A 72,089-nucleotide genomic window follows, 5' to 3' on the forward strand; every position below is an offset into this window, starting at 1 on the left:
ATGCATTTAAATCCGAGGTTTGCACTATTTATACCATGGCCTTCGTCAATAAGCCACGTCACCTCGTCGATGAGGTCAATAAGGTTACTCATCGATGAGGTCAATAAGGTCAATAAGAGTTCGTTGACGAAGGCTACTGCCTCCTTCTGTTGTTGTTTCCATTTTTCTCTCTCTCTATTATTATTTAAATACCATTATTCCTTGGGTCATTACAAAATCGGTTTGGTGTAAGTCCAAATCGTCAACGTTTTTGGTGGAGCTCAGAAAACTATCGACGATTTTGAGTTACCGCAGCCAGGTAAAGGTAAAATGGTAGAAACTGGTTTGGTTAAGGACCAAATCACCAATGGTTTTTTCTAGGGACAACCATCTATAAATAGCCACAAGTTCATTTTATTTCGAAAATTAAAATCCTCTCCTCTCTCTCTCTCTCTCTCTCTAGGCTGCCGTCATCACTCTCTCTCTCCTTAATTTTTGGCATGATTTCAGCCCGAATTGAAGGATAAATTGTCACGCCCCGAACCCCAAAATGGGACCCAGGGGTTAAAATGTAACCTAACCTGTCCTTGTATCATATAAATCATCACAGATACAGTACAAAGGATGAGGGTCCGACCACGTGGGTTCCCAGGCACCCTAAACACATCCAAACACAATCATATACGCAGCGAAAAAAGGTCATTCTATAACATCATATACAGTACCATACCAGATTCTATACATGAGCCAAACACAGCTCTATCAAAACGTACAACCGGGTACCCAAATACAACTCAAAATGGCAACCCAACAAAAATACAGTCCTAGCACTTACCTAAGCGCTAAACGCAGCATACCGGCCACTAAGCTCCCTACACCAGGACGCTAGTTCCGGTTACTCGAAGGACCTATGAAAATGTACGTATAGCAAGGGTGAGACACCTCTCAATAAAGAAGAACACGGGTTATATCGGTATGTGGCATTTGAGTGTTATCATGACACAACATACACGCAGTTGAATGCAATCCAGTACTAGTTCACACAGTGCATACTCGCACACACACACATGATTAGCAACCCGGTGTCGTCACACCCTTCGGCACGAAGCTGGTCTGTGACATCCGGCGTTGGCCCGGCCAACCCGCGAAGCACAGCGCCACCGGTACATGGCTAGTCCCCGACTCCCATGGCATCGTACCGGCGCTAATCGGTGGATCCACACCCTTCGGCCTGATCTGCCGGTATAGGCTCACGCCCTCAAATATAGAGCCAGACACTTTTTCCTACATGGCAGGCTATAAACACACGCCCTTGGATATAGAGCCAGACACTCTCAGTACCTGGAACAATTTCGGAACCCAATTCCTACTAGCATTTCAACATATCACACACACATGCATGCTCATATAACCAAACAAACCACACTCATTTGGTAATCTAAATCATGGTTTTCCAAACAAATACAATTTAAACAAATTCAAGGCACGGCTATCCCAATATCACAGTATAAATCACACATATACTCGGTTTTCAACAAAACCCAGGATTCAGCCCGTCGCCCCTTTTTTCCCAAAACTACAATAATGAAAAACCCATAGTTTTCCCCATTAGATCCCCCAAAATGAGTATCCAAAACACACACAGGACCATGGACCACAGTTCCACCGAGTCCAATTTTGAAAAGAACCAATATAAACAAAGTTCCCCTTACCTTAACCCTGTATAACAAATCCTGAACTCCAAGGCTCCTAAACAGCGAACCGAGTTCCAAAACTTACAAATAACAGTACAGAATATACTTACAAGACCATCCTCTACAAAACTACCAGATCAGAAAAGAAAACCAAGGCTTACCTCAATTTTTCGCCAAAACCCAAAAACCTCCGAAACAAGATTCCGATCCGTAGAAGTTGTAGAGAATCCTTCCACGATCCTCGTGGTAACTTCAGTTTCCCGATTCTATCAACGATTGGCGAAAAAATCTAGAGAGAGAGAGAGTAGGGAGAGGTTTAAAAAGAGAGAGAAAGAGAGAGAGATTTGAGAAACTTAATGAAGAAGAAAAGAGAATTTCCTTTTATAGCCCCTTGACCCGGGGGAATTCGTCGACGAAATGCTGCCTTCGTCGAAGAATCTTTCACTAGCTTCGTCGACTAATCGGTGGCCTCGTCGACGAATCTGAGATCGCCGATTTTTCTGAGACCCCTCGGCTTCTCCTCGTTGACGAATCTCTGAATTTAGTTGACGAGAAAAACACAGGCTTCGTCGACGAAATCCGGCTTGGTCGACGAATCTGCTCTTTTACAAAAATGTCCCTCTCTTTTTATATATAAACCCATTATCATGGTTCGGGTTCTTACAATCTCCCCTCCTTGCAAAAATTTCGTCCTCGAAATTTGCCATCTCTCATTCACAGATTCATACATACAATCAAACACATAGACACAACTCAAGAACGAACTGGCAATCACCACAGTGCAGTCCCATTATACACATAAACATACATACCCTCACTTATGACGGAGGAATACCATGGTTACATATACAACGGTCTTAGGAGTTCACAATACACACACACTCCCGACGACTAACCACCTATCCCAACCCACAGTAGGATCATGTACAAGTGCTCAAAACAACTGTGGATACTTACGACATATTTCCGTTTCCAGTTCCCAAGAAGCTTCCTCGACCTCGTGGTTTCACCACAATACCTTCACTAACGATATCTCTTTGGTACGAAACTTCTGAACTTTACGGTCCAGAACCTGAACAGGTATCTCCTTATACGCTAAAGTATCCCCAATTTCCAACTCATCATAACTAATAACATGTGAAGGATCTAACACATACCTTCTTAACATGGAGACGTGAAACACATCATGGACCCTCGAAAGTGTCGGAGGTAATGCAACTCTATAGGCTACCGGACCCACTCGCTCAAGTACCTCGAATGGTCCAATATACCTCGGGCTCAGCTTGCCCTTTCTGCCGAATCTCATCACCCCTTTCATCGGAGCAATTTACAGAAATACCTTACCTCCCACTTCAAACTCTAACTCACGGCAACGAATATATGCGTAACTCTTCTACTGACTCTGAGCTGATCTAATCCTCTCCCGGATCAAACCCACCTTCTTAGACGCTTGCTGCACAAGTTCAGGTCCTAACACCTGACGTTCGCCAACCTCATCCCAACACAAAGGAGATCAACACCTCTAACCATACAAAGCCTCGAACGGTGCCATCTCGATACTAGACTGGAAGCTATTGTTTTAAGCAAACTCCACAAGTGGCATAAACTGTATCCAGCTACCACCGAAGTTTAACACACAAGCTCACAACATATCTTCCAATATTTGAATTGTCCTCTCCGACTGTCCATCAGTTTGGGGGTGGAACGCTGTACTGAAAGTAAGCTTCGTCCCCAATGCCTCCTGCATGCTCGTCCAAAATCGAGAAGTAAACCTCGAATCTCAATCAGATACAATGGACACCGGTACCCCGTGCATTCTCACAATCTCCTGCACGTACAACTCTGTTAGCCTACTCAAAGGATAGCTAACTCTCATCAGTATGAAATGAGCAGACTTCATCAATTTATCCACGATCACCCAGATAGCATTTTGCCCGTAAAGCGCTGGTGGCAAACCGGTCACAAAATCCATGAAAATATGCTCCCATTTCCACATCAAAATAAGCACAGGCTACAACGGCCTTGCCGGCCTCTAATGTTCAGCTTTCACCTGCTGACACGTCAGACACTGCTCCACGAACTGAGCAATTTGTCTTTTCATACTAGACCACCAAAAGGTCTCACGCAAGTCCCGATACATCTTTGTACTACCAAGATGTACCGTATACATAGAACGATGCGCCTCCTCTAAAATCGTCCTTCTGATCTCACCATCGTTCGGAACGCACAGTCTAGTCCCAAACCTCAACACACCTCCCTTAGAGATGTTAAACTCTGTAGCCAGTCCCTGCTGTACCTTTTCCCTAACCTCGACCAACTCTGCATCACTAGCCTGCGTGGCTTTTATACGCTCAAATAAGATCGGTTGGACCACCAAATTAGCAAGATACTCCTAATGATCACCAACCACCAACTCTATACCTGAGCTCTCCAAATCCCATCTAATGTGACACTGAGTTAACATTGCAGATACAGCCGTAGGCCCTGACTTCTGACTCAATGCATCAGCTACCGCATTAGCCTTCCCTGGGTGATAACCGATCATGCAATCATAGTCCTTAATTAATTCTAGCCACCGCCTCTACCTCATGTTCAACTCCTTCTATGTAAAGAAATACCTGAGGCTCTTATGGTCAGTGAAGATCTCACACTGCACCCCATACAGATAGTGTCACCAGATCTTCAGTGCATATACAACAGCAGCCAATTCCAGATCATGCGTAGGGTAATTCTTCTCATACTCTTTAAGTTGCCGAGAAGCATATGCCACTACCTTACCCTGCTACATAAGCACACATCCCAAACCCTTCAGAGACGCATCACTATAAATCACAAATCCACCATCCCCCGAAGGAATGGTCAACACTAGAGTAGTAACCAGTTGGTGCTTCAACTCCTAAAAGCACTGCTCGCAATCACTGTTCCACTCAAACTGGACTCCCTTCCTGGTCAATCGAGTCAGAGGTCCAGACAGTTTAGAGACACCCTCTACGAACCGAAAATAGTAACCCACCAGTCCTAGAAAACTCCAAACCTCCTACACATTCTTCGACCTTACCCAGTCGTCCACAGCTTCAATCTTGCTAGGATTCACTAATATACCATCCTCAGTAACCACATAGCCTAAGAACGCAATCTAACTCAACCAGAATTTACACTTCTTCAGCTTAGCATACAGTTTCTTCTCTCGCAGAATCTGTAACACTAACCTTAAATGTTCCACGTGCTCTTTCGTACTCCTCGAGTATACCAGAATGTCATCAATGAATACCACTACAAATCGATCTAGGTACTCATGGAAAACCCTGTTCATCATATCCATGAACACCGCCGATGCATTCGTCAACTCAAATGGCATGACTAAAAACTTGTAGCGGCCATATCTGGTCCGGAAAGTAGTCTTCGCTACATCCTCCGCTCTAACCCTCACCTGATGATATCCTGACCGCAAGTCAATCTTTGAAAAGACTCGCTTGCTCTGTAACTTATCGGAGAGATCATCTATAAGAGGTAAAGGATAGCGATTCTTTACAGTCACCTTATTAATCTCACGGTAATCAATGCACATCCGCATCGACCCATCCTTCTTCTTCACAAATAATACTGGAGCTCCCCAAGGCAAAACACTATGTCGAATGAATCCCCTTTCCAGTAATTCCTACAACTGCTCGTTCAACTCCCGAAGTTCTGCTGGAGCCATCCGGTACAGAGCTTTAGAGATCGGTGCCTTACTGGGCAGCAACTCTATCACAAACTCTACCTCACGATCTGGAGGTAAACCGGGTAAATCATTTGAAAACACATCCGAGAACTTGCTGACTACCCGAATGTCCTCGAGTCTCAACTCATCCCGTGGCGGTTCCTTCATACAAGCTAGGTACCCCTGACATCCGTCCAAGAGTAGCCTCCTCGCCTATAGTGTCGACAGAATCTATGGCGCTGGACACACACACAATCCCACGAATTTGTACTCCTACTCCGCAGGAGGTCTGAAAACTATTACCTTCCTACGACAGTCGATCACAACATAACTGGAGAATAACCAATCCATCCCCAGAATGACATCAAACCCCGACATGTCATATATCACAAGATTCACTGGTAGCAACTTTCCTTGAATTTCCATTGGGCAGTCTACCAACATCTTCCTATAGAAAGATACACTCCCATATGGCGTAATAACAGCTAACACCTTATTCATGTCTCAGGTCTCAATCCCACAAAATTCACAGATACAAAGGAATGGGTCGCACCCGAATCAAACAAAACAAAAGCTTTATTCAAAAGTAATAATAAGGTACATGTCACCACGTTACCTACATGCTCAGCGTCCGCACGAGTAAGAGAGTATACTTTGGCCGGAGCTGTATTCATCTGAGCAGTTTCCTGAGGTATCTGATTGCTCCCTCGGTTCCCACTGAATGTAGGCACATCTCGCCTCGGTGCTCGACAATCACGAGCCATGTGACCTGGCTGTCCAAAATTGTAACAGTTACCCTCAAATGACCAGCACTCACCCTCGTGTCGTCTATAGCACCTGGTACAACAACCACCAGTCTCGCTCATTTGAGAATCCTGGCGCTCGGTATTCTAATGATAACCCGAGCCCTTGCTCCTCTTCTTCCATGACCCTTGACAAGATCCTGTCTGAGAACCAGAAGGTACTGTCCTCTTCTTCGATTCATGATCTGCCTCATCCTCTCAGATACCAGTCTCAATCACCGTGGCTTTATCCACCAACACCGAGAACTCACGAATTTGAAGCATACCCACCAGTCTGGGGATATCCTTTCTCAAACCCTTCTCGAACCTCCGAGTCTTCTTATACTCGCTTGAGATCATACATGGTGCAAAGCGGGACAACTCTATGTATCAAGCCGCATACCCCTGCACCATCAAACTCCCCTGAGTCAACGCAAAAAACTCATCTGCCTTCACATCACGTACAAAAGCCGGGAAGTATCTATCAAAGAACACCTCCTTGAAACGGCTCCATGTCATTTCCTCTAGACCACCTCTCTGCTTCTCCAGCAGACTCACCATAGTCCACCATCGACCCGCCTCCCCAAATAACTGGAAGGTGGCATAAAGAACTCGTTGCCTATCCATGTAGTGCAGGACCTCCAAGATCCTCTCAATCATCTCCATCCGATCCTCTGCTGCCATTGGATCATGTCCTCCAAAGAACGTCAGAGGATGCATGCGTGTGAACCTCTCAATGGTGCACCCCGCAGCAGTAGGAGAGCGCTCACGTCTCCTCACACTCCTCCTGATCTCCCGTAACGCCTGCCTCGTCAAACCTCGAGGCACAGAAAGAGACTCATCACTCGCAGTCTCCTCGGAGCCACTTCCCAGGTTATTATCCTTGGGCTCCATTTTGCACACAATAGGAATCTATCAGTATCCCTACATTACATACAGTTAACACAATGATCTACACTAATCGTGTTAACTACTCCCTGCCAGGTCTAGGTCTGTCCTATCACGCCAACATGAAAGTTATCAATGATCTGCCCTGCTTTTACTAAAATTGTCATCCTAGGAAAAATACGAAATACCGTCGACAAATCCCGGTCTAGCAACCGAACAACCCTCAACCAACTCTACCCATATCCACATCCTATAGTCTGGTATGTACTCACAACTAAGCGTAACCAAGTCTACAAGATCTAATAACCTGGTTAGCTCTGATACCAAGTTGTCACGCCCCGAACCCCGAAATGGGACCCAGGGGTGAAAATGTAACCTAACCTGTCCCTGTATCATACAAATCATCACGGATACAGTATAAAGGATGAGGGTCCGACCCCGTGGGGTTCCTAGGCACCCTAAACACATCCAAACACAATCATATACGCAGCGGAAAAAGGTCATTCTATAACATCATATACAGTACCATACCAGAGTCTATACACAAGCCAAACACAACTCTATCAAAATGTACAACCAGGTGCCCAAATACAACTCAAAATGACAACCCAACAAAAATACAGTCCTAGCACTTACCTAAGCGCTAAACGCAGTACATCGGCCACTACGCTCAATACACCAGGATGCTAGTTCTGGTTACTCAAAGGACCTGTAAAAATGTACGTACAGCAAGGGTGAGACACCTCTCAGTAAGGAAGAACACAGGTTATATCGGTGTGTGGCATTTTAGTGTTATCATGACACAACATACACGCAGTTGAATGCAATCTAGTACTAGTTCACACAGTGCATACTCGCACACACACACATGATCAGCAACCCGGTGTTGTCACACCCTTCGGCCCGAAGCCGGTCCGCAACATCCAGTGTTGGCCCGGCCAACTCGCAAAGCATGGCGCCACCGGCACATGGCTAGTCCCTCACTCCCATGGCATCGTACCGGCACTAACTGGTGGATCCACACCCTTCGTCCTGATCTACCGGTATAGGCTCATGCCCTCGGATATAGAGTCGGACACTCTTGCCTACATGGCAGGTGATAAACACACGTCCTCGGATATAGAGCCAGACACTCTCAGTACTTGAAACAATTTCGGAACCCAATTCCTACTAGCATTTTAACATATCACACACACATGCATGCTCATATAACCAAACAAACCACACTCATTTGGTAATCTAAATCATGGTTTTCCAAACAAATACAATTTAAACAAAGTCAAGGCACGACTATCCCAATATCACTGTATAAATTACACATATACTCGGTTTTCAACAAAACCCAGGATTCAGCCCATCGCCCTTTTTTTCCCAAAACTGTAATAATGAAAAACCCATAGTTTTCCCCGTTAGATCCCCCAAAATGAGTAGCCAAAACACACACAGGACCATGGACCACAGTTCCACCGAGTCCGATTTTGAAAAGAACCAATATAAACAAAGTTCCCCTTACCTTAACCCCGTATAACAAATCCTGAACTCCAAGGCTCCTAAACAGCGAACCGAGTTCCAAAACCTACAAATCACAGTACAGAATATACTTACAAGACCATCCTCTACAAAACTACTAGATCAAGAATGAAAATCGAGGCTTACCTCAATTTTTCGCCAAAACCCAAAAACCTCCGAAACAAGATTCCGATCCGTAGAAGTTGTAGAGAATCCTTCCACGATCCTCGTGGTAACTTTCGTTTCTTGATTCTATCAACAATCGGCAAAAAAATATAGAGAGAGAGAGAGTAGGGAGAGGTTTAAAGAGAGAGAGAGAGAGAGAGAGAGAGAGAGAGAGAGAGAGAGAGAGAGAGAGAGAGATTTGAGAAACTTAATGAAGAAGAAAAGAGAATTTCCTTTTATAGCCCCTTGACCGGGGGGAATTTGTCGATGAAATGCTGCCTTCGTTGACGAATCTTTCACTAGCTTCGTCAATGAATTGGTGGCCTCGTCGACGAATCTAAGATCGCCAGTTTTTTCGAGACCCCTCGGCTTCTCCTCGTCAACGAATCTCTAAATTTCGTAGACGAGAAAAACACAGGCTTCGTCGACGAATATGCTCTTTTACCAAAATGTCCCTATCTTTTTATATATAAACCCATTATCATGGTTCGGGTTCTTACATAAATGGTATTTCGGGATCCCAACGTCGATTCTCCGCAATTTAATTAGAGCTGTTTTGTAATTTAGGCTTTCCAGATACCACTCCAAAACTAGGGTAAGGAAGATATTTTTAAAGTTTAATTAGTTATTGGGAATGTATGGGCCTAGGAAATGTTAAATGGTCTAGGGTTGAGCTGATTAAATTAGGGTATATGGATACAATGTTTTGTGTGAACGCTGCAGGCACTGTTTTAAGATCCCTATAGGCATATCTCTAGAAAACAGGTCAGGGGAATAGATTATGTCAAGCGTTTTCAGAAATTTAACTGATTAAATTATAATATGTGATTTTTGAGTAATATATGTATTCCCCTAAGTATACAAATTTATGAAAATGGGAACTTTGGAAATGATATATGTATGTTTTGAGAAAATTGGGTTACTGAGTTGAGTAAAACCTTGGAGATCGTTATACCTATATTTTCAGTAGAATATTATAGTATAAGTTATTACTCAATCTGTGTGGGATGAGTTTGAAAGTTATGTATAATTAAATTTATCAATTTCTATGGTAAAATATATATAGATAGAGGTGTGATTTTATATAGTATTACAACGTTCTATATAGAACTACAGTACAGATTTTATACAATATTACAACGTTCTATATAAAACTACAGTACAACATTTGATATAGAATTACAGAATGATAGCATTCTATATAGAACTACCATATGATGGTATTTTTATTTAGAATTACAATATTTCAAAGATTTTATATAGATTTATAGTATGACAATTTATACTGATTGTGAAATGAAATCATGTACTATATTGTTTTAGAAATCGCTTTATATGATTTAAGAACCCTAATGGACCATAGCTAAGCATAGTACCGTAGCTTCACAAATACTAGTGCAGTCACACTTCTCAAATAGAGTGTTGGTGGTATACATTCGATTGTGCCATTGAAGTGTAGAGTTACCCCTTGGAATCCGGACCAATTGGGTAGGCAAATCATACTTATAGCTACAGTTACAGTTGACTTAGTCTGGTTAGGCCAACCATAGCTAGGTCCCGCCTTCGGCCCGCACAACCCAGATCATGCGAGGTTAATTCATGACATTGTTTGTTTATCCATACAGGGTAGTTCTCCTATGCATATATGTGTATTTACTTATACAGAGATATTTTCTTGTACAAAATATGATGAGAAAGGAAAGTATGTATTTTGAAATAAATTTGTATATACATGTATGCAGTTTTACATGATTTCACAGTGAAAGGAAAGGCAAATAAGGGTTTTATATTTGGAACACTAAAATTCATATTGCCACACATTGATAATAATCTATTCTTTCTTACTGAGAGATGTCTCACCCAAAAATTTAAATATTTTAAGAAATACGAGGAATCAAGGTTAGAGTGCTATGGGGCAGGATTTAGATAATTTTGTTGGAAGTAAGTGCCTATGAGTTTTGATATTTATACAGTGATGTTTTGTACACTATAGGTTGTAAATATGTGTATGGGAAGATACTTATATGTTGATGGTTGGTATTAGAACTTTGGTATAGTAGTTGGATGTGTATATATATATATAGATGCTTCCACTGAGTAGTGTGATATGTTTGAGGACTATTGTACCTGGTGCCACTTTGGGCAGCACAGTGTACTATAGTGTATTTTACACAGAGATTATGTATGGTATATTAAATAGGGCGATACAAGTTGGTATCAAAGCAAATTTATGTTATATATATAAATAGCAGAATTTTCAAGGTCATTACAGTATGTATCTCAAATAAGCACACATCCCAAACAAGAACATGGCCCCAAACAGGCATGAACCAAAAACGGGCGCCTACCCCTTACACAACCACAAGCCCCAAGAAAGATCTTGAAATCCTACAAATACAGCCCAAATAATTAGCAAAGCTCACAGGGCCCAAAGACAGCCCAAATGATGAGCACGGCTCATTAGGCGAAAGAAAACTAGTCCAACTGATGATCAAAGCTCATGAGGCATAAAGACAACCCAAATGATGAGCACGGCTCATGAGGAGAAAGAAAATCGACCCAATTGATGAGCAAAGCTCATAAGGCCTAAAGACAACCCAATTGATGAGCACGACTCATTAGGTGAAATAAAAAATTGGCTCAACTGATGAGCAAAGCTCATGAGACCTGAAGACAACCCAATTGATGAGCATGGCTCATTAGGTGAAATGAAAATCGGCCCAACTGATGAGCAAAGCTCATGAGGCCTTAAGACAACCCAAATGATGAGTATAGCTCATGAGGCAAAGAAAAAATCAACATCAAGAGCTGCTCGGCACAAAATGCTTCTCAAAGAGTTGCTCAGCACAAAGTGCATCTCAAAAAGCTACTTGGCACAAAAAACATCTCAAAGAGCTACTCAACACAAAATGCATCTCAAAGAACTATTCAACACAAAAAGCATCTAAAAGAGTTGCTCATCATAAGATGCATCTAAAAGAGCTATTTGGCACAAAATGCATCTCAAAGAGCTGCTTGGCACAAAATGCATCTCAAAGAACTGCTCAGCACAAAGTGCATCTAAAATAGTTACTCAGCACAAAATGCATCTCAAAGAGCTGCTCGGCACAAAAATCATATAAAAGAGCTAGTCGGCACAAAAATTCATCTCAAAGAGCTGGTCGGAACACAGTTGTTCAGCACGAAAAATCACTCAAAGAGCTAGTCGAAACACAGCTAGTCGACACGAAAAGCCACTCAGAAAGCTACTCGAATCGAAGTTGGTCAGTACGAATGGCCACTCAAAAAAACTGCTCAAAACAGAGCTAGTTGGCACGAATGGCCACTCAAATAGTTGTTCAGACCATAACTGGTTTGCACAGATATTACCATAAAGAGCTGCTCGATTTTTAGCTAGTCAAATCGAGGGATGCTCGAAAACATTGACTCGACAAGATGAATGTGGAGTGACCTAGATGAGCCAACAACGCAACGACCTCGGCTTGGAAAGTCATATAAGCGGCTTGGGGTAGACATTGGCTTAGCAAGCCGCGCATGCAACAACATCGGCTTGGATGATCTAGCAAAGCAACGAATTCGGCTCGGCAAGTCACATAAGTAGCTCAGGGCAAACATCGGCTCAGATGAGCCGATAACGCAACGAATTCAACTCGGCAAGCCACGCATGCAATAATATCGACTCGGATGAACCGAAAACACAATGAGTTTGGCTTAGCAAGTCACATAAGCGGCTCGCGGTTGACATTGGCTTGACAAGCCGCGCATGCAGCAACGTCGACTCGAATGAGCCGATAACGCAATGACCTCAGTTCAACAAGCCATGTATAAGAGGACAGTTCCAATAGACCAAAAAGTTGCTCAACAACAACAACAACAACAAAAAAAGGACGATTTTCGAACTTTGGAAACAAGCTTCAAAAATTCGAAACTTGGGGGGCAATTGATATACCCCAAATATATCACCATTAAAAAAATTGGTTGTCAAATTAACACCTACCATAAATTAAGAGAGGACTAAAGCATTACATTGATGAGGGCAATTACGAAACCACCCAAGTCAATTGCTCAACTAGAGCAATTCACGCCAGCACTATAATGACTATATAGATTAGAGTGATTCATGTCAAGTGTCATAACACACTTATAAATGGCATATCACCTAGGGTCAAATCTCGCCAATATAAAAAGGGATACCATGAAGAGGTAAGGCATCTCATTCCAACCTATTCTACTGCTGCATAAAACCTCTTAAGCAAATCCCTTACTTAGGCATGGAACTGATCCTCTGGAGTACACCCCAGGTCCTCCAAGTTGTTCATACTTTCTTTCTTTTTAAGGTGATCGTGATCGGAAAGCATCTCAAACGTCATTCAACTTTTCATTCAGCAACAAAGGTTATCACAATTTAATTTGGGGTTTCATCATAAATTAAGGACCCGTTTGCTAACATTGTTGTTTTCTTTTTTTTTGTTTCTATTTCTACATAGTGAAGAAACAACTTATGAAAATGCATTTGTTATGTTGAAACTTTTTCATTTTTGTTGTTTGTTTCAATTGTCATGCATAATAAAATTTTTATTGTAAAGTAAAATATGAAAGCATAACAATTAATTCAAATAGTTATAATATTTTTATTTTTTTAGAGTATTTTTAAATGTGTATTATTTTGCAATTTTATTATTTTAATCATATTTATATATTATTATTTGATTTAAAAATGAAAATGAGTATTTTTTAAATAAGTTTTTTTATTTTTTTAGTTTTACAAATATTAACTAGATAGTTTGCTAGTTTATGATTTTTAGCTTATATTTTTGGTTTTTGGTTTTCATTTTTATAAGTTTCGACAATGATACCAAACAACCCTAAGGTTATGGTATTATATTCCAATTCTATAATTTCTTAATAGAAATTTCATGTCATTTCCATATTTCGATTTGATGTAACGGTAGCTAAAGCATCTTCTAGAGGAAAATTCAAAATTATCTGTTATCCAGTATGGAAAATTTTGTTATATTTCATTTTCAAAAATTTTGATTATCTCCTACTTTTTTCTTAACTTGAATAAAACCATTTAACCTTATGTATTACAATACCTTCCTTTCAAAGTTACTTCTATGTAGAACATTAGTTTAATAAAAAGGAATTACTTTCAAAATTTTAAATTTCAGGCTTCATTTTGTTGCTTATGTCATATAGATGATATATAATTATAAATGGGCATGTTGGTGCTCTTTGTTGCAAAAATTTAGGCTTGTAAAAGTCAACATTCAAAAAAAAATTACCCTGACAATAGTGTCCGTTTTTTTTTTTTTTTTTTTTTTTTGCATATTTGTCATTTATACCTATAAGGTATTTTTGTGGTTTATTTTATGTGTCCATGGAGAATCAAAGAGAATGTTATTTCAATGGACAAATCAATTATGGAACCTACAATCAAATTAATATAGAGCTCATCTTTTTGATGCATTTGGATAGAAAAGGTTATAATAATAAAACAAAAAAAAAAAAGTTTCATGTATATTAAAACTAAACAAGTTTTGTGCATACTAATCTTGAAAGTTATATTTATTAGAAGCTTGTAGATAACTCATCCTCCAAATGCAAATTAAAGTGCTAAAAAAACTTCATAAACAAAATGGGACAAGAACATATAAGGCAAGCTGTTGAGTGTCCCTCCTTGTGGGGCTCATGCCTTGGAAAGGTGTTCTTTTATTATTGAGTTTGCTTCTCTAGGAAGCATGGCAGTAGCAGCATGTCTTGTATTTTCAAAGCCATGCACATCACAGCAACCCGTCCATTTGGATTTGCAGCACACAACAACAAATCGGCTCCCCACAGTTTTCATCTCCATTTTGTTTTCCACACACAGCACCTCACTGTGCTCCTCACGCCTGCGCCGATCTTCTGTACTGCAGCAACCTGCTATTGCTCTTCTCTTCGTGTGACTTCAGCTGCATATGATTATCAGTATATTGGGATTTCTCTAGTTATGCTCCTTTGGTTGGTTGTTTGGAGTTTTATTCACAATATTTGGTGAGGTTTTTTCATCTTGCTGCATTTATTATACACTTTTGTGTATTTGTAAGGCTTGTGGTCTTTTGTGCCCACTTTGTACAATTTTGGTGATAGTGGATTTGGACTGCCGTACGTCGTGGACGTACCTCAACAATTGAGGGAACCACATTAAATTTCATGTATCTCATTTTTATTTATTATTTGCATTACTCCATTGATTTACTTGTGGGAATCGTTCATATATAATTTTCTTCCCCAACAAGTGGTATCAGAGCCGTGTTCTTTGGACTCATTAGGTTTGTGTAAATCATGGATGATAATGTTGGTCATATGATTAGCTTCAATGGAAGCAATTGGGTAACTTGGAAAACAAAAATATAAAACCTTTTATTTTGCAAAGATTTAGATGGACCTATTGAGGGAGATAGTCAAAAGCCTCAAAACATAAATAATCATAAGTGAAATAGGCTTAATAGAAAAACTGTTGGTTTCATCCGACAATGGATTGATGATAGTGTTTTTCATCATGTTTCTACTGAAACTTTGGCACATGAATTGTGGAAAAAATTGGAGCGTCATTATGATAGAAAGTCGACTACAAATAAAGTTTTTCTTTTTCGAAAATTGGTGAACTTGAAACATAAAGATAGATGGTGGTCTTATTACTAAGCATTTGAATGAGATGAAAAATATTATCAATCAACTTGCTACTATGAAAATAGTTTTTGATGATAAGTTGCAGGCCCCAATGCTTCTTAGCTCTTTGTCGGAAAGTTGGGAGACTTTGGTTGTGATAGTTAGTAATTTGGCTCCCGATGGAATTGTTAGTATGAACCAAGCAACTAACAACTTGTTGAATGAAGAAATTAGAAGAAAATTAGTTGGCTCTTCTCATTCAGAGGCACTTGTAACAGAAAATCGGGAGGGGGAGATTTGATGGGTGTCCCTCCTTGCGGGGCCCATGCCCTGGAAAGGTGTTCTTTTATTATTGAGTTGGCTTCTCTAGGAAGCATGGCAGCAACATGTCTTGTGTTTTCAAAGCCACGCGCATCACAACAGCCCCTCCATTCGGATTTGTGGCACACAGTAGCAAGCCGGCTCCCCATAGTTTTCTTTTCCATTCTGTTTTCCACACACAGCACCTCACCGTGCTCCTCGCGCCTACACCGGTCTTCTCTGTTACAGCAACTTGCTGCTGCTCTTTTCTTTGTGCAACTCCGGCTGCGTATTATTATCAGCATATTGGGATTTCTCTGGTTGTGCTCCTTTGGTTGGTTGTTTGGAGTTTTGTTCACAATATTTGGTGAGGTCTTTTCATCTTACTGCATTTGTTATACACTTTTGTGTATTTGTAAGGCTTATGTCTTTTGTGTCCACTTTGTACAATTTTGGTGATAGTGGATTTGGATCATCGTGCCTTGCGGACATACCTCAACATTTGAGGAACCACATTAAATTTCGTGTGTCTCATTTTTATTTATTATTTGTATTACTCCATTGATTTACTTGTGTGAATCGTTCATATATAATTTTTTTTCCCCAACACAAGCATCATTTTTTATCACTTATTTTATTTCACATCAACGTATACTAATTTTCTAAGAATTTTATTTTCTCTTCAGGTGTAAAGATATTTATAGCTACATTAGTAGATAAAAATTGTAGCCTAACAAAAGCATTTATAGTAAATAAATTGATGAGATTTAGGGATTAAATTCTTGAATTTGATCTAATTTATGACTACTATATCTTTTAATTTATAGCTATTATTTATGAATTCAACATAAAAATTTATTGGAATGGTATTTGATTTAGAAGAACATATTATTCCTTCACATAGGTTTGTAAAATAACATATATGGAATTTATGGACTTCCATATCTTATTAAAAATATAAAATAGTAAATTTTAAAGTAATAATATTCATTATATAATTATATGTTGGTAAATATGCTACATTTGATCACCCTATTGTGAAACTGCATAAATCTATTAAATAGTTATACAAAATGTTGAAATATGAACTAATTTTTATTAAGTTTATTTGGAAAAATTATATAATTTTTTTCATTTTTTTAAAATGTCATAAAATAAATAAATAAATAAAAAGTAACCACGTGCACGCATGTGCACCAAACTAGTTTTAATCAAAAAAACTCTTGTTTCAAATTTCATTCTGAATCAAATATTACTTTAATTTCAAATGTTTTAATTGGAGTTTAACTTGTCAACATACCTTTGAGTGAAAGGAATTAGTGTATGATCACGTGATCAAATGGTTTCACCTACTTTATTAATGTTGGATATGATGTATTTTCCTAGTGACTTAAGTTCTCCTTCTCTAACTTAGAGGCTTCGAGTTTGTTGTTTTTTTTTTTGTTTTTTTTCTTTCTTTCTTTTTCAATAGCTTTGTTTTGAAATTCTATAATACCGAAAAAAAAAAGTATTTTTCATGATATCTTTCTTCAAAATAAGATATCCCCCTTATAAAAATGACATTTTTTAAAAATAATTATGTTTAGTTGCATTATATTTTTTTTAAATATATATATATATATATATATAATGCTTATATCAATGTTTGGTTTAACATAACAATTATTACATGATTCAAAAATACTATCATTACATCCTTAAATATGAAATCAAATAAGAATAAATTCTATTTTTGCATTCCTTCCTACGCGATTTTATAAAGCCCATCTAGGTGATGGGTTCATGGTGCAAAACTCTTTTTTTTTATTTATTAAATATTAGAATAGAATTCTATTCTATAGAATTCTTATTCTATAGAAAAATAGGTTTGTTTATCCGAGATTGGAAAAATACCGATGAAGTATATAACATAAGATTCAAATGCAACTGTATTGATAGTTTCATCTATCAACACCATCATTAAAATTTATTCAAAAATTAAATTAAATTAACTTTGATGATTTGCACAAATATTTTAAACTTGTGAATTGTTCAAAAAAAGAGGACGGTTCTTAAAACCCCTAATGACTAATGAGACCCAAGCGGCAAGCACAAAATGGGATGTTCACACCCCCCCTCCTTCTGGTTAAAACAGGTTCGTCCTGTCAGCTTAAACCCTCGAAATACCCTTTCTGTACTGATCCGTTTTTTGGTCGAAGTTCGAAAATCTTGAGTCCCGGAGGCAGCCATGAATCGGGCCAAGGGTGTCTTAGCATCTCTCAGACTCGCCAACTCGCGCCGCGTTGCTCTGCTTTTGAGAACTCAACCACTTTCATCTCAGGTGATTCAGTTTTCCAATCTCTCTCCTTGTCCCTTTTCTCTCTTTAAACCGACTTGTATTTACGATTTTCTCAATACCCATCAAAAGAATTTCTTCTCCTCAAAGCCAAACTCGATTGCTGAGCTTATATTGTGCAACGATTGGTCCGAAGAGTTAGAACATGAGTTGAGAAATTCAATCCCAATATTGACCCATGAAACTGTTATCTACGTTTTGAGGAAGCTTGATAAAGACCCAGAGAAAGCTTCAGAATTTTTCAATTGGGTCTGTGAAAAAAGTAGGTTTAAGCCCAGTAGTGCAATATGTAGCTTAATGCTTCGAACATTCGTTAATGGTGGGTACATGAAGGAGTTCTGGGTCACCATGAGGAAAATGAAAGAACAGGGGTTTTATATTGATGAAGAAACTTACATAACAATTCTAGGAATTTTCAGGAAAGAGAAAATGGCTAGTGATGCTGCAGCATTAACCCATTTCTATAATAGGATGGTTCAAGATAATGCTATGGATGCTATTGCAAAGAAGGTAGTCAATATCGTTATAGGGTCCGAGTGGGACGATGTGGTTGGAAAAGAATTGGGGGAGCTTAAGATATCTCTCTCAGATAATTTTGTATTGCGTGTTCTGAAGGAGCTTCGAGGACACCCTCCAAAAATTCTGAGGTTTTTTCACTGGGCAGGTCAAGGGCCCAGCTATGAACACAGTAGTATTACTTATAATGCAACTGTGAGGGTACTTGCTCGAGGTGATTCAATTGCGGAGTTCTGGAACATGGTTGAGGAGATGAAGACTGCAGGTTATGAAATGGATATTGACACTTACATAAAGATTTCAAGGCAGTTCCAGAAGATCAGGATGATGGAGGATGCTGTGAAACTTTATGAGCTTATGATGGATGGTCCATATAAGCCCTCGATTCAGGATTGCATCCTACTTTTGCGGACCATCGCAGCAAGTAGCAAGCCAAACTTGGATTTGGTATTTAGAGTTGTGAGGAAATATGAGGCAACAGGTCATTCCCTCTCCAAAGCTGCTTATGATGGGATTCATAGGTCTCTAACGAGACTGGGAAGGTTCGATGAAGCAGAGAAGATTATGGAGGCCATGAGAAATGCAGGATATGAACCTGACAATATCACCTATAGTCAACTAGTCTTTGGACTTTGTAAAGTGATGAGACTAGGAGAAGCATGTAAGGTTCTCGATGAAATGGAAGAGCGTGGATGTCTTCCTGATCTGAAAACTTGGACCATTTTGATTCAAGGGTGTTGTTCTGCTAACGAACTAGATAAGGCATTGTTATGTTTTTCAAAGATGATGGAGAAAGAGTGTAATGCTGATGCTGATCTCTTGGATGTGTTAGTGAGTGCTTTTCTTAGCCAAAAGAGGATAAATGGTGCATACACTTTTCTTGTTGAGATGGTGAATAAGGCTCGATTAAGACCTTGGCAAGATACATATAAAAATCTAATCCAAAAGCTTTTGGGAGAGAGGAAACTTGAAGAAGCATTAGAGCTTCTTCGATTAATGAAGAAACACAACTACCCACCTTTCCCAGAACCTTTCGACGCATATATTTCAAGGTTTGGAACAGTGGAGGATGCCTGGGAATTTTTAAAGGTGTTAAGTTTTAAGGAATACCCTTCCCCTTCAGCTTACCTTCGTGTTTTTAAATCATTTTTTGAAGAAGGCAGGCATTCTGAGGCAAAAGATCTGCTTTATAAGTGCCCTCATCATATTCGTATGCATGTGGACATTTGTAAGCTCTTTGGTTCTGCAAGTAGCAACAAGGTTACTAGTTGACATTGTCCTAAAATAAGAGGAAATCATATTGAAGTTTTGTTGTACTAGCTAACTCTCTGGGCGCTTCCTAGGTTAGATTTTCCTCTTTCCTTTTTTTTTCCCCCATTTCACTTCAACCATATTGTTATTTTAATTCTTTCAAGTGTTTCAATCTTAATTTATGTTACCATAGGGTGATTCTTGTTGTCTATATAATAAAAACAACTTTTAAATTGTTTAATGAACCAGGTGCAATCTTATCAAGCACACTGATTTCTGATGTGATCAGCAAGTTATGAAAACACAGCTCACTGTTAAATATTGACATAAGGAATGCTTATGGTACTTGATAATCCAGTTGCAGGTCCTAGTCATTAGGGTCCATTTTGTGCCCTCTTGTAAGGATGGTGGGACTTTGATGCTCAATTAGCTCTGCTCTTTTCCGCTTTGCATAGAATCTTCTTGCAAGTACTTGATTAACCAGTTGCAGTCCAAGTCATTGTGGTTCATTGACTTCATTCAAGCCATGTGGTAGGATTTGTGGACTCTGATGCCTTGTTCTATTCTGTGTTGCACAGAATTTTCTTGTTTTATTATCCAGTTTTTATGATGGATATTTTATCAGCCCCAAGAGATTTCCTCATCTCAACCGGTAGCATGACAGCTTCCTTCTAACATCATTAGTTACAATGTCAACATGGTTATCTTTGCACAGAACCATTATTACGATGTAAACCTGACCTCAAAAGACTTCTTTCATTATAGCATGTGATCTTGTGTAGAGTTTTTTCCCAATTTATCTTTTTTTAAAATATATATATTAAATAATATCCTTTTTGAAAAATAATTCTTCAAATGACTCTGACGTAATCTCGTTACTTGGTGTAGCGAGATTTAAACAAATCTTGCTGGATCAAGTAGCTAGATTTAGTGAATCTTGCTACTCCATTTAGCTAGATTTGCATGGAGCATTTTCCTCCTCCTCCCAGCGTGTTTTTCTTCGTCTTCGTCCATCTTCCAGTAAATACCATAAAACCAGCAGCAGCTCACTCTCATCTCTCTCTTATAATAAAAAAATTGAAGGCAGCAACAGTGAGGGTCTAGAGCGATCAGAAGAGGGTTTAATGCTCTGCTTGTAGCCGCAGTTTTGGGGGAGCAGACGTGTTTGTGTTTATCTAACCTTAACAGAGCAAACTTCCCTAAGGGTTTTGTATTTGGACTGCTTCCTCTGCTTTCCATGTCCATCTCTCTTTTCTTTTGTTCTGTTCTGTAATACCATTAATCTCCTCGCTCTTTTATTATTAATTAAATTTAGTTTCAATTCTTGATTATCATTCTTCACAAACAGAAAACGACAACAACTGGTTCATCTATTTATTTATTTATTTATCTTTCTTTCCTTCGCATCCCGATCCAACCCACCAACAAATATCTCAAGCTCCTTTTTAATCTCTCTCCTTTGCATGAGCTGTTCATTCCATACATTGTTTTTGTTTTTGGGATCAAAGAGAATTTCTATGTTGATATTATTTGATGGAATAAATCTTTCTTTGCGTGTTGGGGTTCCATTTTCCCCATTTCCCAACCCAGTTCAGTCTTCTGTGTTGAATGTTTCTTTGGCTCTCTCTCTCTCTCTGATTACAACTACAGGATGATCATAGAGCACTTATTTTGGGTTTGGATGATGTTTAACACTTATTTGGGTCCTTGGACTCCTAAAAGTTTTGAAGTAATAGGCATTTTATATTGCAGAAGAAACTGATCAAAGAGACAAAGCAAGAAGCAACCCTTTTATGAACAAGTTAACTTGCTGTTACAATTTTAAATGCAGGCTGAGCATTACAACATATTACTGTATGGCTACTCTAAATTATAGAGGAATGGGAAGGGAATTAAAAAATGAAAAAAAAAAAATAATAATAATAATTGAGAAGAACAGAGACCATAGCTTTTCTTTTTTTTATTCTCTTCAGTAACAAAAAAAGAAGAAAAAGTAAAATCTTTTATAGCTGATGCAAAATCAAGGGAGATCAAAGTGACATCATTCTTGGTTGCAAGTTCCATTGATGCCGGGGCCGCCTCCGCACACCCAAGGGCGGTGATCTGCGTAATCAAAGAACATCAACGTCTTCACCAAACTCAAGAGAGACGAAAGAGGAACAGAGAGTGATGAGAGTGTGAGCATTTTTTTTTCGGCGTGATTACTGATTAGATTAGAGATTCGGTTCATCTTTCTTTTTATTAATTTTAGGTGCTGTTTAAAATCTGTTTGTCAGCTGCTGCATTGCTTTACGCAAAAGAGAAAAAATAAATCCTCAATCCTCAATCGTAATTCATTTCTTTCAAAAAGAAAAAAGAATGTCCCCAATTGATCCCATTCCCCTGTTTCAGTCATATATCGTCACCACTTTCCCTCCTTCGCTGATCATTAACAATTCACTTCTCTCTCTCTCTCTCTCTCTCTCTCTCTCTCTCTCTCTCTCTCTCTCTCTTTTTGTATTTTCTCATGTTAATCAGCATGGAAACAGCTGAAACTTCTGCAGTGAGACTGGCTGTAATTGCATATTTTTCTACGCTCAGGTTAGGCTGTAGCAGAGAGGCATCGTTGGCCATTCTTATCCTTTTTCTTTTCTTTTTTTTTTGAATCAAATGAAACCACACAATGATTAAAATCATGTAATAATTATGTTCCTTATGTTATAAGTAAATGAGAGTTTTTGAGCTTTCCATCCTCATCACCCTCAGCAGATTGATTAGGCCGTATTGAGATATTATTCTGCTAGGGCGCGCTTTGGTCATAAAGGCCTTATTTTCATTCCATTCCATTCCAGGATGCTTGAGAGAGCCTTCTAGGTGTGAAAGCAAGTGTGGGGCTTTAAACAAAATATAATGTTGAAATGTGCTGTGGGAACGCTTTATATTTTGGAGCGAAACAGTGTTGTTTTCTATGATTTCCGGGAAATTTTATTTTGGTACCTTTAAGCATTTAATATTCAGAATGTGGGTTTGCTAGAACTTCTGGAATACTAGTGGAACAATGGACACTACTCGTTTACTAAAATTATTGGACATTTAGCTGACTGGCTGGCTGCTATACCCTTAAATAAAATTGATGGGACAGTCATCTCAGATTGGCTGTTTGTTTCTTCTATAAGACATAGCATTTTTTTTTTTTACCCTTCAATTTTTCTGATAAATTACAAAATAGCTTTTGGAAAAATTACAATGCAACTAGGAATGCAGAGTTTTTCATCTCATCTGATAATGCAGAAAATCTTTTTGCTTCAGTGTTTGCCTGATTAAATAGAAATCTTGTTTAAAAAAGGATAAACCCAGCAGTCCGTTGTATTTTTGACTGATTAAGCATTCCCTAAGATGACCCAATTTAATTGAAACTGGATGAAGGAGGCCAAGAACTCAAGTTTCATGCAAATCATTTTGGCCACAGTAATGGCTTCTTGCACCTGTTCTTCATTATTCATATGGTTAATCTAATATTATTAGAATCAGAATAAAACATAAAAGAAAAATGCATTCAAGAAAAGGTGGAGATGCAGGGCATCAAAGGGGCAGTGCATTTTCACATTCCTCAGCATGTAATTTTACATTGGGAGATTGATCATGACTCTAGTAACTCAGAACACTCTCTCCTGGCAGTATCTATCATTGTACATAAGAACTTGCTAGGGTCACAGCTGTTCGGGTTGGAGAGGGCTGCGTGTGCCAAAAATGGAAGCTTTCTTAATGATCTTCCACTCAAACCCTGCAGAGGGACATGCAAAGAACCAAAAACTGCATATTAGGATTGATCAATTCATTTTTCTCTTTGGCCATAGGGGCAAAATAAAAAACTGCCCAATTTGCCAAGAACAGATGGATTTCAGTCCCTGACCTCGCATGCTTCAGCAACTTCAACCAACTGTTTACACAAATGTAATGGACTCTGCGGCTCTTGCATATTTAACTTCTCCTTTAGACTAGCATAATTTGGAAGCAAGATGTGATCACAATCCTAAAAATTTCAAGTTAAAGGGCATTAGTTCAGCAGATCATGCCCACTTAACAGTGGAATTGGTTGGGTAAAGGAAAGGGGAAGGGGGTCGAATTTGAATGATGTAAATGTTAGAAAGAGGTACTGCACCTGTGAATTTGATAGTATTCCTGTTCGTAGAAGTTCCTGCAAGCAGGATCTTAGTATCTCATAACGAGCTTGAAGAGTTGGAGGACCCACATATGCTTTTATATCAGCTCGATCAACAAAAGCAATATCTGCAGCTCAACAAATGATGGAATTATATGAAGAAAATGAACTAGGACAGGACTACAGAGATCTAAGGATGAGAATTCCGACAAAAGGAAAATACAGCTAATATAATCAGTAGACATTTTGGGGGGGAAAAAAGTCATCCTCCAAGTTGCCCACTCTATACTCCAAGAGAAGTGACAATTTAAAGGCTCTAGTATTAATTCCTTCCAAAACTGAAATTCTACAAGCCACTGAAAAATTAAGTTCATCTTTTTGAAGGGGGGGTGATAAGAAATGAATTGCATTAAAAGAAGAAAGAAGTACAATAAAGAAAGGGAAAAAAAAAACCCAGGGAGAACAACATATCCTCACATTAGAAAAGGAAAGGAACTAATGGAAAAATAAATAAATAAATACAGGAAAAATGTAATAGAGTAAAGCCAACCAATCCCATTGAATAGCTTGCAAAGAAATATGACAAAAGAATTATTTTGTCAAGCCTCAAACAGATGCAATGAAGATCACTCTTCTCCAAAGCATACTACTGAAGTGGAAACATACTAAAGATTCTAACATTACTTTCAAACCAAATGCACCAAATAATAGCCAGAACAGAACACCCCCACAAAACCTTCCTCTCTTTCCTCTTACTAAACCTCCAAATATAATTAATTATACAAAAACACTCAAAACAAGCCAGGCACATCCAATTTTCACCAAATGTTCCGCACAATTTATTCCAAAGACCCCAAGAAAAGAGGCAAAGGCAATGAAAAGACAAGCGAGAGAAGTTTTCCCCATTCTTAGAACAGAGACAAACATCAGGAGACAGGGCCTTGCTAGGTCTTGCTCAAGTAAATCATTAGCACTGATTTTCTCAAGGATAGCAGTCCAAGAAAAGGCCTTGATCATTGAAGGAACTTTAGCTTTCCAGATTAGAAAAAATGGCAAAGGGGGCTAATGTTAGGGTTATGGATCAAATGAGAAAAGAAATATTCCGAACACATTTATCACTACCGAACTGGACAGAGAAAGAATCAATCACAATAGTCAAAGAAACGAGCTCACTAATTTCTCCCTCATTGAGATTCCTCCCAAAAAAGAAAATCCCAAGATTGGCAATCCTCTTGCAAAATAAGGAAGGCATCAACATGAGATTCATGAAGATTATATACACGAAGAAGACGAGGACCCAATAGCCAAAGGCACAAACCCAATCCAATTATCCTCCCAAAAACAGATTCTCTCCTCATTACCCACTGTGTAATAGGCAATAGGAAAGAAAGATCGTCCGAGGACTAAAGTATTAATTCCTGCAATGGCATCCCACCCATTTTTCAGAAGTCCAGATTTACTATGAATAACCTTGTGCCAAAGAAAGATGTGTTGTAAAGAAAACACCATGACCACTTTCCCACCAAGTGAATGATTGACACCAAATTACCTAGACCCAGACCTCCCTCCCTGTTAGACCTATCCACATTGTTCCCCTACTGAATGATCTCTCTCCCACTCGCCATCACCCGAGCACAAAAAATCCCTCATCAACTTCTCTAGTCTCCAGGCAAATCTCACAAGAATTCTAAAAAGGGATAAATGATGCAAGGGGTTAGAAAAAGTGAAGAAAGCTCCTTTCCACCCATTTAACTCCCTAGAAATTCTTTGAAAGACCAAGTCCCAAAAAGAACCAGCGGTAGGATTGCCCCCTAAAGGAACTCCCAGTAGGTAATAGAACACCACAAAACACTGCAACCTGCTAACCTGGCAGTTGAACTCAGGTCAATAAATATTTTCGCTATAACACTCTTATGCTATGTTTGGTAGGGACTAGGAAGAATGGGATGGGAATGGACCAAAATGAAGAATGGAATAGTAATTCCATTCTACTGCTTTGTTGCAAACATGGAGTGACACTAGAAAGGAATGGACATTCTTATTGGAATGACAGGGATGGTCTAGGAAGGTTACACTGTGGAATAGCTAAATACTGTTATTTATAATTGATACTTATTTTTTGACACATTCAAGTAGTGTTTATTGATTTAAAGTTTAATTAGCTAAACATTTATCATCGATATTTGATTGAATTTAATATTTTTTAAAAATTAATCGTTATCGATATATAATTTCAAAAATTTTCCTTGTTCGTTATGTAAGTTACTTCAAACTATCCTAGGAATGGGGAGTCTCTATGATTCGTATTCAATTCTCACTTTGGGGATAGAATGAGCATTCCTTGATTTGTTGAATGGAATGTTCATTCCAACTTTACATGGGAATCAATGTGAAGCTGGAACGGGCATTCCCACCGAACAAGGCACACCCAAACATGAGAATGAAAACAAAAGGGCGGAATGAGAATTCCATTCCATTCCATTCTTGCCTACCAAACATAGCGCTGGAGAAATTAATTTCCAACCCCAATATCTTCTCAAAAACCTATAGAATGGTTAGCGCAATAAAGAAGCTGCTCATATTCTCTGAAAGAAAGAGAATAGTATCATCAGCAAACTAAAATGACAGCCCAGTGCATGAAGCTCCCATGCATGCAGGGTCCAGGGAAGGGGCAGATGCTGCGGACCACAATGGGTCTATAGTATCATCAGCAAATTGAAGATGAGAAATGGGCAGATCCTCATTACTCACCGTAATCCTTTCCATCAAGCCTCTTCTTCTTCTAACTGCATCCTCAACCACCTTATTTGCCACCAACGCAGCACCTAAGATATGTCTTTCACCAATAAAAGCACTTTGATTACAGGAGATTGTATCCACCAAGACTTGCTAATCTCTTAGATAGAAGCTTAGTTAAAACACTTGTAACCAAACTAATTGGTCTAAAATCTTTAATTCTAGTAGCAGTCTTTTTTCAGGACTAGAGTAATAAATGTGGAAATGAGATTGCTAGTTGATGACGTTCAGATCACCTCTACCCTTTGACATTTTCCAAACAAAAGAAAACATTCCTAATTTTTGCCATTCAAGTTTTTTCTTCTCCAAAACAATTAGTGGACGACTGGAAGTGTGACAAGTTCCTCACTGTCTCAGGATTACGCAAAAAAAAAAAAAAAAAACCAGAGCACCAATGCTCCATACACTAGAATTCCTAAAAGGCATCCATCAATGTTGAATTTTATGGAGCTAATGAGGTCAGAGCTGTATGGCATGCTGCCACCACTGGTCCACCACCATCTAACATAAAAGTGATCAGAGCAGTAATAGAAATTATAGTCATCAAATGACCCCCGACAAAGTCCAGCTGAAGAGTTCAATTCAATGAATTATACATTTCCTGAACATGCTCTCAAAGCTTCTTTTATTCTCTTCTTTCAAAATAAGACACATGAAAGTATTGTGGATATAAAACAAATACTAGAGTTGAGAAGAATTTTAGAAATGAGAAGTAAATAAATTCCTGCCAACTTGAGGAAGGGTTAATTGAGTCACCTAGCAATGAAAAACATATGATCAAAAGATTCAACAGTTGTGTTCGACATATGATGGTACCAACAATTACCAATATCTAGAAGCAATTATGTCCAGTCAAAGGTCTTTTATCATAAGATGCATTTAGAGGATAGTCCAAGCTAAGGAAGGAGATTTGGGTGGACGTGATATGCAAACTTGCAAAGAGGGTTTAGGAGAAAATTTACAAGACAATACATCATCAAATACTAAAATTGGACAATAATAAGGAAAGATACATCTTTGAGAAGCTATACAAAAGATTCTTGTTGCTCAAAATCACCCGGATTGCACAATAAAGATAAAAAATACAACAGAATATTCAATGAATAAGCAAAGGGATTAAACATACAAGAGAATATTCAACAAAGCAAAGAGATGAGCAAACAAAACTTGATATGAAGAGGCTGAATACACAGGGCAAAAAGGCTCTCAAAGGGCTGATGCCAACAAGAGATCATCCTAGTACTTCTTTTTCTAGAGCTTTATATAGGAAGACAAACCCTTTTCTAGTAAAACAATTTTGCATCATTGTAGAGCATTTTCTTCTTAACCAACATTTATTGATTAAGTAGGTTGGAATCAAATGGTATTTTTATTAGTAATCTAAAATTATAAACATGACACAGAAAAAAAAGAAAAGGAGAATTATCAGTACTAATGTTTATTTCACATTTTAAGTTTCCAAACTTGTTTCCTATTTGAAAAATGTACAGCTGGCATTCAAATTTGTCGGTATCCTATTAAAATTCATCCAGAAAATTACTAGTAGAGTTTTCAAGTTGGACTAAGAAACTCAATAGCAATACCTCCATCTTCCATGGCTGATGAAGATGGCATAGGTGAGCTGGATAAAAATATCATGGAGTGGACCAGAATCAATATGTTAAAATTAGTTTGTATCAGGTCCATTTTTCAGAGAGGCTTGCCAACAGGAAGCTTAATTGTGAGCATTAAAAAATGAGGCCATATCAGCATTCGGAGTTTAAGTATTGTGCTGAAAATATTAAATTTAAGAAAAAAAAAAGGAAAAAACAAAAACAGAAGTACAGGGAGTTTAACTCAAGTATTTATAGAACTATAAAACCTCAATTTATAAAATCTATATGTCGTTACAGACATACCAATAGCAGCAGTTATATTGGATGTTGTCAGAATTATCACATTTGGTGAGGATTTCAATTTATCCATCTGCGTCAGTAAAGCATTCACAACCTGGGAAGCCACATTCAAGTCACAAATGCATTAAAAAATAGGCCAGCTTACTACTTAGCCAAGTAATAAACTAATTATTACTCTTTCATCAGTTTATGTAACAGTAGACTGAAATTGAGATTTGATTTTGAGATGTGAGATTTGATTTTGAGATGCGGAGCCATGATACCCGAATAGAATCTGAAGGTTCAGAACCAGACAAAGCAGCCTTTCTAGCAGCTGCAAGGCTTTCAACTTCATCTGCAGCACTAAAATAGAATATTATAAACACGAAGATAAAAAAGTGAGCACTAAATGTACAATATTGTGTCATACTAAATCTCACCAATCAAAACAAATACCAGATTGTTTTCTTCTTCTACCATTTCTTGAATTTTTTGGAACAATTTTGCAACCTGAAATCAAGAATTAACATGGCCATCCCATCAAAAGAATATAGGTTAGTGAAAACCATGAGTATGCATGAAACTCCACAAACACCTATGAATAATTTTCCTTGGTTCTACCTTTTCTATCATCATGTAATACAATTAATTACACAAATAATGTGTTAAATGCATATGTTAAACAGAAGCAAGAAGCTATTCAAGAATAACCAGAATTACTGTTCAACAGATTCACGAAAAGTGCCACAAGCCACAACCACAAGTAAAACATGTATTTACCATAGCTAAAACAACATGCCAGCCCTATGACTAGATTGTCATCCCTAATCTTGCAAGATATGCCTCCAAGTAAAAAAAAAATTCAATCTAATATTTGATATCTTAATTAAGTCGAATATAATAAAAGCATTTTTCTAGGGAAAGAAATGCTTCTAATGGCAATTAGGTTCAACATACCACCCGCTAGGTGATCATAAAATCAATTTATGATATGCCGGACATAAAAGTGGAAGTGGTTCATTAAAAAAGGCAAATTTCTTTTAAAGGATGCAGAGCAACATTTCAATACAACAGGTACTATATATTTGCGCTTCACTATGTTCCTTAAAATATAGAATCAGTGAACTTCCTTTTGCATTTCTGTGACTTGCTGTCAGAACCACTTTAGCAATTGGTTACACAAGTGTTGTCCAACATAAGTTAATTGGAGAGAATATGCACTGTAAGTTATTTATGAAAATTCAAAAAGTTTGAAGGGTCTTTTTTAACTAGCAAATCCAACTTCAACATTAATGCAATATTTGGATGTGGTACATAGCTGCATTAATCACAGACCACCAAAACAATTGTGTTATCTATTATTCAAATATTTTTGTAGTTATGTTCGGGTCTAAATGTTTGGGATTGAAATTATTTCCTAGAGATTGTTCCTTATTAAAAGAAAGCCTATACAAAGGCTTGATGTATAATCATGAGAGGCACATATGAATATTGAGAATTAAGCTCTAAATTGAGTCTTCCTCTGATTTTTCCCTTTTCTTTTTATTTTTCCCCATTTATTTTCTATTACTTATTTTGGTTTTATCATAAGTTTCTATCATTTTCTTGCTTCTTCTCTGTTGCCATCTGTTGTGCATCAAATTCTCTTTTTTTTCCTTTTTTTTTTTGGGTTTAAGTGATGGTAATAGCTGTGTAATAGCACTGTACAACTGACAAAGAACCACCCATTACTACAAAAGCAAGAACCATGACTCAACTGAACATTGATACCCTTCCAGGTTAAAAAAAAAAATTGCCATTGCTGCTCCATACTGCTAGATTTTGGGTTCCACATGCAATAACTTAATCATATTCAGATTAAAGTAGGGGAAAGGAATGGAAGCAATTGCTTTTCAATTTCCTCAACTTTAATGTTTGGTTCATAGATGACAAGGGAATGGAACGAGGGGAGCATTCATAAGAGCATTTTTTCCGAAAAATATTATTTTTTTATTCTTAAATATACAAACATATAATAGTGTTAATGTTTATCTTAGTCTTTCAGTAAATGCAAGTGTTATGTTAATTAGTCAAAGTTAGTAAGGGTATTACGGTTATTAGAATGTATTTGATTTGCATTATAAATAGAGGGAGAGACCTATCTTTGAGTTAGGTCATTCATTTAATCAAAAATCTCAAGATGACATCAGAGCGTGATCTAACCTAAACCTTAGTACCAACCCACACTCAGCCGAAATCTGGTTCGGATTATTCTGACACTTTTCCCTAGTTTCCAAACTTAAATCAATACGTTTGTTCATCTCCTTGGCCACTACTTCTCATTGGCCTCTGCATCAATTAGATGTGAAGAATGTCTTCTTGCATGGTGATCTTGAGAAGGAGGTCTATATGGAGCAACCGCCTAGGTTTGTTGCTCAAGGGGAGTCAAGCTTAGCGTGTCGACTCAAGAAGGCACTATATGGTTAAAAACTGTCTCCCAGAGCATCATTTGGTCGATTCAATGTTGTAGTACTTGAGTTTAGCCTTCGACGGTGTGTAGTGGATCACAAAATGTTTTATCGTCATACTCAGATACTCCATTAGGTAGGATCCTTCTCATTGTGTATGTGGATGATATTGTAATTACAAGTGATGATGATCAAGGTATTCAATGCCTTAAACATTTTCTACAAACTAAGTTTCAAACCAAAATATGGAATCGTTAAAATACTTCTTTCTTGGGTATAGAGTTATCTACATCTCCTATGGGAACTGTTTTGTCACAAAAGTATGTTCTTAACCAGTTAGATGAGACTAGGTTGTTGGGATCCAAACCGGTCAATACACCCATGGATCCTAACAACAAGTTAGTGTCAGATATGAATGATTTGTTGCCTAATCCTGGATGATATCGGAGACTTGATGGAAAGTTAAATTATCCCACAATCACTTGGCCAGACATAATTTTCACAACAACAATTGTGAGTCAATTTCTAGATTCTCTGAGGACAACTCACTGGGACGCAATAATTTGCATCTTAAGATATCTCTAAGGTGCACCAAGGAGAGGTCTTCTATATCAAGATCAAGCTCACACTTATATTCAGGGATACACAAATGCAAATTGGGGTCCAGTTGCATTCCGAGTCTTCCGACCAAAGATCCACAATCAGAAACTATATCTTAATTGGTAGTAATTTGGTTTCTTGGAAGAGTAAGAAACTATGGTAGTTAGGTAAACTGCTAAGTTATAAAGCTATAGATCGCACTACGTGTAAACTTGTTTGGTTGAAGAACATGTTGGAAGAATTGGGTTTTCCACATTCTCAATCTACAAAGTTGATGTGGGATAATCAAGCTGCCCTTCATATTGCCTCCAATCCAATCTTCCATGAGCGAACAAAACATGTTAAAGTTGATTGCCATTTCGTTCGGGAGAAACTTGTCCAAACGCTCATTACTACCACTTATGCGAGGTTGACATGCAGCTTACTAACTTATTTACCCAAGCTTTGGGGGATGCTCATGTTAAATTTATTTGTAACAAGCTAGGAGCATATGATATCTATGCTCCAGCTTGAGGGAGAGTTTTAATGGTTATTTTGGTCTTTTAGTATTATTTATTAGGTGTGTTTAGTGTTATGTTAATTATTGAGTTTGTAAGAGTATTATGGTCATTAAAATGTATTTGATTTGTGTCACAGAGGGAGAGACCCATCTTTGAGTTACGTCATTCTTTAATAAAAAATCTCAACAGATAATTCATAAAATATGTGCATAAATATGTCAAAATGAAACCATTTTTCATAATTCAATTTCATAAATTCGGTTTAAGACCTGCAAGTCATTTATCATGTTTGAATTTAGCCAACCTAAAATTGACTTATGGTAAGTTGGTTTATGTTTACTCCCCAACAGTCCACTTCCTCTTGCCAGACCTCGAGCCATCTTCACATTGGAACAGCCAACCAAAACGGACTCACAATAAGTCAGTTTTATTAGTGAAACTGACTTACCATAATTCAATTTATGTTTACTCCAACTGCCCATCTCCTTCCTCGTACAACACACACTAGAACACCCCCCCCCCCTTCAAACCTTCTGTCTAAGTTCCATGGCTCTCTTTCTCACTCAACCCCTCCCTCTCCCACTCCTCCTCCCCAATGCTTACTGAAGGGCTAGGGGCTAGGGTTGTCGGTGAACATTGGCTATTTTGAAAAAAAAAAAAAGTATGAAACTTGATTTGACGTACTCCCAAACACAACTTCATCCTACTTTCATTGTTTAAATATTGCGATCTTGAATTGAAATCTGTGTGTTGAAGCTTCTGCAAACTTTTTTGTTCAAGTCTGAAGGTACTTCATAGTGCATTGCGGAAGGAATTTGAAATTTTTTGTATAAACTCCTTTCTAGGGTTTTCTTGTTCATAAACCATGATGGTGTGGGAAAGTTTTAAATTTATTAATTATTTTGTATGTTGTTATTGTGTTCTGAAATTGTAGTTGATTTTGGAAGAAAATTTATAGTGCTTGATTTAATTTTATTTGAAGAATCATGAAGTTTTTTTTTTTAACATAATTTGTTGACTTAGGGATTTTTGAAGTTGTGTTCATAATCCATTGTAGGAAAAGCTTAATTTTATTATTTCATTCATATATTGTTGTTTTGTTGTTCATAATCTAATTGCTGTATTGTTATTGTATTATGAACAATTTGGAATTTTATTTTGTTAGTGTTTAACATAATTTTATTTGAAAGAATTACAATTGTATTTTTTAACCTAATTTGTTCAAATAGAAAGTTTTGAAGCAATTTTATTTTAAATTAGTCTTTTTTGCATTTTGAGGTAGCTTAGTTTGTGGAAATATTTGTTAAAATTTGTGGCAAAATATAATTGTGAAAATAAAGTTATTTTTCCAAATTAGACTCAAATTCAATTAGTTTGGTTAAATCACTTAGTTTGATTAATATTTATTAGTACTTTCTTAAAATTACATGGATATTATACAGCTGAATATTGGTCAAAATAGTATAGTTGGATATTGTATATTTTCATTATTTTCTTAAATGTTCTATAATTGGATATTGTGTTATTTGACAATAAGATTGTTTTGTTAGATTAATTTTCTTCAACAAATTCATGAAAATAAGAAATTATTAGTGATATCATTTGTTACAATTAGGGTTATTTAAGAAATTAGCAAAAGTTATTAGGATCATTTTTTAATTTAGAAAAAAATTTTAGTTTCTTAATATATATTAGTGACTTCAATTTATAATTGTTCATGGAAATATAACTGTGAAAACAGGGTTATTTTTCTAGATTGGAATCAAAATCCACTAGTTTGGTTAAATCATTCAGTTTGGTTAATATTTATTAGTGATTCATTTTTCAGAACAATTCTTGAAAGTTATTTCTTAAACTTATTATTCTTAGTTTTCCTTCCAGGCCCACAAAATTTGATTTTTAGTCGATTTCATTTTGCATGCAAGCTTGCGGGTTTTACAAATAAACTAAATTATCATAACTCTGTTGCATTTTGCATGCAAGCACGTCAATTGTACACTTAAACTGGATTATGATAAGTCAGGTTTGAGTTGAAACTGACTTAACATGAATTGGTTGCATTTTGCAAGCACATACACGCAAGCACATCAGTTTTACACATAAATCGAATTATGAGAACTCGATTTTGTGTTGAAACCGAAAATTATCATAACTCGGTTGCATTTCCAAGCATGCATGTCCAATTTTACAAGTAAATCAAATTATCATAATTCAGTTTTCCCTTTTTGAAACCGATTAACAATAAGTCGGTTTCACTTTAGCACATTTTCACAAATATTTCATGAACTATTATGCATTTGTATATTTAAGAATAAAAATTAATGTTTTAAGAAGAAAAAAATAGTCAATTTTATAGGCTTGGAAGAAAATGATACAACTTTTAAGCAAATGATTTTCAAGGATAGTTCTAATAACTAATAAACATTAATCAAACTAATGATTTTGACTCACAATTATATTTCCATGAATAATGTATAAATTGAAGTCACTAATATGTATTAACCAAACTAAAAAAATCCACAAAATTCAAAAATGACCCTAAGAACTTCCACTAATTTCTTAAATAGCCCTAATTGTAAAAAATGGTATCAGTAATAATTAATTATTTTCACAAACTTGTTAAATAACACTAATCTAACAAAACAACCTTATTATCAAATAAAACAATATCCAATTACATAACTTTAAGCAAATAATGAAATTATACAATATCCAACCATACAATTTTAACCAGTATCCAACCACATAATATCCAAGTATAAAATTTTATGAAATCACTAACAAGTATTTAACAAACTAAATGATTCAACCAAAACAAAACGATTTTGAGCCTAATCTAGAAAAGTAACCCTATTTCACAATAATATTTTACCAATGATATTGAGTCTAACTTGTAAAAATGACCTTATTTTCTCAATAATATTTTAACATAATTTTTAACAAATATTTCCACAAACTGAACTACCTAAAACATCCAAAAAGACTCAACACAAAATAAAATTGCTTCAAAAATTCCTATTTGAACAAATTAGGTTAAAAAATGCAACATGAAATTTAACTATACAATTTTAACCAATATCCAACCATATAATATCCAAGTATACAATTTTAAGAAATCACTAACAAATATTAAACAAGCTAAATGATTCAACCAAAACAAAATGATTTTGAGTCTAATTTGGAAAAATAATCCTATTTCACAATAATATTTACCAATGATTTTGAGTCTAACTTGGAGAAACAACCCTCACAATAATATTTTACCATAACTTTTAACAAATATTTCCACAAACTAAACTACCTAAAACATGCAAAAAAGAACAAAATAAAATTGCGTCAAAAATTCCTATTCAAACAAATTAGGTTACAAAATACAATTTGAAATTCGTTCAAATAAGATTAAATTAAACAATAAGAAAATTAAGTTCCAACTTGTTCATAATACAGTAACAATACAACAAATAGAATATGAACAACAAAACAACAATTTATAAATAAAAAATAATAAATTCAGTTTCTCTTACAATGGATTATGAACACAATTTCAATCATTTATTGAACACATAGGTTAAAAAACACAATTTCAGAGGAAGAAACACATTTATTCTTCAAATAACATAAATTAAACACTAGAAAAAAAAAAATCTTCCAAAATCAAATACAATTCAGAAAACAATAACAACATTAAATTTAAACTTTTCCCATACCACCATGGATTATGAACAAGAAAATCCTAGAAAGGCATTCAAATAAAACACACCAACTTTCATGTACTACTAAAACATGGGAGAATATTGCCCCAAAAAAAAAAAACAAGTGAACAATTTGCCCAGATTCATAGCATATAAATTTCAGGTTAGATATGCAAGTTGCATTCGCATCTATGTTGTTTCCCCAGAATTACAATATAATACTACATACCAACTTGCCACTTTCAGAAAACCATTTACTGAACAATGAATGTGCATTAACTTCAACCAACTGGCACTGTGGATACCTGATATTGAAGGAGATGTAAACCAGAGTCAAATTAGTTGAAGATAAATATGTTTTATACACCAGGTATATCCCCAAATTCACTAAAATAATAAAATAATGTACACTTGAAAACAAATAACTAGAAAAACCTGGTGTTAAAACGTATTGATAGTTTTTGAGCCAACGCTTTACATAAAGATGTTTTCCCTGTTCCCGGGGGTCCATGTAAAAGAATGATGCTACAAACCATGAACAGAATAAATCAGAGCTCATGCAGCTGAAAAATGAAAGTTAAGGTGCACCACAAGAAACAAACTATTACTAACAGATGTGCATTTTTGCAGTTTGCACATGATTAAATACAAAGAAAGGAAATGGAACCAGAAATGTTGCCCAAATAGAACTTGATGGTTATCACCATAATAAAATTTGAAACCACTTGCCATAGTCAGTGAAATATAGCAGGTTTGAAGATCCTACCTATTGCTAGGGGGAGGATTAGATTGAGGATTGCAAGATTCTACCAACCATATAAAATGAATACCAAAATGAGTTTACATATATCATACTTCCAAATTGTCAATAATATAAGCCTAGAACCTTGGCTGGCATGTGTTCAAAACTGAGAAAATCAAAAGTAGCTCAAATGATAAAGCCCTCATATAACAAAGACATGAGGAATTTTTGAATTCCTACTGCAATAAATCCAACTTATCATGAAATGGAAGAATACTAGCAGAAAAAAAATTAACATGATTTTTTAATATAAAAAGAAGAAATGCTATTAAAGAAGAAAGAATGTGCATAAAAAGGAGCATAAGAAATCCTCCCTAGAAAGAAGCAGAACAAAAAATAAAAAATTACAATAAAAAATAATGCAACCTTCCAATCATGCTGTAAATCCAAAAAATACCCCCCCCCCCCCCCCCCCCCTCAAAACACTCGTCTGCAAAAGTGCAAAGCAAAGCTAAATACTGAATCATATCCCAAACCAAAGATGATTACATATTTTTCCCCGTAAAGATACAAGCATTCCTCTCCACCCCAAAAAACACAAAAATCCCACTCTTCCACGACTCAACCATCTCCACTCCTACCAAACCCCATAAAGGAATAGTAGCCAACAAATCCTCTTCCAAATGAGGACGCAACCAACTGTCCCCAAACATACCAAAAAGCTTATTCTAAGCGCTCACAGAAAAAGAACAGTGCAAAAAGAGATGAGAAAGTGATTCTGAATTATCAAACAAAGAGAGCACACATCCAAAGTTAAAGCATTAAAAGGCCTCCTACTCCACAACAAATGGTTGGTGTTAAGTCTATTAAGAACAACCAACCAAATAAAAGCTTTAATCTTCAAGGGAACTTTGGCCTATCAAATAACCATTTTGTTTAATGACCGGTCAAACAAAAAAAGGCGAAACAATAATTGGCCGAGGAGAGGCTTGCTGAACAGAGTGTTGCCGACTGGTCTGATTCTTTATCCCCTATGCAAAGGCCTCCTCCAGTTATTACCCAGGTCCCTGCATCCTATTTAAGCTCTCTAGATCCAAAACATCCAAAACAAGGCATTCTCCTGGACTCACCTATGTCCAAGGCCCTCCCATCTTTGTTTCCCCAGCTCTGGCCATTTCCATTTCTAGCCAATAGTGTGTGATTATCTTGTGATATAAAAATTCATGTCCTTATTTCTCTCTTAATTTTTCTACTGTGTTTGTTAAAAACTGTGTGCGCATGATTGTAGTAACAAATGCATGTGCATATGCATGAGGCTTAAATAACGTATGAACACACATTAATATATTGGATGCATGGGAAGGGTTCATGTGTGTTCATACAAGTGAGCCCAAGTGCACAGGTAGTATATACATGCATGGGTGTGTGCTTAAGGTTTGAACATTACCGTGTGCAGAGTAATAAGCAGAGGGCAATTGTGCATGCATGCTTGTGGATGTATATCACATGCATTTATTTGTTCGGGTTGTAGCATGGTTAATACACAATGTTCATGTGAATATGTGAGGAAGGAGTGTACATGCATGTGATGGGGCATTTTCATGGATAAAAATACATGCATGCATACATATGTAATTATGTATGTATAAGGGTGTCTAGTTCATGTATGAGTAGCCATGCATGTAGGAGTAGAAATTAACATAGGGATGCATAAGATCATATGCATGCGAGCATGAAATAATGAATACATAGGTGAGTGTCACGGTCCGATTATTTTCACACCCTTGTGAAGGGCCATGTAGCGCTAGCTAAAGCACTCTTGTTTAACTAGTCACCTTATCATTTACCAATATTCATCCACGAAGCACTTTCATTAACATTCATTCAAATAGCAGCGGAAATAGTAATCAATTCATGAAAGTCATGGCAAGCAAGCAGTAAACATTGAAGCAAACGTAATTCATTAACAAATCCTCCGTTGACATGGTGTACTTAGAAAGGGAGGCAAGTAGGCTAAGCATGTTGACAATTGCTAATGAGTTTTACAATGACTGATGAACACTCACCCTTCCTTAAAGAGCTCTCTAAGCTATTCTCACTCTGGCACTAGGAAACATCAAAGTGACCGAGGAGTCATACTACCTTATTTGGCTTACAATGAAATAAATACTGGAAAATAACCCTACACTAGTATTTACATGATGGAAACCCATCCCAAACACACGAGGCAAGCGATCACAAGCAAGCATAATGCCCTGAACAAGCTTAGCTCGTAACATTCTCCCCCACTTATGCGGTCGACGTCCTCGTAGACTTTGACGCTATGTACTCTTTGACTTTGTCTACGAACGGTTGCATATCTTCCGCAGAAACCCAGCTAATTTCTTCGTCACCAAGGCCTTTCCACTTCACTAAGAATTCCTGCCGCTTCTTCCTTGAGGATGTGAACTCTCGATCTACAAAGATATCTTCAACTTCACGTCTGTCAGGTTGCACTGTACTCACTTCTGCTCTGGCTGACTGATTTCTGCTCAAATCGTCAGTGTTAGCGTTGTACGGCTTTAGGCAACTAACGTGAAACACAGGATGCACTTTCATCCAAGTCGGAGGATCAATTTTGTAGGAGACCTTCCCGAATTTGGCCAGGATGGGGACTGGTCCTTCATATTTGCGAAGTAGTCTCCTATCTCGTCCTCGTAGTGACCTGACCTGTTCAGGATTGAGCTTAAAAAGCACCAAGTCACCTACGTTGAAGTGCTGCGGTCTTCTCCCCTGATCTGCCCACTTCTTCATCCGCTTAGTAGCTTTCTCTAGGTAGGCTCAGGCAATCTCAGCAATCTGTCTCCATTCTTTGGTAAAGACGTACGCCCTGGGACTCTTTCCTCTGTACGGCTCATCCACTGTGTGAGGTAACAGCGGCTGCTGGCCTGTAACAAGCTCAAAAGGACTCTTGTTGGTTGTGGAGCACTTTTGGGCATTGAAACAAAACTGAGCCACATCAAGTAGTTGCACCCAATTCTTCTAGTTGGCGTTAACAAAGTGGCGCAAGTACTCTTCAAGTAGCCCATTGAATCTCTCCGTCTGTCCATCTATCTGTGGGTGATAACTCGAAGAGATTTCTAGTTGTGAACCGAGGATTTTGAAAAGTTCTGTCCAGAAGTTGTCGGTGAATCTTGAGTCTCGGGCACTAACAATGTCATAGGGAATACCCCAATATTTCACAATGTTCTTAAAAAACAACTGTGTTGTCTCCTCTACCGAACAGTACTTCAGTGCGTCTATGAATGTACCATACTTCGAAAACCTGTCTATAATAACAAGCATAGACCCTGCGTCTCCCACTCTGGGCAGGTTGGTGATGAAGTCTAATGAGACACTTTCCCATGGTTTGGACGGTACTAGTAGGGGCTCCAACAGCCCTGCAATTTTCCTCCGCTCTACCTTGTCTTGTTGGCAAGTGAGACAAGTTCGGGTATAATCAACCACATCATCATGCATGTGCGGCCAATAGTTACCCCACTTCAGTAAGGCCAAAGTGTGCTGCCATCCTAGATGTCCGGCCCACATGGTATCATGACATTCCTTCAGCAATGTCTTCCTCAGATCACCTGCTCGTGGCACAAAGAGCCGGTTACCATGGGTCATCAGTAATCCATCTTCCATCCAGAACTATCGTGCCTTCCCTTCTTCGATAAGTTTCATTAAGTTCTACGCAACTGGATCTTTGGCTAAGTTCTTCTTGATGCGCTCCCGCATCGTTGTGGTAACAGTACTTGAAGTCAGATGTGTTACCATTTGTAAGGCCGCCAGTTCGGCCTTTCTACTCAGTGCATCCGCGACTTGGTTCAATCGCCCCGCCTTGTGCTCAAATGAGAAATCAAATTCTGCCAAGAATTCTTGCCATCGGCCCTGCTTGGGTGTCAGCTTTGGCTGTGTGAAGAAATGGCTAACACCTGATTTTCACCACAAACCTTAACCCAAGTAAGTAATGCCTCCACACACAGAGACAATGTATCACCGCTAGCATCTCCTTCTCTTGAGCTGTGTACTTCCGCTCTGCTTCACTAAGCTTGCGGCTTTTGTACGCAACAGGGTGCCCCTCCTGTACCAAGACTCCTCCAAGGGCGAAGTCCGATGCATCTGTCTGTACCTCAAAGGGTTTCATGACATTCGGAAGAGCCAGTATCGGATCTCTCATCATGGCCTCCTTCAAGTCGTCGAAGGCTCCCTGGAACTCCTCTGTCCAGTTCCACCCATGACCCTTCTTTAGTAGTTCTGTCATAGGGGTCGTTCTCTGTGAATACCCCTCTACGAACTTCCTGTAGTGTTGGCAAGGCCAAGAAAGGAACGCAACTCTTTCACTGTCGTTGGGATCTTCCATTCTTGAATTGCCCTTACCTTCTCCATATCCATTCTGATATGACCTTGTTCAATCACATAACCAAGGAATTTGATGCTCTGCTGAGCGAAAGAGCACTTCTCTTTCCTCACATATAGACTGTTCCCCTTCAGCCTATCGAACACCTTCCGCAGATGCTCTTTATGTTCCTCCAAAGTGGAACAGTAGACAACAATATCATCCAAGTACACCACAACAAACTTGTCAAGGTACTCACGGAAAACCTGGTTCATCAAAGTACAGAATGTTGCAGGCGCATTCGTCAACCCGAATGGCATCACCAAGAATTCATATGCCCTATACCGTGTCACACAAGTAGTCTTCGGCTCATCCCCATCAGCAATTCTCACCTGACAGTAGCCTGACCTCAAGTCAAGTTTAGTGAAGTACTTGGCGTGACTCAACTGATCCAATAAATCAACAATCAACGGAATAGGATACTTGTTGCGCACTGTCACCTTGTTGAGCACGCGGTAGTCTACACACATCCGCAAGCTCCCATCATGTTTCTTTTGAAACAGCACCGGTGCTCCAAATGGTGCTTTGGAAGGGCGAACATATCCCGCTTCCAATAATTCATCCAGTTGCTTCCTCAATTCTGCTAACTCTGGAGGCGCCATCCGATATGGCCCTTTTGCAGGTGGTTTCACTCCTGGAAACAACTCGATCTCATGCTCCACACCCCGTAGTGGAGGTAATTCGTAAAGCAACTTATCCGGCATCACCTCCTTGTACTCATCCAACACCGCTTGGATGGTTGTAGGCACCAGCTCTTTGCCTACTTCTTTATCTACCACCACCGTGGCTAGATATGTCTGCTCTCCCTTCCTCAAACCTTTCTTGAGTTGCATGGCTGAAAGAAACTTCCCATCGTCTCCTTTCGTTGCAACAGCTTGCACCATGCACGGGTGATCTCCCATCAGACATAGGGAACCAGCCGAAGGCATCAGCACTGCCTTCGTTTCCCTTAGGAACTTCATTCCCAAAATGACAGGAAAGTCATCCAATGGCACTACTGTGAAATTCACATGACCTTCCCACTGCCCAAGTTTCACAGTAACTTGCTTGGCTACTCCCAGAGTAGGCTGGGCTACAGAATTAACTGCTTTCATGCGTCCTGTATCCTTCTCTAAGGATAAGTTGAGTCTCCAAGCTTCTGGTTGCGAAACAAAGTTATGGGTAGCCCCGGTATCCACCATAGCACGGGTGCTCTTCCCATTGATTCTCAAGTCCACAAACATTAGCCCTCTGGCTCGTATAACATTTGGGGCTTTTGCCTGCTTTTCCAATGCACTCACCTGCCGCATTGCACCCATCCTCGGGGTCTCATCTTCTTCCCCATCGTCTTCCAGTGCCTATTCGGTAATGGAAGCCTGTAAAGCATTAAGTGATGCCTTGTGAGGGCACTCAAAAACTCTATGAGGACCTCGACACAAGAAACACTCAAGTTTACCCTTTCCCTTGGGTGTGTTAAACCCTCGAGACAACGAAGCTTCCTTTGAGGTTGATGCTTTATAGTCGGCTCCCCCACTCTTGGGTTTACCTTTCTTGAAAGACTTTTTATTGTTTCCCTCTCCGCCAAATCCTTTGGACAAAGTGGTATTCTCCCCAGCGTAGTCAGTCCAGCGTTCTGCAGCAACTTGTGCGGTAGACAAGTCTTGAACTCTTTGTCTATGAAGTTCAGTCCTTGCCCACAGTTTCATCCCCTCTAGAAAATAGAACAACTTGTCCTTCTCCGACATATCCCGGATATCCAACATCAAAGCAGAAAAATTATTTTACATATTACCTGATCGACCAAGTATGCTTGAGGTCTCTCAGCTTTTTCCTTGCATTGTACTCAACATTTTCAAGAAAGAATTGGGCCTTGAGCTCTCTCTTCAAGTTTGCCCAACTATCAATTACATAGTTTCCATTTTCAATGTCATTGTACTTAGCACGCCACCACAGTTTGACGTCACCCACCAAGTACATGGTTGCAGTATCCACTTTCACCTGTTCTGAGGCCATCCTCACAGCGCGAAAATACTGTTCCATATCAAACAAGAAGTTCTCTAACTCCTTAGCATCACGGGCACCCCCATACGTCTTGGGTTCAGGTACCTTGGTCTTACTAACTTCTGGAGTGTTGGAGTTCCCCATAGCAAGAACCATCAGATTCACCTTTGCATCCAGATCAGCCATCCGGGGCCTGCAAAGTTTCCACAGTGTGGTGAAAGTCCTCTGACATTTCACTTGTCAAACTTGCTTGATGCTGCTGTGATCCCATCACTTCATCAACAAGTCCCCTCAATTGGGCCATCTCGTTGGCCATATTGTTGGTTGTCTCTTCAACCTGTGCTTCCAGTGCACTAAGTCTTTCAGCATTGTTTGGTGCCATGGTCAATTACCAAAGCTTCCAAAATCCCACAACGAAGGTAACTGAATTCTCGTAGCAACTAAGCCTTGGCTCTGATATCAAATGTCACGGTCCGACTATTTTCACACCCTTGTGAAGGGCCGTGCGGCGCTAGCTAAAGCACTCTTGTTTAACTAGCCAACCTTATCGTTTACCAACATTCATCCACGAAGCACTTTCATTAACATTCATTCAAATAGCAGCGGAAACAGTAATCAATTCATGAAAGTTGTGGCAAGCAAGCAGTAAACATTGAAGCAAACGTAATTCATTAACAAATCCTCTGTTGACATGGTGTACTTAGCGAGGGAGGCAAGTAGGCTAAGCACGTTGACAATTGCTAGTGAGTTTTACAATGACTGATGAACACTAACCCTCCCCTAAAGAGCTATATGGGCTATTCTCACTCTGGTACTAGAAAACATCAAAATGACCGAGGAGTCATACTGCCTTATTTGGCTTACAATGAAATAAATACTGGAAAATAACCCTACACTAGTATTTACATGATGGAAACCCATCCCAAACACACGAGGCAAGCGGTCACAGGCAAGCATAATGCCCTGAACAAGCTTAGCTCGGGACAGTGAGCCACGCATGCATAAGTAAGCTTGGGAAGTTTATGTATGCATGACCATGCACGAATGGAAAGGTGCATGACATGGAGTGTACATGCAAGGTCATTTGTGAAGTGGAGCGGGCATGTTGTCTTTGCATGCGCATGTGTATGAATACTTATATGCATGTTAGACATAAGTATATACGCATGTTTATGCATGATATGAATAAACAAGTGTTTAGGAATGTGTGGAAGTGCAAGCATGTAGAAGTGTTAAGGAATGTGTGTATGCATGAGTGTAGAATGCCATAAATGAATAAACATGCATACTTGCATGCGCAAGTGCAAATAAGCAACAGAATGGGTGCCTGTGCATGTATTGATATGTGTGAGTGTCATATACATGATATGTAGTACTTGTGTGCATGCATGCCTTGTAGGGCATAGATGTATCATGTATGTAGATATGCATGTGAAAGGTATGCACAGAGTTACGCATATGAATGTGTATGTAACTATGTCTTTGTATGGATGTTAAGATATGACTCATGAGTATGCATGTGAATGTGTGCATAGATGCATGAACAAGCATACTTATATGCATGTGCGCATGAATGTGTGAATGCTTGATATGAGTAAGTATATGCATGTATACGGTGTAAATGTGAATAAGGATGCATACATGCGTGAGCGTGTAAGCATGTATATGAACATGTACCTCAAGTTTATAAATATGTATGAATTTATGTGAATGTATATGTATGAGAATAAAAACTCCACTTATGATGCACTTAATGTCCAAATTTTTTCACACACAGTCGGTCCGAAGCCCGGGTAAAGGATGAGGGTTGCATTAGGTAGCTAACAGTCAGCGTAAAATTTGTCAGATCACTATGATATGAATCCTTACCGAATAAAAGGATTCATATAGCCAACTCCACCTAGTGGGAATTAAGGCTTAGTTTTGTTGTTGTTGTTATATGTATGAGAATAAACGAGTTGTTTACGTTCAATGGCATGTGTAAACATATGTGCGTTATTATAGTATGTTGTTTGATGAAAAGTCAAAAAATAGATATTTGCCTCATTTTCTGTAGGACTTTGTGTGTACTCTGCATCAGTTTTTTTCTTGCATGAGCATGTGTATGCACATATAGTTCTCCGGTTACTAGAAAACATAGATAGGAGACAAGGAAATGGCATCTCTCCTAAATATCTTAGGGGAAACCTAGGAACTCTTTACACTGCACCTTTGCTTGCTTCAAAAACTGTTAAAGAATCTGATGACGGAACCCAGAGCTGAAGCAATGGCATCCTTTTGAGATTAAAGAGATGAGGATGGCCTCTGCAATGGCGGAACTCCAATATTAAAAGGTGGGTTATCAAATAAACTTAGAAGAGTCTAAGTCTTGATGAATTGAATTAAGAGATAATCACAGGCCAATCAAGTAGCATTCGTTAGGACGGGTGTGTAGGGGGTACCAATACCAATCCCCTAGCATAACCATACTCTCAAACCTTACTATAGTAATGCAGACCAAGACTACATGTTTTCTTGACCTGGATTTAGCTTAGTGACCAAGAAATTTGTAGTAATTAGGTGCACTAACCACACCTAGAAGACAACAGGTTAGTGGCGACTCCATTGAACATTTAAAAACCCATAATCTCAACCAAGAACTCTCTCGACTTGCAGTCCAAAAGTCGAGGTGGTTCAATCCAACCCCAATCCGAAATGCATTGGCACAAACATAAAGCTCAAATGGCACATTTATGTGATTCAAATCATTAAAAAAATAAAAGACTTTATAAGAAAAGTCCCCCCCAAAGAATGAAGAGACCATAACCAATCATCCTTCCTATTATAAGGACAGAACCCCTCAAGCAAACCCAACAAGGCTGAGAGTTAATCCACCTCCCTATAATTGGGAGACCTACAAAATTGGGAATCCTAAGAAAAGTTATCCCCATTAATGATCAAGAAATAGGAGATAATCCCATTATGAATTGAGGATAGGCAATAAAGACAAGGAAAAGAAATGAACAGCCCAAAATCACCCAGATAAATATCTTCCCAAAACAAATAAGAGACCCATTACCAAGAGCAAATTTAGTAAATAAGATAATGAGGGTAAAGTTGTGAAATAAATCTCCAAGGACTCTCAAAGGAACATTTTTTTTAATAGCAAAAGAAATTCATTGATAGATTAAGAATATACAAACAGGAGAATAAGACATCTCCTTTCCACACTCTGGGTCACCCCAGAAAAAGCAAAAAGGGAAAACCAAAAAGCACAAGAAGCAGCCCAGAACAATCAGTATGCCGTAACAAGTCAACAAGAAATGCTAATCGCGTCGAATATCCGAAAAACACACCCCCTTGAAGTTCCCATTACCCACACATCTCCAGGGGTTCTCAAAGGAACATCTTATCCCCATATTTGCACCCCATCCATTTATGTGCGTGCCTAATTAGCTAATAACCCTGTGCCAAAGGTAATTTTCCTCTAAAGGAAACAAGTATAGCCGTTTACCTGAAAGAGCAATGTTTTTAGACACCAAATTACCGAGACCCAAACCCCATGTCCTCCTTAGACTTACACACCACCTTCCCACTAACCAAATGATACTTCTTCACCCCAACCCAAGACAAAGGAAATCTTTCATGTCACTATCAATTCTCCTAGCAGGATTTTAATAATGGACAAGAAATACAGAGGAATACTAAAGAGACAAGCTTGAATAAGTATAATACGACCAGCTAGAGGGAAAAAAGCACCCTTCCACTCATCAAACGACAGAGACATCTTCTCCACCACAATAGACCAAAACCCTAAAAGCCTAGGATTACCACCCCAACCTGCAAAAAAAAAAAAGGAACAGTTAAATAAGCCAAAGGCCACTATATAAAATACCACCAGCTAAAGAAACAAAATCCAAAGATCTAGAATCAATCAAATTAATACCAGCTATCCCACTCTTCCTCAAATTCATTTTCAAGCCCGAAACTTTCTCAAAAGCGTGTAAGATAGCACATCGAAAAAAATCATCATGATCGCCTAAGGAAAAAATTGTGTCATCAATGAGACAACATAACTCCCCCTTCCCCACTTCTAACCCTCTCACAAAACCACTATCCACCACCCTTTCTATCAACCCACTCAAAGTATCAACCACGAACAAACAAAAAAGGGAAAGCAGATCCCATTGTCTACCACCCCTCAACGCCCTAAACCAGGACTTTAGTTGACCATAATAATAACTGAAAAAGAGCATTAGACAAGCATCTCCTCATCCATTTCCCCCTCTATCTCTCCCTTTTCTAGCCATCACCTTAAAAGTTCCAACTAACTCAATCATAACTCATAAGCCTTTTCAAAATCTAGTTTGAACACAATCAATCCCCACTCTTTCCTCCTACTCAAATCTTCCAAAACCTCATTTGGTACAAAAATAGCATCCACAATCTCTTACCCCCCCCCCTCCCTTCAACAAAAGCAGTTTGAGCCTCATATATAGTCACCAAACACAAAAGTGAGCCTATACACAAGGAATAAACACAAATAATATGATCATTTTAGGATCCTAGCTCAATCTTACCAATCCTTTTGGGACCCTACAGATCTCCATTTCTATATAATTCAAGATCGCTCTGCCAAAGTAGGATTGCAGTATCATACAATCCTACAATGAAAATCACAGTTTTAACAACTATGCTCACAAGTAGAACCGTTGTGAATGTACAACAATTTCCCAACCTTTTCCTGGTCAGCTACATGTAAGTTGTTTCCACCGACTCATTCCATTCAGATCCACAGCCTATGATCAAATTGACATCCGGCAATCATAATAAAATTTGCATGTCAGCAACAGATGTATAAGAATGGACGAGAAATCTATTTAAAGAAGCAGTGTCCATGATAAGAGATGTTAGTGTTTTTTTTAATTATTATTTTATAGTATAGCACAAAGATGTTTGTAACAACAAAAACAATTTACCTTGGGGAAAAGACTATCAAGTTGCTTTAATTAAGAAGAAAGGAGCTATTTTGCTCTATGTTCTGGTTGGATAGATTAAAGCCTCCCAGTTTAAGCTGTTGAGATACAAGAGAAATGAACAAGGCTCCTTGATGGAAGTATTGTCAAATGTTTTGCAAGCATGAGGCATGATCTAGGTAACTATGGTCAAACTATTAGCATAATGCAGGTTTTGCTGCTTGAGCAAATAATATATGTACTACGCTTTCAACCTCATACTATCTCCGGCAGCAGATACAATCACAAAATATGATCCATCAGGAATGTAAACCAATTTTCAGCTAAAGCGTATTCTAAGCTCTCCAAACATGAGCAAAATAAATTTGTCAAACTTTTTTGGAAAGATCTTCTATTTTTGTGCTTATCCTGCTCCACACATTTGATGCAATTCTACATCCGAAAAGAGCCCTATTGAACTGAAAACATATTACCGCTAAACGAATGTAAATGTTTTTAAACCCAAAAGATGCAATTAGAAAAAACAATTTCTAGAAATCGAATTATCCATGTATCAAGTACTCAATACCTGTTTTCACAAGACACTGTGCCAACATAGAAGATTTTATTCCTTTTTTTTTTTTTTTGGTATTTTTTTAAGAATCATATCTTCAATATTCTAGGGAATTATCATTTGATGAATAAGTATTTGGTTTATTTAGGTTATTTAGGAACTATTATTTTAGTTATTTTGGTTTCTTAAATTAATTTCCTTATCATCCAAGCATTGTAAGTGTATAAAGGGCCCCTATATCAGTTTTATGGAGGACCGGAGTAGTGGAGTTCAGAATTTAAGTTGATCGATGTTGTTTCTGCACATGGTTTTAAATCACAGTAGCAGGTAGCGTAATGTAACAATAACGGGTGTAATGGGAAGCGGGAGTAGCGGATGTTACATAACGGGAAGCGGGTGTAACGCCCGTGAATTTTTTTGAAGCACGCACAACCTTGTGCATATTAGCATACTTGCATGTTTTAAGCTTTTAGCCCTTCTTAGAAAGAGTTTTAGTGTATTTTGGATCCTTTAGTTCGAGTAACTAAGTTATTTGGTAAGGGCAACAAGTTTACATTTGTTTTAAACCACCATTGATAGAAAAATTACGTGTGTGTGTGCGTATTTATACTTCTCATTGTTCTTATCTGTGATAAATTCTTATGTGTGCTAAATTAATTAATAAAAAAATACATTAAACACTCCATTAATCTATTAGACACATAAGAAATACGAATAATACAAATATAAAATAGTTAGAAAAGAAAGAAGGTTGAGTTGAAAAATATAGAACTTAAATATCACATTACTAATATTATCAAAATAAAATATTTTTCTAACAAGTTAGTATTTTTAAATTGTTAATTAATGCATCTATTGTGAGTATTTAAAGAAATAGTAAATTTTGTATCATTGTCATCCTCTTTATAATCTTTTCCTCCTCTTGCCACTTAGTATATTGAGAATGATATATGAGAGAGGGGGAAAAAGTGAAAAGAAAAGGTAAAAAATAAAATATATTTTTAGTGTAACAGTCCTGTAGCGGTTACGTAACAGCTGTAGCAGCCTTTATGTAACGATCGCGGTCCGTAACGGCCTCTACGGCCGTGATTTTTCTTCTCACCAATTTCGCGGTATGTAGCGGTATCAGTAACCTAAAAAATCGTTACGTAACTGTCACGGCCTTTATTTAAAACCATGGTCCTGCATCAAGTGGTATTAGAGTAGTCTTTGATTCACCTATTATCCAATAGGATACTTGTTTTTGATAGGGTTGTCTAAGAGTTTTAACTCAAACTTGTACAGTTTGCAATTTCAACTTAAATTGCCTTGAGTCAGTGCCATCTCCACCACCATCCTCATCACCAACCAAACCAGCTGGTCTCTTAATCTCTCAATATTCCTCTTCGACCCTTTTCCTCACTCATAGCTATTAAAAAAATATCTAAATTGCTAGACCAAATCAAGACCTAGTGCCCACCTTCGACCTCCAGATGACCTAGCACTGCAGTACTCCCGAAATTGACGAAAGCATGCCTCTGTGATCACAAGTTTCCATCATCATCCTTGACAGCTTCACCAGAGTTTGACGTGCCAAGATCGAATCCACGCTATTCTCATCAGGAGTCAGGCTTAATGTTGCCCAAGCACCAATATCATTCAAAGCCACAGGCATTGCTCGGTAATCATGCTGCTGGTCGCTGTTGATTGGTCAAAGAAGCCATCACTAGTTCTGTTCAAGGGAGGCTGCAATTTAAACACAGATTCACTATGGTTAGCAAGAACTGGTTCACCCATACGAAACCAGTTCGAACTAGTACAATTAAACCGGTCCAAACCAAACGGGTTCAGTCAAATTGGACTAAACTGGACCGATCCAAACCAGCCAAACAGGAACGAAACAGATGATGCTTGAATTGACCTGAAAATGTTCGATTCCGAGATGAACAAGCTTGCTCTATGGTTGCACCCTTGGTTCCTTAAGCCAAGGCACTGTGAATTAGAAGAGGGACCTTCCCTTCAGTTCATAAAGAAGAGGAAGTCCAAAAAGAAGAGGCAGTCAAGGATGCTACTACAGGAAATAGTGGATGCCTCAAAATTGGAGCCTGATCCTCAACCAATTAATTTCATCATCCCACATAAATTTGATAGTTGTACCTCCTCAGTTTGTTTACTAATCTCATTTCCTTTTGAAGCCAGCACATAAAATCGGTCTCTTTCAAGCATGGTCACAATCTAGGTTCGGCATTTTCATATCTTTAAATTCAAGGTTGAATTTTCTCTAATTAGGGGAAATTTTGGTCTCCTTCAAGCATGGTCACAATCTAGGTTCTGCATCTTTCAGATTTTTAAAATCAAGGTCGAATTTTTTTTTAATTAGGGGAAATTGATGTAGCCAGCATCAAGGGTTTCATTTCTATAATCAATTTTTTTTATTTATGGTATTTTTCTTAGGATCACACCATCGAGATTCTAGAGGATTACAATTTAAGGAACCAGTATTTTAGTTTATTTAGGATTCCAGTATTTTAGTTTATTTAGGAAACTAATATTTAGTTATTTGGGTTTCTTGAATTAGTTTACTTATCTTCCAAGCATTGTAAGCCTATAAAAGGCCACTACATATTAGTTTTATGGGGGATTGGATTGAGAACTTAAGTTGTTGGACATTGGCCCCAAATCACATTGATTAGGGTAACTCATCACTGGCAAATAAAAATCTCAATTCTTCAATATTTATAAGCAGACCAAGGAATAAGACTTTAATACTTGTCCATGCCACTTATGATTTCCATGAACTCAAATCTCTTACTCATCACATGCCTCAATCCTTTTCCACCATTCCACAAGATCCAGGGCTATCTCTTCAAAGTTGGAATGTATTCAAATCTTCACTCAATTTCTCAATCTGAGTTATTTTAGGTATAGTGTTCACCCTCCCGCTGCCTCTAATGATAACTATATCACCCCTCCTCAGTCCTCACCATGCAAGTGCCCAAACCATCTCACTGCCCCTCCCTTATCTTATAGTGCCACTCCTAGCTTACCACAAATGTGGTCGCTCCTTACATCATCTTTCGGGGTTATACCATTCATCCATCATAGCAAGGGGTGTACAAACATTACCACGAAAACCAAACAAAGACCAACTGTTTTACATTTCAAGTCTTTCTTTTTAGTTTGGCTTCAGTTTTTTATTTTAAAAAAGTTGGGTTTTTGGTTTCAGTTTTACAAGAAAATTGATCTGAAGAACTGGATTAGAAATACACACACACACACACACACATATATATATATATGATATTCAGAATTTTTTTTTTTGAGTTCATATACACTTTTATTCTTCCCTTATTTGTTCAATAATTTTTTTATTATAAAAAATTTTTAATTTATTTTTAATTATTGTTATTATGACAAATGCTTTTCATTTTCATTCTTCACATTGACACGAGAGATGAGAGAAGGTGGGGCTTTCATGGAAAAGGGGAGGCTTCCCAACCTTGTTTCTGGTCAATGAGAACATGTGAGAGGATCCATATGCCACTGTGCATGAAGCACTCTGCAAATATCCTGAGCTAACCCTACCAATTTAGCAAAAATCTCAATGGCAGGGAAAATTGCGTCCTTGTCCTTGCGTTCAATTAGACAGCCAAAAAACCAACAAGGATCCCTGGGTTCTTAGCATGCATTTAAGAGGGCAGATGAGCAAAATGGGTGGCAACCCTCAGCAATATCAACTACTGCTTGAGGACAGCCATGGCCACGACACTGGTGATGACAGATGAAATTAGAAATTAAGCCAATGTAGCCCACCTTTGCTTGAGTAGCACAGACTGTTTGTTGGATCATAGCATTTTCCCATAAAGCTAGCAAAGCTGTTTGCTGGATTATGGCATTTTCCAATAAAGCTTCTACCCTTGGCTGGAAATTTATCATAAAAGTTTGATGTTAGAGAACCACAAGTCTCAAAACCAGATTAAAATGCTGTTTTTTTTTTATTGTTACTGTACGCCAATGAATGTAAGAATTTATTTTTGTGTTGGCAGTGCCGCAGATCACCTGTTCGAGAAAATGTCACAAAGGCAGTAGGGGAAAGTTCCTCATGTCCAAACCAGAAGGATGCACCCAGGCTGCAAAACACTCTCTTCACTCTGTTGTGGTCATGTCCCACATCGATGAAAAGCATGATGGGGGGAGCCCCCTCCCTCTCATAAAACCCACCCCTCAATACAGCTCTTGCATTCTAGTGGGCCCTAGCCAACCACATATTTCATGATTTGTCCATTCTGTTTTAGCCCATGTCATACACTTCTTAGATTTTTGATTCTCCTATGAGTACAGGGAAAAATAATCTGAGACATAGTTGGACCAAACTTTAAATTAAATTAAGATTATTAAAACTGATGGGAAAACCAAACTGAACCAATGAACTGGTTCTCATGCTCTAACTGAATCATTGGTTTTCAGTTTGGAAGCAGTTTTAAATATGAAAAGCTGATGAGTTCAATTCAGTCATCTGTTTTCAGAAAAACCAAATTGAATAGAACTTATTACAGCCCTAATATTCTCATTTGTGCAACCTCTAACTTTGGGATGTGTTGTTTTTCAGTTGCCAAAGATTCTGATCACGGATAGTCTAATAACTGTGTTGTAGAAGTTTCCCACTCAATTTTAAAGGTATTCTACGATCACACAAAAATCCCAAAGCATTTATCCATTTTACCCAACCTACTCTAACTCTTATGTCTAACACCATCAGTTTCTTCTTTGGCCTCCAAATAGATCTAAACTATCAAAATCTATTATAATATTCCCCATTATTCTTCCCAAAATGACTAAAATTGCATTTCCTTTATTCTAACTTGCTTCTACTTATCATGAAACTTCTCATCTTAATATTTTTCCTTGTATGTTGAGAGAAATTCAATTGTGAGATTGTCCCATATTGAAACATTGAGTGGAGGATGAGTGGCTTACATACATGGTTGGGCCCAAGACCTAATGGCTTAAGTGTTTGGATCAATTTGGTGCTCACCCATGCACACCAAGCCTACTCATGAGGATTTCCCTGTGCGAACAAGGTACACCTATGCGTCAGTTGGTGCTTCATGTCAAGCTGGCTCAAAAGGACACTCTTGAGCTAATAAGTGGTTTTAGAGCTGATGGTTCAAGCTGGGCTCAAGTGTTCATTGCTTCATGCATGTGATCTCGTAGATGTAGACCCAGCGGAAGAGAAGTGGCAGATCCTAAAATGTTAATCCCATCGATGAAGGGAATCCCATGTATGTTTTTCTGACTTTTTCTTGGTTTAGTAATGGCTCATGTTCGGTTGCCTGACACCAAGTGATTAAGTGTTTTTTTTTTTTTTCAAGAGAGAGAGGTTGAAACTCAAAAGTGAGGGGGAGGTTTATTAAGAAATTCACTTGTGATTTTTGGAAATTTGAGTGGAATATGAGTGACTTATATACATGGTGAGGCCCGAGACCCAATGGATTAAGCTTTTGGGTCAAGTTGGTGCTCACTAATGTTTATCAAGCCCGCTCGTGACGACTCCCTCTAGTTCTAACACTATAATTCTAACCTAGATTCTACTCCATATATGTCAATCAAGACCATATCATTTTTGAACACCAAAACCTCATCTTGAATATGTCTAATAAGTTCATCCGTAACTAAAAAACAAAAAAAATAAAAAAAAGGACTCGAGCCTATCCTTTAACGCAAACCTATTGCCAAAGAAAGTCCTTAGCCTCTCCCTTTGCAATTCTAACACTAGTCATTACCCCATTATATATGTCCTTAATGACATCTATATACTTACTCCCCATCCCCTTATAACACTTCTATAGATATTACCCTATTATAGGCTTTTCTCTAGGTCAATAAAGACATGTGCAAGTCCCTTTTCTTTTTCCTTAACTTTTTCAATAATATTCTTAATAGATAGCCTATGTGATTGATCTATTAGATATAAAACCAAAATTGATTTTCTAAAACCTTTGTTTCTAACTCATCTTTTGTTTAATTGCAATTTTCTAAACCGAGGCTTTGGCCCAATGATTCACATCCTGGCACCTTTTGGGGAATGTCCAAGATTCAAATCCCCTTAGGAAGGATTCCTCCCAATTTTAGAAAGGGAGGGAGGGCATTTTGGGGTAGGGGTAAAAGTGGGGTGGTAGGGTACCATAAAATCACATGAATTCAAAAAAAAATTACAGTTTTCCAAAGTTTCATCTCACAAGTTTAATTCCACAACAGTCATCACAATTTTGAAAATCTATTTATTTTTGCATGAGTTAAAATTCTTTTCCTCCATGCATTTTACATTTTCTTAATCCTTATGACTTTGTTATATAAATTAGAAAACCATGTTACTCCATTATTGCCTAAAAAGTTCCAATGAATAGGGATGTCATCTAGTCCTACAGTTTCATAATTTATCTTCTTCAATGCATGCTAAACTTAATCATCATTAATTATGCAAATATATCTCAAATGTTTAAGTCTTCTACTTAGTTAAAATACGCTTACTATCTTTCTGTAATATCTTCTTCTTTAGCTAAAGCATTGTCATCATCATTTTTTACCTAGTTCTTTACTTTTTCTTTCTCTAGCCCTAACTAGTTTGAATTTAATGGAGACAATGGGACACTGAAGAACCTTATTTTAAAACCATAACTCACAAGACCCGTCATAAATGAATTGTCCTCAAAATCGAATATGAAGACAATAAGTATAATAATAACGAACAAAAGCCATGTGCTTGTAAGTAAGAGTTTTCAAAACCTCATTCCACTCATTTGTCTACTTTTAACAACTTAGCATATTTGGAGTGTGGATATTCATTCAATTAGGAAGATTTTCCTCACCGGTTCCATGACACAAGGAAAGGATCAACACCCTTCTCAGTAAACAATAGAGCACTTGCCGCATAGCGCAACAACCTTTGCTTAAGGCCTGATTCATAAATTAAGCTGCAAAAAAGATATCAAGTTTCTACATCTATCAATTTGTAACCACCAACAACAAATAGAAGTTGCAAACAAACCTCTCCCAAATGCCATCAAACTCTTTGGCAGGAAGAATCCACTCATTGAAGCTAGAAAGTTGGCCATCCCCGCTTAAGTCCTCACATGGTCCTTCCTCACTAAGCTGGAAAATTACAATCAAACAATCATCATTTGAAATTTGACAACAGAAATTAATGGATCCAATAAAGAGCTTTAGGGCATAGCCAAGTGCTAATGAAACTAGTCAATAAATCCTATTATCCTATCAACAACCTACTAGCTAGAAGCTACAAAACAAAATACATATGATGCATATAATTAACTTACATCTATATGGAATTCAAAGAGTTAGTTTATATATATATATAGCATTCGAAGAGTTAGTTTTGCAGCAAGAACTAGAACAATGTGGGAATAAAAAAATCAAAAATAAATCCTTTTGCAGTTTTGTTACACTATTATGAATGCAAATCACCTGAAAGACATGCACTATAGGCTTCACTTGCCAGAACAAAAGAATATGATGGTTCTCAACCCATTCATCTACAAAAACCAATAATTCAAGCATTAGGACTGCAGAAAACAATACAATGCCCATGACAATTATTTGGTCTGGAAAGTTTGGGGGAAAGGAAGGAAAGAACTCAAAAAATTGTTTTTTTCATTTAAGACTGCCTTATAAGTTCTCATTAGTGCCCTTCCAACCCTTCCTCATCCTTTCCAAGATCCAAATAGAATATTTTTGCAGATAAAGAAAATGTACCCGTGTCACAAATCCGTATTCTTTGTACATTTTCTTGGAGAAACAGATCATCAGGAGGAACTGGAATAGGACCATTACTATAGCTTAAACTCCTCTTTTCAAGCATTCTGACGACATAAAAGTAAAATAAAACAAAAATCATCAATATTAACTCCCCTTGAAAAACATTTAAACTTGGTAAAATAACAGCAAAGGCTCACTGGAGCTAATAACTCAATTTTCTCGGAAAACAAAACAACACGAATACAATACACACGCATAGGATAGAAGCCCCAAATTCAACACCACAAATCAACGTGAATTGATTGCTAGTGGTGGCATAAATTTAACCTCAGCATTCTGAAACACCCATGAAGCTACATATTTTTTCCTAATTATCACCACCACTAATAACAAATGAAGCCCCAAGAAGCAAACAAATGCAAAATTACCGATAGAAAGGCAGATTATATTAAAATCCGAGGTGCATAATTTCAAGGAGTACCTCTCAACCGCCGACCGTACATCGTCGGTCCGAGCCGTGCTCGAGGGTTTTAAACAAACTTCAACTGCAAGAACCGTATCCAAAAAAATTCCCAATTTACGAGCTCGAAATCAAAATGAAAATCGATCAACAGAGAATAAGGAGTGAGAAAGGGACCACACGTACCGGAAACGAGAACCTTGTCCTGGGCGAGACTAGGAGAAGGAACTGGCTCCGAAATGCCGCCATTCTGGTCGAAGGAATCGATTTCGGCGGGGGTTTGCAGGGTGACATCCATGGGAGCACTCATTGTTTGGGAGGAACTTGGGGTTACAGCGTAGGGTTCATCACAGGGATCGGATCAGCGAAGGAAGGAAACTGAGACAGTGCTTTTGAAAAATGAGCGGGAAGTACAACCAAGACTCTTCGAGTAGGAAGTCGGTATTTTAGGGCCATTTGACATTAAGGAAACGAAATGAAAAAATCAATGAAACTAAAAACTAAAAATTAGCAATATGTTTGGTTAACTAATATAAAACTAAAAAAAATTAAAGAAAATTAGTTTTTAAAAAATTCCCATTTCCATCCTTAAATCAAAATATTATTAAAATAATAAAATTATAAAGAATACATATTTAAAAAATTACTATAGTAAAAAAAATTATTATAATTATTTTACTTATTTGTTCTACTTTTAAATTTTAGTTTACAATAAAAATTTTGTTGGACACGATAATTGAAAAATAGTAAAAGTATTTTGTAATTGTCTTTATTATTTTTTTAAAAATTTATGTATATTTTCTTTTAATTGACAACAAGTTGCCATAACAATCGAAACCCATAAATTTTATTTTTCAATTTTTTGACAAATAACTGAAAACTGACAATAGAAATAGAAAACCAATAATAGAAACATATGCATTTTTATAATTTTTTTTTACTGTGGAGAAAAAAAAATAGAAAATAGAAAATAGCAACAATACCAAATAGACATTTACTTTTTTTCTTTTCATTTTTTGGAAACCCCTATCACACCCAATTATGTCAAATGTTCGTTCAATCGAAAAAAAATTTATGGCTTTAGCTGCCACTTTTTTACAATTTTTAATTTTTAAAAAAAATATTAAAATTTTAGTTTATTTAAAAAAATTTAAGGTTCATATTATAAAGGTAGAAAATAAAGAACTTATTTAAATATTTTTAAATAATTTTTCATTTTTGCTTTTAGATTTTAAAATAATCATAAAAATGACAACTTATTTTTAATTTTAAAAAATTTATATGAGGCAATAATTGGAAACATGGATTTTAGAACTTGAATTTGACTTTGGGGGACTTAAAAGAAATTTTATACGTAATCCACACAAATTAAAGTTCAAAATCAAATTCCATGCACCCATATATAAAATAAGAGTTGGAAATTTAGAAAAATAATGAAAAGTAATTTTTTAACTTTTTATATAAATTTGGAAAATTAAAAAATAATGAGAGACTTTTTAAATTATTTATAAAAATAGAAATAAAAAGTAAAACTATTTTTACAAGCAAATAGTACCAAATTTGTTAATTGTTGTCACTTTTACAAACGAACAGTGTCAAAATTATTTTTACGAGTAAATACAAATAGTAAAAACAAAAATTAACTAACTCTTTATAATTTTTTGAAAAACTAATATAAAATAAAAATTATTTTTCAATTTTTTTTCAGAAGGGTCAAACTAGTCCTTATGGTTAGGTCTTTTCGTCAAATAAAATCATTCTAGATGGTGGATCTCATGTGAGTCCCACTTGGTAGGGACTATGGGTAATCTAGTGAAACCTTGATTTCATCAAAATGTATTCCATTTAAATGAGTTTACTTATCAACATCCAATTAGTTAGGTTGCAAACTAGTACCTACAAATTAATGAAGTACAATAGCTTTATATATATATATTTCTTAATATTTGAATATATGTAAGGTTGTTGAGTTAGCATCACACATATGGTGGTGCCACTCAACTTATATACGTGATAAAAAAAAAAAAAAAAAGGAAAATGATGTTTGAAAGTTTATCCGTGCAAGGGCATAAATGTCAAGTTTGTTTTGGGGATTAATTAGGTGGAGGCATATTTATCTGAAAAATGCTTAAATTTACGGCCCGTGATGACATGCGCCCGAGACGTACAACACGACTCTATCTTTCCAAGGCATGGATACTTGACTTTACAACCTGGTGTTTTCTAACTTGAAGACTCTATGTATAATGTGTATGACCTAACTTTCCAAACATGCAAATTTCAAAATCATGACTTGACTTTGGGATAATTATCTACATAATTACAACATCGTTATTTATGTGGTTGTCTCTGTATGAAGAGCCGGTCTCATTGCCATGTGAGTAAAAAAGTGATGTTCAAGAGAGAGTGAATTTGTAAAAAGAGTTTATTCTTGGGTGCTTCCTCCCTCGCATATTTTTCTTGGTTAGAAAGGAGTTATAAGTTTTCACCGTTATGGGATGAGAAGTGATAATCTCTTGTTATATTTTTTTCTCTATGCTTTTATAGTAAACTTTTGCCAGATTGCCCATGGACATAAATCAAGTTCCAAACAACGCAAATTTATTGTATTCTTTTATTTTTTACAATTTTATTGTTTCTCTACCAATTGAAAGGTGGTGGTCCTTGTGACCCAATAAAGTGGTATTAGGGTTGTGGTTTTCATTGGTGAGGAGTTTGACAATATTGTTTGAAGAAAAAAAAAATGGAGAAGATTTGTGAGCAATTGGTCCAAAGTGAAGAAATTTGACAATAAAAAAAATTTTGAACTATGAAAGTTGTAGGGTCATGACATGTTGACATAATTTGAGTAATACAAAACCTTTCTTGTGAAAGGAGAATATGTCAAAAAAGGTGCCCAATGGTGTTTGGGAAGAAATGAAAATGAGAGTAGTTTCTACTATCTATTCAAGTCTATTAGCTGATATCTCGTTTAATGTCAAAGGTAAGAAGACAATTGAAAATTTGTGAGAGATATTGAGAAACTTGTATCAAACTAAGTCTCTTTTCAATCAAATTCTCTTGAAGAGGAAGCTTTATTCCTTAAAGATGGATGAAGTTATCATACTCTTGGATCACTTAATGTTTTCCATGACATTCTAAGTCAACTGAAGAGCATTCATATGATGTTACAAGATGAAAACAAGGCAGTGAATTTGTTAAGTGCATTATTGGGTAGTGCTGATGGTCTCGTTATTCGAAGGAATACAAACTCAAATCAAACTATGGCACGATGACGTTGTTGGCCAATAAACTTTAGAAGAATGCATTTGTAGAGAGTTCCAAGTTAGTGGAAACGAAACTCTTGTTAGTAGATAATGGTAGAGTGAACATAGGACATCATATCGATTAGCCATTAAAAACTCTAAATGGTATACTTGTTTATCAGTATTGTAGAAAGAAATGACATGTCAAAAAAGAATGTCATAATAGGAAGAATCAATGCAACAAATATAGACGTAAAACAAATTTAGTAGAAGAGTAAAATAAATTAGATGCAGTGAGACTGCTGGAAACTAAACTTTCTTATACAAGTCTAGGAAGTTTCATGGAGAAAAAGATGGGAAACTTCAAGCAAATTAACTACTTTGCTGAACATGTTACAGGCTTGGTCATGTGGAACCCCCAAACTATTTATTTGTGTTGATTTTTTGAGTTTGATCCCTGTTTTGATGCTAACAAAGTACAAAGATCTTATGTGTGTTTTTAAGTGCTTTAATAGGTTTATATTTTGGCACACACATAAGACAAGGGGAAGATGGAAGCCAGGACGGAACTTAAAGCTATACAATTTGGTGTATTCCATGGAAGACAGAAGAGTAAAGAAGAATGAAGACATTTGATCATTTCATTTGTAATCGCATTTTTAGTTTTACTTTGTAATAATGCATTTCATGCATGATGTGATTGAAAGCTCAGGATGACCATAGACTGACCTTAGGAACCATACCTTTCACGAAAAACCTTTTTCATAAGAACTAAAATCATACAAAAAGGTTTAAATGGTTTTTGAAAATTAAAATAGGGCAAAAATGTAATTTTACCATAGCCTAGTTGACCGACCCTTTTAGAGCCTTAATGGCTCGGTTAACCATCCTTGCCACGTGGTCGTTCTTGTAAAGCCTCAGCCGACCGACCGTTTTCTTTTGCGTAAGGCCAACCAACTGACCATGCTCAACCGACCAGTCTAAATGACCTAAGAGTGCCCCGGCCGACTGAATATACGAAGGTTCGAAAAATCGCCTTTGGCTCAGTCGATTGGCCCTCTCCTCAGCTGACCGAGCCTTGCTGAAATTTGCAAAACATACAAGGGTCAGTCGACTGATGACTTGCTCAATTAACTGACCCACTTGGGTTGGCTTTGTTTTCCACATGGTCAGCCGACCGATGATGCCCATGGTTGACTGAACCTCTCAAGTTCGCGTGATTTTTCAATGCTAATCACATTTAATTTTTAATTAAACAAATTTAAAAATACCAAGCATGTTCCTAATGGTCAAAATTTTCTAATATATATATCCTTTTCATAAGATTTATTAGTAACAAGATTAGTTAGAAAATTCTCCCAAAATATTTCTTATGCATTATTCATTTTTCACTCTCTTTTCATCATTCATTTGAAAAATCTTTTGGAGAGCATTCATTTTTCATGTCAAAGCACTTACTCTCACTCAATCCTTATTTTGAATATCATACTTGAGAGTAAGCTCATAGGTTTTTTCCATATATTTTCTTGATAAATATTTATTGGAGGAACCACTTCTAGTTTGTGAATCTTTGCACATCCATTGCAAGATTCAAAAGTTCACTTGTCTTTATTACAAAAATCATTTTGAGCTAAAACCCTTACTTCCCTTGAACTATTTTTTTGAAAATCATTGTGGGGAATATTTCTTAAGGGTCTAAGATCTTTGAAGTATTTATTGTATACTTTATTTTTTAACTCAAAGATCATATATTTTTATTTGGGTAAAATTTACTTAAAAGCAAAACCCTAGGTTCTCCTACACTTTACTTGAAAACACATTTTTGGAGAAAGTTTTATCTGGGTTTAAATCTTCGAAGTGCTTATCATATATATATTACTCAAATATTGAAAAAATTATTTTTGAGAAAAAATATCCATACTCACTTGAGCTTAATTTCACATCATACGTGAGTGCATTTTGAGCTTCAACTTGTACATCTCTGCTTGTTGTGAAGCATTTATTTGTACACAAATTTTTATGTCATTATATTCCAAGTGTGGCCTGAAGAGGGAGACTCGCCTTGTGAAGAGTCTCGGTTTGGTTCGAACCCGGTTAGGTGAGTTAGGATTTGCACCATCTTGGAAAGTGTGCACAATGTGACTCAACCTGGTGAATTGAGCATAGGTGTCTCCACCTCGTAAGGAGAATTAGTTGTGACTCAGCCCTATAATTGAGGTAGGGAGTCTCCGCCCCATAAGGAGAGTATAAGTGGCGTCGCTCCGCCCGATTAAAGTGAGCACTTATTGGAATCCTCAGGTTGCTGACCTAAGGCGAGGACATAGGTAGTATTGGCCGAACCCCGATAACAAATATCGTGTTGCACTTTCTCTTCCCCTACACTATTTAATTTCTACACTCATATACTTATTTTTAATTACTATGAATGATTGGAAAATACTGAGATTGCTTTAATTGTTTAAATATTTGCTCAGGTTTTAGGATTGCATAGAAAGACCCTAGGTTATGTATTACTGACTGTGGTTTAAGTTGAACATACTTGACCTAGGAGAAATTTTTTAATACCCAATTCATCCCCTCCCCTCTTGGGAATACACCATTCCTATCAATTTGCATGTGATGGATAATAACCCTCAAGTAATCCATTGTACCTTGACCTATAATGTTTCATCTACATATTTTTATGCTAGCTTTGTGTACGGTTATCACACAACTGTGGTTGATTACACGTCAAAGTTGCATAATTAGGTGTTTAAAAAGCATTAATTAAGGATTGTAAATTTACTCAAATGCCTAATTATGTACAACATTTAATCATTGATTCTAATTGATGATATTAAAATAATTATCCTATCTTTAACAGTAAACTTACGACATTCGTGTTTCATTATTGTAGGACGATGCTTAGGAATAAAAGGGTCAAGGCCAAGCATTTTAAAGATGGAATGCACAAGGACGACACGCTTGAAGGATCTTAATTTAGTCAAGGGACTTTGAAGATTGAAGAAGAAACAAAAACATTGGCCAAAACAAAGAAGGCCCATGTACCTACTTGAAGGAGTCCAACATGATGAGAAGGTATTTTTGGTTGGAATTTGGGCTTTAAAAGGTTATAAGAGTTGTGCTTGAAGAGAAAAGAAGCTACATGGGCCATCAAAAGGAAGCCCATGCTCCTACAACAAAAGCGACACACGGCTTGGGTGATGCTTTGGAAGAAAAATAGTTTTTAAACACGAGGTGGTCATGTGCATGTGTGTGGGTTGCAAGGGGTAGCCATGCCATGAAGGAAAAGGGAGTCTTGGGCCACCAAAAAGAAGGCTCATACGCCAAAGTCAACTGAGACGCGATTAGGGCAAAAAGTAGAGAGGAGAATAGGGTTTTTTATTGGAGAATAAGGTTTTTTTTTATTGAGGGTAGGTGGGCAGCCGCAAAGGGGGACCTAAGGAAGAGCCAAGGAGGGACTTTTGACTGTAAAAAGCAAGGAAACACAAAAACTTTTGCTGCTGTGTGCGCAAACCACAAAGGGAATCCAACTCTCTCTCTCTCTCTCTCTCTCTCTCTCCTTTGTTTCTTTATTTAATTATTTTGTTTTATTTCAATGTCATTTTAATGTCTTGTTGGAACTTATTATTGGTTTGAGTTTATGTTTATTTAAGTTATTGTTGAGTTTAGTTTATTTTGTTTAAACTATTGTTATATTTATCTTTATTTAAGTTAATGTTGGATTGAAAATTTTATGGTTGAATGTTTATTAAATGAATGTTTCTTTTATACTTTACTTTAATGTTATTTTAATATCTTGTTTAAATTTATTATTGGATTGAGTTTATTTTTATTTAAGTTATTATTGCTTTACTTTATTGTTCTTCCAATGTCTTATTTGAATTCATTATGGGGTTGAGTGTATTTTTGGTTAAACTATTGGTGGGTTTATTTTTGATTAAGTTATTGTTGAGTTTATTTTATTTAAGTTACTGTTGAGTTAAGTTTATTTTATTGTTGAGTGCTTTTAAAGTCTTAATTCTTGGTTCATTATTTGAATGCTTAAGAGGTTGGTTATTTTGTTCGTTTAATTTCGTTACAAACTCTCAAAAACCCAAGAATATGAATCTGAACTGTGTTCAGTAAATGTTTTTTCATTTATTTTCTCCTTGTTGTTTTAACTTGAGTTTGAAATTAATCTACATTCCCTAAGGAAACGATCTAACTTTCTTGGCTAATTATTACGCAACAGAACTCTTATACTTGGGATAGTTTTTGTATTGCTCATTTTAGAGTGAATCAAGTTTTGGGAGCCATTGCTGAGAAATGTCATATTTAATTTCAAACTTATGGTTTCCCTTTATTTTTATTTTTCTCATGATCTAAAAAAAAAATTTGATGCTCATTTGAAGAAATTATGGTTGCACCTGCACCACACACTCTCAAAGATTTTTTACAGCCCACATGAACCACTACACCATCATGCATTGCTTTATCTAATGATGCACCTAATTTTACTGTTAAGCATAAGATGTTGTCAATGATACCTCAGTTCCACGGGATGGATTCTTAGAGCCCTTACTAGTATCTGACGGATTTTGAGTTGGCTTGCATTACTTTTATTACTAAAGCTGGCACTGATGAGTTTATTAAATTTCGTTTATTTCCTTTCTATTTAAAGGATAAAGCGAATATTTGGTTTAATTCTTTGAAGCCTAATTCTTTCTCTAGTTGGACTGATATGCAACGTGAATTCTTACATATTTTTTTTCCTTTTCAGAGAACCCAATTTCTGCAAGAGCAAATTAGTCACTTTATGCAGAAATGTGATTTTTGAGTCAATTTCTCTCCTTTCCCTTATTATTAAATTATTATAATTCTTCAAGTCTTTGCAAAAATTTTTGAGAGAGGATTGGAAGGAGAAGTTTGAAGGTTTGAAATTGAGAAGGTGAAGAAATATAGGGGACTAAGAGGCTTGAATTGCAGAAGTGGTGGAAGATTGGCAGGAGGGAATTTAAAAGGCTTGGGTAAAAGGAGGAGGAAATTGCAAAGTGGAGGTAGGTACTGGTTAATTTTGTTTTTATTTTTAATTTCTAGAAAATGTTGAATTTTGAACTTAGGATTCTAAAGTTAGTGTTTAAATTTAAACATAGCATAAAATGATTTTCCCAAAACATACCAAACAAGATTCAAGTATTTGACCGAATTTGGAATACTCAAATTCCAGTGTTGACCTAAATTTGAATACCCGTCCCCGAATACCCGATATCTGACCTAGAGACTTAGTCAACTTGACTTAGGTCCAAGTCCATTGACCCAAACCGGAATGACCAAACCCGAGACCCATATCAACATTGACTTGGGTCAATTGACTGATTTACCTTAACTTAAGCCCAATTTCAAACCCAAGCCCAATTGGGTCTGCCCTGACCTAAAGTTAACACTAAACCAACCAACCCTAGGCAGAGATGATTCGACTCTCTAGTGTCCCTAGCAGAGTCACCAAACTATTGCAAAGTTCCGGATAAAGGTCCAGAATGGTAAGGGTCAAATTGGGCTGACCCGCTTCAAGAACGAGTTTGGCACGTGTCAACCAATAGGGGCGATTGGTGGTGCAAGATTTTATCATTTTATTATTTTATAATTTTTTTAATTTTTTTTTTTAACTTATTGCAATAGGGTGACGTCAACCTGACGTCACTCGCCATGTGGCAGGATGCAACGAGTCCTGAGGCTTGTGACACATATTGCTGACATGGCAACGATCCTACCATCTAGAGAAAACATACATTGGAAGACAAGGATCACACTATGTTGCTCCTCAAATGTGCAGTCCTAGTTGCGCCGCATGTCACTGTCCATACGGTGACACATGTCCCACTAATTATTATTATTATTTTTAAAAATATAATATAAAAAATACCTTTTTCATTTTCCTTTTCTTCTCCCGAACTTTCTCTAACCTCTTTCTCTTCTTTGCGCATCTCTCTCTTCTCCGTGCATTTCTCTCTCTCTCTCTCTCTCCCTCTCTCTAATTTTTTTTCTCTGTTTCCTTTTTATAATTTTTTTAATTCTGTCCTTTATTTTACAGGTTAAAGCATGGCCCTGTGAAAGCAAAAATTTGGTCACTCCTGAACCCTTCCAACCATATTTATGCAGATAAGTCTATGCTCTGTGTTCTTTTTCTTTTTTCTTCCTTGTTTTTTCTTGGGTTGTTTTTTTTATATTATCTTGTTCTCATGGATTATCTTGGAATCCAAACAGGGGCTAAGGCTGACTAGGGTTAGGACATATTAACTTGGGTTTGGAGCTTGCGTACATAAGTGGGCTGGACTGGTTAGGTCTAAATGGGCTAGGTCAAGTTGGACCAGAACCAGTTGGGTTGGTTAGTCCTATGTTAAGCCGATTAGGGCCTTGAGATATAAGACTTAATTGGGGTTGGGTTTTGTTTGGGCTCAAGGGTCAATTGAACTAATGGGCTTTGGTTTAGAGGGTTTGGTTTAATTTATATTGGGTCGAATTTATTCAAACCCAGTTGGGTCTGATTTGATTTGGGCTGGTTTAAAAGGGGTCTTAGAACTTAGGCTAATTGGTTTTTAGGGCAAAGATAGCCCAATGGGTCATAGGTCTGGCCCATGGGCTTAGGCTAAGTTTGGTCAAGAGGGTAGAATTAAATTAGGCTTAAGTTAAGATAAATGGGTTAGTGAACCCAGGTCAATATTGACCTGGGTCTCGAGTTTGAGTCAATGGGTCAATGGACTTGGACTTGGGTCAAGTTGACCCAGGTCTCTGGGTTAGATCTAGGGTATTCGGAATAGAATATTAGATATGGGTAGTTAGGTTTTCAGGTTAAACTTTTGGATCTAGGTCAACACCCGAGTCTGGCATTGGGAATCACCATAGAATTTTTATTCAAAAATTTTATCGGAAACCTATTTGAATCTTATATCTTAGAATTACTGATTTATTTGAATTTTTGAATTTACTGAATTTGAAAACAATTTAATCCCAAGTTCATAACAAGCAAAAAATTAAAAGGAAAACATACTAACCTTTTATCAGAAACCTTTTTGCTTTGCTGTCTTTTCCCTAATTCTCTTATGCTCTTCCTTCGCCTGAACTCTCTTGGTCCCCACTTGCTAAGCCTTTTTCAGCTCATGCAATTCAAATCCTTCAGCCCTTAGTCCCTTTTCAACTTCAACCATTTAGCCTTCTCAGTAACCAATTCCTCCTGGAACTTTTCATCTCTCTCACAATATTTTTTCTCAAATTTTTCTCTTTACATTTTTTTTAGTGAGCAATTATTTCTCCAATTCCTTTCTCCCACAACTCTCTAAATATCTCAATTTATAGGCCAAGAATAGAACCCATTTAAATTTGATTGATTAATCAGTTTTAAATTGATCTATCAAACTTAAAGCTAATTTATTGATTAAATTCAATTGATTAATCAATTTTTAATTGTTCCATCAAATTTAAAACCAATTAATCCTTTTTTATCTTAACTAAAACTCTCGTGTGTGTGTGTGTGCGCGTGCACGCGCAAGTGCAAACATGGAGAAACTTGCCCACTAGACTTGCATGTTTTTTTTTCCTATTTTTTTCTATTATCCATGTATTCAATTTTTTCCATTTTCCATGTATTCAATTATTTTTTTTTTTATTTTTAATTGAAATTGTACAAAATGAATATGAATGGAATGGTCCAATTTACACTATATAGAGCTTATGACAAAATGAGGTGTATATAACCCCCAAGGTGTGGTTCAAGTGGTAGTGCGAGTTGCAGGAGTGCCTTTCACGAGATTAGGTATTCAAATCTTTCCGGACTCGTTTCCGCCCCTGGACTCCTGAAATTACCTTTCCTTTGGAGTTGTGAGGTCAACTTCAAGGGGCGTAAGATTAATTACGTGGACCGTAAAACGGACGTGTGGATACCCGGTGCGTAATCCAAAAATAAAAATAAAAATGAGGTGTATTTAAATTCCACAGACATTAAATACTGTTTGGATAATTTATTTAAGCAAAGAGAAAAAAAAATAAGGAAATCATTTATATCCCATGATGGATGAGTCTGTCAACTTTGTGATCAATGGTAGTCAGCGTCGTGTTTTGTGTTCTAGCATTCTGGGTTTGCCAGTTCAAAACTTGATCAGCTTGAGATGGGAGCTTCCTTGATCCGTCTGGTTGAACTTCAGAGGGTTGGATGAATGGTAAAAAATAAAAAATTCTTCTAATATGATTAATTTTTTTTTTTAAATCAAATGGTAGTGATGTGTGAAATTAAATTTTTGTTAATTAATTTGTTATATTATTATTATTTTTTTCTTATTCCTTGGTAACTAACAAAGTGAAATCTTTCATATATTTATTTTCTTTCATCAATATTTTCTAAGTTTCAAACTGATGCTAAAAATCTGTTGATCGATTCCAATATTTTAAAGGTAGCAAACATCTCATTCAATTTCAAAGAGCCTTTCATGATAAGTATTTTCTTATCCACATGTATCAACAATTGTCCACACCAAAACAGAGCAGTCCCTGTCCTGCTCTACGGACCACTAGTCACTTTCCCGAGAAAAAAACTATCCTATTCCCATGAAGAGATATGGGTGTCAACAAATTTTACATTTCCCAGCACAGCAGTATGAGCCTCTCATTTTCCCAAAACATGTTCCTTGCACAACTTTCTAAGGGAAAAAAATAGAGCATGAGCAAGGAAGAGGTAGAGCTAAAGCCCAAAGATGAGCAAGAACTAGAAATCCTCAAGGCTGTGGCACAAGCATGGCATGGGCGCTCTGGCACTTCTAGGCCAGCCACTGATGAGTTTGGTGCCTGCCCCCGGAAGTACAACAGCAAGCCGACTCGATTCAAGCTCCAAGCAATGAACAAGTTATCCACCAAGGACACATCCAGTTCTGCAAAATGGGATTTTGGACAGTCTCTCTGGGACTCCTATGAGATAGTGGCTGTGTCCAGAAGGTTAGAGGCTGGCCTGGTGCTGGATCACCAATTCTCCACGCCTGATGAATTGTTTCGAGTCGGAAAGAGGAGAAAGGAGAGTAAGAACAGCCTGAGAAATTTATTCAATCGGATGTCATTAAGGAGATATAATGATGCTGATATTCCCCATGAATATGACACATAATTTTGATTCTTTGATGTTTTTTTTTTGGTTAGGATAGTCTCCCCCTGGTCAGTTCTAATTTTATAAACCTCTGGTTTATCAAAACATCTTCATGTCTTCTGTACTTCCACCATCTAGATTAATTAGTTTGCTCAACATTATGAGCAAAACATTTGATTTACAAAATGCCTGCATAGCCTACCACTCAGCCGTAGGTAACAAAGATTTTTGGTGCTTGATTATCCTATTCTCCATAAGCTCTGAACTTTCAAATTGGGGTGTTTTCACTTATAGTTGTTTCTTGGGGTCTATGCATGCTATGGTGTTGGTGCCTGAGCACCGAATGGTTTTTGTATCTCTAAAAGTTGGCATTCTATCCACGCTACAAGGGAATTAAGGGACTTTGGAAGGGTTGTGAGAGCCTTCTTTTGCTGTTATGTTTCCACAAACAACTTTGCTTGGCAATCAACGATAAATTAAACTGCAACTTATAGACTGCACAGTTTGCTGGCTGCAGAACCATGAGGACCATAACCGTATGTTTGAGAGAGATCTTGGATTTGAATTTGCGTGAATTTGGATTTGATGTGATATAAATTTGCATTGAAATTTCTCCAAATTTATCCAATTCTAAATTCAAGACTTGAAATCCATGCTCCCGAACGGAGCATAAGGGTGCATCCAATTCCGTCATCTCTTGTCAGTGTCAAGAGGGGGATTCTATAAACTCTCTGTTGTTTTTTTGTCCCACATTGGTAGAATACTTCCACCTTAGTATAAAAGGTGGTTTTGAATTTTTTATATTATTTGTCCCACATTGGAGAGAAGTGTTTTTTAGACTTGAGGTTGAAGCTATATAAAGAGCTCAACTCTTCATTTGTAAAACACACCTTCAAGTTGTACTTTGTCAAGAAGTAGTGGATTGATCATCGGCGCCCAAGGACGTAGGTAATTCTATACCGAATCTCGTAAATTTCTTGTCTTCTTCCTTTTATTGCTTTATTATTAGTTTCTGCATAGCTTTAATTTTCTTTTATATTCAATAGCAATAGTTGTAGTATTGGTGTTTGGCACAAGTGGGGTGCCTGGCACAACAATTGGTATCAGAGTTAGGTTGAATAGTGTTGATACGGAGGTGCTCTTCTGTTAGGATCCTTGATTCCACGTTTGATGCCTAAGAAAGATCTTGTCTAAGCGAGTGCTCAGAGACCATTGCGGTTCAGTCGCTCCCTAGAGGTCGGCCTGGTCAAAGTGGAATTTCATAGGATAAAACAGAGTAGACACAGTTGGTACGCACTATTCATCCTAGGCCTTTTGCTTTGTTGGTTGCTATTGAATATATAGAAGATGGCAGAAACTAGTGCAGCAGTAGAAGAAACTCTGTCCACACGAATTCCAACCCCTTCGGCTTCAACATCATCATCGAAGACAATAGTTAATGCTCGGTTTGAGGTGGAGAAATTTGATGGTACCAATAATTTTGGTATGTGGCAATTGAGGTGATGGATATCTTGTATCAACAAGAACTAGATATTGCTTTGGATGATAAACCGGTAGATATGGGTGACAGAGATTGGGAAAAGATCAATCGTCAGGCATGTGGTACAATTCTTCTGTGTCTCGCCAAAAATCAGAAATATTGTGTTATGAAGGAAACATCTGCAAAGAAATTGTGGAAGACATTGGAAGATACATTTATGACCAAGAGTCCGGAAAATCGGCTCTATTTGAAAAATAAATTGTTTCGCTTTCAATATCAACCAGGTATTTCGATTAATGACCACATAAATGCTTTCAATAAAATTTTGGTCGATTTGTTAAATTTGGATGAAAAGGTGAAAGATGAGGATAAAGCCATATTGTTACTGAATTCTTTCCCTGATGAGTATGAACATTTGACCACCACTTTATTGTATGAGAAAGATAAAGTTACTTATGATGCTGTTTGTACTGCATTGATTAGTACTGAGTGCAGAAAGAAAGATTAGAGGGTCCATAAGGAAACAACAGAAGCACTAACAATAAGGGGACGTTCTGAGTCATATGCCTAGAAGGAAGAGTAAATCTCATGGGAGGAGTAAATCTCATGGGAGACCTGCTAAAGATGAATGCGCCTTTTGTCGTGAGAGAGGGCATTGGAAGAAAGATTGCCCTAAATTACAATAGAAGAATAAGGGCAAAGCACATTTTAATGCCAATGTAGCCAATGAAGATGGAAGTGAGTCAGATTTTTCTCTTGTTGGAACATCTTCGTCACATTATATTGGTGAGTGGATTTTGGATTCTGGTTGTTCCTATCACATGTGTCCCAATAGGGAATGATTTTCTAATTTTGAAGAATTAGATGGTGTGGTTGTTTTTATGGGAAATGATAATACTTGTAAAACAACTGGAATAGAATCAATACAGTTGAAATGTCAAGATGGAACTATTAAGACCTTGACTGATGTTAGGTATGTTCTAAGCTTAAAGAAGAATCTGATTTTATTGGGTGCCTTAGAATCTAAAGGGTTCATTATCACTTTGAAAGATGGAATCTTAAAGATTAAATTAGGTGCGCTGGTGGTAATGAAAGGAATAAGGAAAAATAACTTGTATTATTTATAAGGTAGTACAGTTATTGGCTCAGCAGCTGTTGTTTTTGAAAAAGATGCAGGTTCAGATACAACCAAGTTATGGCATATGCGATTAGCACATGCAGGAGAAAAATCTTTGCAACAATTAGCTAACCAAGATTTGTTAAAAGGTCCAAAGGTGTGCAAACTTGAATTTTGTGAGCATTGCATTCTGGGAAAACAAACTAGAGTGAAATTTGGCACAGCAATCCACCAGACTGAAGGTATTTTAGACTACATCCATACAGATGTATGGGGGCCCACAAAAACGGCTTCATTGGGTGGTATGCATTATTTTGTCACTTTTGTTGATAATTTTTCTAGAAGAGTTTGGGTGTATTTTATGAAGCATAAAAATGAAGTGTGTGATATTTTCCTTAAGTGGAAAAAGTTAGTTAAAACTCAAACTGGCAAAAAGATTAAACGGCTCAGATC

General features: G+C 37.1%; 3 protein-coding genes across 4 annotated transcripts; 2 read left to right on the top strand and 1 right to left on the bottom strand.

Annotated features, from left to right (window-relative positions):
• Positions 1 to 17,731: 17,731 nt before the first annotated feature.
• Positions 17,732 to 20,014, top strand: LOC131145557 (pentatricopeptide repeat-containing protein At3g48250, chloroplastic). The gene has a single exon (XM_058094703.1). It carries the CDS (start codon positions 17,899 to 17,901, stop codon positions 19,792 to 19,794), a length of 1,896 nt encoding a protein of 631 aa, XP_057950686.1. The 5' UTR covers positions 17,732 to 17,898; the 3' UTR covers positions 19,795 to 20,014.
• A 3,271-nt stretch (positions 20,015 to 23,285) lies between these two features.
• On the bottom strand, positions 23,286 to 57,129 carry LOC131145558 (pachytene checkpoint protein 2 homolog). Of its 2 annotated transcripts, XM_058094704.1 has the most exons (14): positions 56,872 to 57,129; positions 56,707 to 56,770; positions 56,223 to 56,329; positions 55,935 to 56,002; positions 55,498 to 55,601; positions 55,319 to 55,423; positions 36,259 to 36,348; positions 36,053 to 36,128; positions 29,025 to 29,094; positions 28,869 to 28,939; positions 28,609 to 28,699; positions 23,915 to 24,042; positions 23,666 to 23,785; positions 23,286 to 23,536 (listed from the first exon to the last, which is right to left on the bottom strand). In XM_058094704.1, exons 1-14 carry the CDS (start codon positions 56,993 to 56,995, stop codon positions 23,393 to 23,395), a joined length of 1,362 nt encoding a protein of 453 aa, XP_057950687.1. In that variant the 5' UTR covers positions 56,996 to 57,129; the 3' UTR covers positions 23,286 to 23,392. The 2 variants fall into 2 exon arrangements, with proteins under 2 accessions (XP_057950687.1, XP_057950688.1); XM_058094705.1 differs by lacking the exon at positions 55,319 to 55,423 and having other exon boundaries at positions 56,872 to 57,123.
• An 11,406-nt stretch (positions 57,130 to 68,535) lies between these two features.
• Positions 68,536 to 69,225, top strand: LOC131145560 (uncharacterized). Its single transcript, XM_058094706.1, has one exon. The coding sequence runs from the start codon at positions 68,623 to 68,625 to the stop codon at positions 69,058 to 69,060; it is 438 nt and encodes a 145-aa protein (XP_057950689.1). The 5' UTR covers positions 68,536 to 68,622; the 3' UTR covers positions 69,061 to 69,225.
• The last annotated feature ends 2,864 nt before the right edge of the window (positions 69,226 to 72,089 follow it).

Source organism: Malania oleifera, chromosome 13 (genome assembly GCF_029873635.1).
Source record: "Malania oleifera isolate guangnan ecotype guangnan chromosome 13, ASM2987363v1, whole genome shotgun sequence".
Lineage (NCBI taxonomy): Eukaryota > Viridiplantae > Streptophyta > Magnoliopsida > Santalales > Ximeniaceae > Malania > Malania oleifera.

What these genes read in the sequence shown, in the direction of transcription:
- LOC131145557 (XM_058094703.1), top strand. Translation starts at nt 17,899, where the DNA reads ATGAATCGGGCCAAGGGTGTCTTAGCATCTCTCAGACTCGCCAACTCG.
- LOC131145558 (XM_058094704.1), bottom strand. Translation starts at nt 56,995, where the DNA reads ATGAGTGCTCCCATGGATGTCACCCTGCAAACCCCCGCCGAAATCGAT. An exon ending in AATACGGATTTGTGACACGG is followed by an intron (nt 56,003 to 56,222) that starts GTACATTTTCTT and finishes TGGTTTTTGTAG; the next exon opens with ATGAATGGGTTGAGAACCAT. An exon ending in TTCCTTGTGTCATGGAACCG is followed by an intron (nt 36,349 to 55,318) that starts GTGAGGAAAATC and finishes CATGGTTTGTAG; the next exon opens with CATCATTCTTTTACATGGAC.
- LOC131145560 (XM_058094706.1), top strand. Translation starts at nt 68,623, where the DNA reads ATGAGCAAGGAAGAGGTAGAGCTAAAGCCCAAAGATGAGCAAGAACTA.